Genomic DNA, 64,682 nt, shown 5'->3' with positions numbered 1-64,682 from the left:
GACGTTTCATCAGCCACAAATCAGTCAGCTACACTGACAGTTAAAGGAGAAAAATGAATCATTCAGTCAGCAGAGGAAGTCAGTTTCCAAACAATTATCTTGTATTTGTGTCCATCTCCAGTTTCCCAACTGCTTTTGAAAACCTTGCTTCATTTGATCCAAAGAACTGCTTACAATGGAATCAAGGCAGGTACTATCATTCCTAATAAAAACAGCTTCGGGCTTCCCTGGTGGTGCAGTGGTTGAGAGTCCGCCTGCCAATGCAGGGGACACGGGTTCATGCCCCGGTCCAGGAAGATCCCACATGCCGCGGAGCGGCTGGGCCCGTGGGCGGTGGCCGCTGGGCCTGCGCGTCCAGAGCCTGTGCTCCGCAACGGTAGAGGCCACAACAGTGAGAGGTCCACGTACCGCAAAGAAACAAACAAACAAAAAAAAACAGCTTCAATTTTGTGAGTGACTACTGTATGCCCACGACTGGCCTTAAGAGCTTCAAAAACCTTATATAATTTATCCTCACAACAACCCTCTGAGTTTAGGAAAAATTGTTATCCCCAGTTTACAGCTAAGGGAACCAGGGACTTGAGGAAGTTAAGTAAATGCAAATTCATGCAAATTATTATGTCTCCAATTTATGAATGAAGGAACCGAGGCTTTAACAAGGTCAAGTTACTCTGCAAGTTCATAGACTGTTCGAACCAAGTCTTAATACCAGATCAGTCTGACTTCAAAGCCCATGCTCTTAACCATCAGGCTGCCTGCCCTCCCTGGGTCACAGGTAAGTTAACACAGGGACAGAGAGCCCCAGATCAGCAGTCAGTGTGGGACCAGGAGCCTCACTACTCCAGTTTATGACACCACGTCACTTCCCAGTGAAAACCTCCATGCCAATTCTGAGATTTTTAGGGAGGGTTTTCAAACTTTTTCCTGTGAAAAGTTTCCCTTGGGAAAGTCAGATGATATCGCCTTTCTCCACCAAAACTGTGTCATTCTAAGGGAATCATTGCTACTTCCTCTGTTGATGCAGCCCGACTTCGTGAATGGATTTAAGAACGTCCCCAAGAGGCCAAACCAGCAGAGGGAAGTGCCAGGGGTGCTGGCATGTACCTGAGCGAATCCGTGGGAGCAGCCCAGGCTATGCTGTGGCCAGTAAGCCCCGAATAAGGCTGCAGCACGGGGAGCCGTGCCGTGGCTTCACCCTCAAAGGATGATGCTTTGCTTGCTGTCCCTCCAGCTGGCTGGTGGGGGCAGACAGCCTGAGTCATACGGAGGGGTCTCCGCAGCCTGGGGTTACCATGTCCTCCTCCCCACAACAGATGTGCCGGAAATCCTCCACCTCCAACTTACAAGGATCCTGGGCCGCACGTTCTGGAATGACTCCCAAAGCCAGAGTGGGCATTTCTTCCTCAGGCTCCAGCAGATGATGGAGGGCGGTGGCACCAACATGGAACACACTAAGTCAGGATGAAAGAGAGGAAGCAGTTCGACAGTGACAGATCTCGTGATAACTGCAACGCAAAGATAAAACAAGCCTCACTCCCAAGTGTCTGCCGCTCCCGTTCCGGTCCCGCTCCTGCTGTGACCGCTGTGCAAAGGGAGCTTGGCCGGAGCTCCTGAAAGAGCACGTGCAACCTCGGTTGGCAAGCTTTGCGACTGGGTACCAGAGATGCGACTTCACCACTTGGGGGCGCGAGGATCTGTATCTGCAGGACTTCTATCATCCTTTTTTCTCTCCAGGCAGGGACTGAGGGGAGAGGGACCTTAGCGGGGTCACCAGGGCAGCCACAGCAGAAGAAGAAGCAACACAAGTATGAACAAGGTCCAGCCCCAAACCTTTCTGGTGTTTCACTTCCTCCTTTGAGTGCCGAGTAGGTCAATATATTTGTTCCAGCGACAAGCCTAAAACTGCATTTGGGTAAATAAAGTAGGACTAAGCTACTGCAGGAAAACAAACAAACAAAAAGAACATATCTCAAGCTTTTAGAGAAAAAACAAGCAGCCTGAACTTGTTTCTGGCACTAAACCTACAGGAGAGAAACACTCCACATGTAGCCTTCCTACCCTTAATGACCAAGTGTGATGGTGGGGCTTGGCCAAGTTAAGGTCCCAAAGCAGATCCACTGAACCTTGGCCAGCTTAACCAGGGCAGCTGTTAATAAATTCTGATATCCAACTTCACCAGACAAATCACAGTCTCAGGGGTAAGACCTGAGCCTTGGTTATTTTTACAGAAGCTTCCCTTTCCCATCCCCACCCCTTCATCTACAGCCAGGTTAAGAACCGTTGTCTTAAAGGCTAAGAAGGGAGAAGCCTCAGCAGACCGGAGGGCTCACAGCAGCCACTATAACGTTCAACACAAAATAGGTATCAGCATCCCTGAACTACAGACCCCAACTTATGACATCCTGCCCCAGGGGTATGGTTAGTTTCACATTGCTTTCTCTCCATGCGCCGCTCTAGGCTACTCCAAGAGTGGCCGTGCAGTGCGTGGTGGACATCTGCTGCTTTTGGAAACAAACATCTCTGTGTTTCTTTGTGGGCAGTGCTACTGGGACTGTCCGTCAAAGTCCCCAGTTCCTGGCTAAGGGAGGGGCAGATGACCAAAATTAAGACAACCCAGCCCTCTCTCCCAGAAATCTGACTCTTGGGTGGAGTAACACAAGAGCAGAAAATGGTTGGAGCTGAGTTATGCTGGTATGGGCCCAGGAATAACTAAGAGTCCTGGAGTTGTCCTGCCACCTAAGACCCGGACATTTCTTCGAGTCTGTGAGCTGCTCCAGGATCCAACAAGTGCCTCTTTGTTTAAATTAGCCAGAATTGGCATCTACTGGTTGCAATCAAAGAACCCTGATTGATGACTTCATTGATCAGAGTTGGTGAGGTTCTGCTCTGGTAACGCTCCATGCCACCTCGGTCCAATGGGGCTCTGCTCTGTGTCACACCCTCCCTGGTACCCAGGCTGATGGAGCAGCCATCCCTGGAATACTGCCAGTCACTATGGCAGAGTTTGTCTCGGCGGGTCTCACACTGTCTACCAGATGCTCTTGCCCTGAGTGGCACATGCCAGTGCTCACAGCTCATTGGCCAGAACCAGTCAGAATTCCCACGGCCCCGCTCAGCTGTTCCGTGCAACCCCACGGTGCAAACAGCACTAATGGTCTTCAGCTACGCTAATGCAATGCTTCAAATATAATGAAGATAATCTGCCGAAGTATTGTTTCAATATGTTTTTGAGGGCTAGCTTGGAAAACTGACCACCGTTCCAAACAACGTTCCTGTAAGAAATGACGTGCCAAGTTCCAAGTAGTTGACTTGCAAAAGGAGGGGTGGAACTCAATCTGCTGAGACGTTGGGTTTCCTACACTTACATAATTATTTGAGAAACGTGGCCCCAGAATCTGACAGGCTGAACTGGATTATTCAACCACAGCCATGACAAACAGGGCCGTTTACATAATTTGTAGGGCCCAATTGTGGGATCCCTTGTTCAAAAAGTGAGAAAAAAATATAATTAAAGTTACTAAAATATAAAGCTTTTTCCTTTCTTCCATCATGGGTGTTTCTTATTTGCTATTAAATGTTCTCGGGAGAGAAAAAGTAAAACTTTAAAGTATTAGCATGAATTTTACTGTTTAACTTTATATCGTGCAAATGGTCTTATGTTTGTTTAAATGCAAACATAAGAGCATTTCACAAAACTCCTGTTCCAGAGTTGGTACATGTGTATGTATTTTGTGCTGGACAGAAATGTGTGGGAAATGCTGCACAAAACTAACTCAACTACTTTAACTTCGCTTCTTCACGGCAAAGCAAAGTACCAGCCGTCCACCGTCATCTTACTGACAAGTAAGGAGGGGCAGGAGGGGAGATCTCTCTCTCTCCCTTTGCTTCCACAGCATCGTTTTCAGAGCAAGCGGTCGGCTCATCCAGGAGAGGAACAGGACTGAGGAAGGATACCAGCATGTTTCTTGCCTTCTTTCTGTTTTCAAAGCAAGTTCTGATTCAAACAAAAAGCCCGTCTTCTCAAGCTGTGGGAGCCCCTGCTGACCCAGGCGGAGAGGCAACGCGCTCACCTCGCACCTGCTCTGAGCTCACCGAAAGCGAACGCGCGGCCGTCACTGGAGCCGTGTGCTCTGGGGGCACCAGGAGCCATGCAGAAACGGATGCCAGGCACTCGCAGTGCACGTCCCTCTCTCCCACGTGCGTGATCCGTGGTCCCACTGGACTTCCCTTACAAGGCACAAGTTCAAAGAAAAAATTATTAAGAATTTTGAGACAGCGACGGCAGAGCCTTAAAGCACAGGCTCCTTCTGAGCACAGGTCCCTGTGATGGCGCAGAGCACAGCCACGGAGACTGCCCTGATGAGACCTTTCCCTTCACCTTTAACTCTGCCACAAAACCAAGGAAGCCTGTAGTTGGCAATTCTGAGGAAGTGTACTAAGAGGTATGAAGTGGGCTTGGCTTGGGCTGTAGGGCCTGCTGTTATTCTTTCATGCCACAGATGTTTGTTGAACAGCTACTATGTGCCAGGCACTGTTTTAGGTGATGGAGATAAAACAGTAAAAATAAACAAAACGCCCTGACCTCAAGAAGCTGACTTCCAGCAGGAGAGACAATAAACAAAGTGTGTAAACAAAGGAGAGTGTTTGTTGGTAGTTAAGTGCTAAGGAAGGAAAACTAAACCAGGGAAGGGGCAGGAAGGATTGGATTGAGGGTGCCACTCTAGGTGTTAATGTTTAACATTTTACAGCCATTTACTGCAATAGTGAAGAACAGAGAAAATATCACAGGAGAAAGCTGAGAGAGCTGATGGGGAGATGGCAGGCGCTGGCAGTGGGAGGGTGGAAAGCTTTTCTGAGGAGGGACTGGTTCTGCTCATGCGGGACCCCTCTCCCCCAACCTGAGGCAGGACACCTGCACAGCGAGCTTCCTGTCTCTTCCAGCCAAGCTGGTCTAGTCTGTGCAACTGTGAAATGAGGTTCATTAAAAGAGAGTTTCCCTGAATGTAAGGGCTGGACAAATGATGAGTTCCCGTAACCTCAGGAAAGTTCAGTAGTCCACATTTAAACTGGGTTTTCAGTCAAAGCTTTCACATTTATGGTTAAATAAGCCAGTTGATTAGGCGCCGTAACTTAAGCCAAGAGTGGTGGGGATCCCCCAACCCACCAGACTGCAAATCAGACGTCCAATTTGCCTAAGTGAAAGCCAGAGGGGGAAGTGTATTCCCCCAGGGTTTTACTATGCCGGCTGAACACAGACCAACACCAAACCTTCCAGAACACTGTACTTCCCAGTCTAGCTTTTTAAACATCTCCAGAAACCATTCAGTTTACTCTCCAAGAGAACTGCTTACTAACTTCTGATCACTTTTTAAAAATGATTTATAATGCATTTCTTGACAACTATGGTTCCGACAATAGACATTAAGATGGAAAGGTTTAGAAAAAAGTGAAGATTTTCTCTTTATCCCTTGCTTGTATGATGTTTGTACATCAATAGATAAAGATTATCAGGAGGCTCTAGGGACCTTTTTCTTGAGTCATTGTCACATCCCAGGTTCAAATTCCACTTCTATTAATTTTTAAAACGTCTGCTGGTTTGGGAAGAAGAAATTATATCATCACTTCTGTAACTAAGCCGTGGTGACCTTGCAAAGAAGAAGTCAGCATCAAATATGCTAACCATCCAGACACAGGGCCACGTGTCCCCTCTTTAATTTGGATCGAGCTTAATCTGAAAGTTAACGTTTAGCCAGGTCTTCCTGCTTGGTTCTCCAAGTGTGTGTCCGCGGGTTGGCAAGAGTAGTGGGACGGGGTAGCCTGGATGAGGAAACAGTAACTGGAGGCTGGGATGCTCGCCACCCCAGCCCAGCTTCTTCTGTGCTCTCATGCAGAGCGAAGAGGGCTGGTGGGGACGCCTGTTCCCCATTCACCTCTCCCACTCGGAAGTCGGTATGAATGGACTCTGGTGTTGTTATTTATTGGCGGATTCTGTCCACGTCTCTTCAGCGTTAAACACTGGCATCTCTGAAGCTGGCTTTGTCTCCCACCCATTGTTGGGTTGGGGCATTTTGAGGCCCTTAAAGAACTTCACAAAGTAGAAGAGAAAAGAAAAGGGGCAGCCAGACAGGATACACTGGTTGTACTATTCTTACCAGTCCATCCAATTCCAAGGAGCTCCTGCATCTTGAATAGTTAATAAAAGGTTAATGTGCAGCTGGGCCCCATGGACCTGCTACCTTTCCCTTAAATGCCTGGTAAAGGGAGTCTTTAGGATGGCTCACAGAACCAGAAATGACCGCCTTAAGAAACAATTTACATAGTTAAAAAAATAAAAGGCAAATGTGGGTTCATCAACTGTAACAAACGTACCTCTCTGGAGCCAGACGTTGATGGTGAGAGAGGGTGTGTATGGTGGGGAGAATGGGGCACATAGGAACTCACCGTACTTTCCCTCAGTTTTTCTGTGAACCCAAAACATTCCAAAAAATAAAGTCCATTAAAAACTAAAAAAATAAAAAGCTATGAGGAGATCTCCCTATTCAAAATAGTTTTCATAGCCCAAACTTATTCACATATGCTGGGGGGATGAAACAAAGTGAAATTAAAATGAACAATAAAAATATTCTTTATCCTTAGGCAGCAGGTATTTGCATGCTATTTAAAATACAAGTATTAAAAAACTGATAATCTTAGTGGTTACTATTAATTAAACATTTGCTGTACCCTGAACTAAGCACTTTATCTCATGAACTTAAAAACAACTCTGTCTGGAAAGTGCTATTATTATCCTTACTTCACAGAAGAGGAGACAGGCTTAAGCAGGTGAAGAAAGTTGTGTCCAGTCACACAGCCAATAAATGACCAGCTAGGAAATTAGCATTAACTGAAGAGTAAAAAGTAAAGGAGAGGGAAGTCACGCAATATTTTTTTGCCTAAAAAGGAACAAATTAAACACATAAAAAATTTTTAATTAAAAAAAACTTACATCTAAAAGATAAACAAGCTGTAATTAACAAGTTTGGAGGAGAGAAGAGATAAGAGGAAAAAGAGAGATGTAGAAAGTGGGTACCGTTTTGGGGGTAGAGAGGAGTAAAAGAATTCTGCCTGGGGGTTAAGTTTGGAGAAAAAAAGTGAAGGGGGGAAAGGGAGAACATAAGAAAAGAGAGGAAGAAATATATTAAAGACTGGGACAATTTAATTTATGTGCCTTTCATTTTGGAATGAATTGATTTCAACAAAATGATAGTCTATCGTGGCATCAAATGTGCAAACATACTTTTAAATTACTTAAATTCAATTGTATGGTTACGTAAAAAACCTTTAGTTCTTCGTCTTTGTTTAGTGTAGATGCTGCTGTGTGCCCTCCCTCCCCAGGACCTAAAGCTGCTGTACTTTATCCCTCAGGCTCGGACCCCCGGGCCTCTTGTGTGGGAGCACCTCACTGGTCAACGTCTAAAGATATGTGTTTGGGGTACACCATGGCCCCAAGTGCAAGCCATGGCTTCATCTGGTGCTTAAATGAAGAAACAGCCAATGCTGGAGGAAGCTCTAGCTGTGTTTGTCTTACTGAGCGCATGTGTACCAGTCTCTTCCTAAAGGATTTTCAGAAGCCTTAACTTTGCTGGATGTTTACTTCCTGTGCTAGTGTAGAAAGTAACCCCCATGTACGGACAAACTTGATAGGCCACTGTACTTCTGCTCACCACCCAACCGCATCCAAACCCTAGAACCATCCAGAACTGTGAGATGAGCCATTAAGAGAGGCCACTGGGCCTCCCTGGTGGCACAGTGGTTGAGAGTCCGCCTGCTGATGCAGGGGACGTGGGTTCGTGCCCCAGTCCGGGAAGATCCCACGTGCCGCGGAGCGGCTGGGCCCGTGAGCCATGGCCGCTGAGCCTGCGCGTCCGGAGCCTGTGCTCCGCAACGGGAGAGGCCACAACAGTGAGAGGCCCGCGTACGGCAAAAAAAAAAAAAGAGAGGCCACCACAATGTCAACAATGAGCTCTCCTGCTCTCTGTTCACTTCATTAAAACATCATTTTAAATGAATGACACATCTCCATTTCAGCATTTTTGAAATCAAAATTACACGGGTGCCTCAATCATCCCAACTAGCAAATGGCCACCACGGAACTAGGAAATTGGGTTCTCCACAGCCCTCTGTCTCACTGCTCTACATGACCTCGGGCAAGTCACCACCTTGGGGCCCAGCTTCCTCAGCTGGACAGATAGAGTCAGATGACCTGAACTCCTCCAGCTACAAACTTCCATTGTCCTGCTTACCTACCGTTTCACAGCAGGTAGAAACTGGAGTTAAAAAGAATAAATCTCAAATTCTGACCAACGTATGAACCCACCCAAGACTGACCAGTTCACTCTCACGCATAGGAACACACACACTTGCACACACATGTACACAGCCTCTATCCCATACACCATAGGCAGGCTAAGGAAGTCAGATCTCACAAAAGAGAGCAAGAGAAACACTCTCTATCACTGCATGGGACTCCCAGGGAACATCTTAGGACAAGCTGATGATAAGTTCAGACAACCATCTGTCCTTTACCTAAACTATGACTGAACTTCCCAATCTCTGCAGACTCTCTGACGTTATTATTTCAAAAGAGCAGAAAGAATAAAGTAGTGAGGAGTTAATGTTTAATTGTTGAGCAGTCATAAAGAAACCCAGAGGAAATTCAGAAAGTTTAAACATCCAAATGGCGAACAACTCCGAGACCCACATCTAATAATCAGCGCATAATGCATCTATCTCTGTAGCACTTCAGAGCCCCAGATCTTACCTTGGGTCCCTACTTAGATTTTTGTTTCAGTTACCTTTTATCTCTCTAGTCTGTCCTTGTGTTTCTGAATTCCTTATCACCAGGATTTTTTTTTATATTTATAAGTTTATTTGTATTTATTTATATATTTTTGGCTGTGTTGGGTCTTCGTTGCTGCGCGCGGGCTTTCTTTAGCTGCGGTAAGCAGGGGCTACTCCTCATCGCGGTGAACAGGCTTCTCATTGCGGGGGCTTCTCTTGTTGCAGAGCACGGGCTCTAGGCGTGCGGGCTTCAGTAGTTGTGGCTCGCGGGCTCTAGAGCACAGGCTCAGTAGTTGTGGTGCACGGGCTTAGTTGCTCCGCGGCATGTGGGATCTTCCTGGACCAGGGCCCGAACCCGTATCCCCTGCACTGGCAGGCAGATTCTAAACCTCTGTGCCACCAGGGAAGCCCATCACCAGGATGATTTTTTTTTTTTTTTTTTTGCGGTACGCGGGCCTCTCACTGCTGTGGCCTCTCCCGTTGCGGAGCACAGGCTCCGGATGTGCAGGCTCAGCGGCCATGGCTCACGGGCCCAGCCGCTCCGCGGCACGTGGGATCCTCCCGAACCGGGGCACGAACCCGTGTCCCCTGCATCGGCAGGCGGACTCTCAACCACTGCGCCACCAGGGAAGCCCTGAAGTTTTCTTTTAAGGAATCCTATTAAAAAGTCAGTTCTCAACTTTCTTAAACGAGAGTGATACCAAGTTTTAAAGCTCTTATTTTTCAAACTCTGATCACCTCAACATTTTGTGAAAAATGTCTAAGATCTTGAGTTTTTCTTCAGCCATAGAGCCTACAATGGAACACTGACTAAAATTTTAGTTATCCTTGGAAGAAGATGGCATTTCTCACCATACATCCCTATAACGTGCATATTTTTTGAAGTTACCAGTTGATCACAGTCTTGGCCTCTGCTGACCTAAATCCAGCCACAGGCTTCAATAAAGAGGGAGCTTTTGGCCTCTCATGTCACAGGAAAATACAGCAGTGAATCCTCTAAATTTAAATAAACAGATTCAAATTGTTCCCAAAGAAAAGTTACTAGAAAGGCTTTTCCTCCTGAGAGGCAGTGGAAGTCCACTGGAAGTCTGCCTGAAGCTTAGTATTTATTCTTAGACTGGTCTGAGAAAGGATTTGAGTAACCTAAATAAGAGATTAGGAAAGAGGTGATGATGAGTAGAAGAAACATTCTTCACCTTTGCTACAGCAGATTCCATTTCCAAAGCTCACTTGCAAAAGGAAAAACCTATGGAACCTTCTTTTGCAGAAATGTGAAAATCGGGAAAAGGCCCTTGCTCAGCAAAGGCGGAGCACAGACTGTGAAGTGGCACAGACGCCTTTCCAAGGGCAGTACCACGTGTGCTTGTCCTTCTGGCATTGGGAACACAAGCTGGGCCAGCCGCCTCTGCTGTCATGCCCACAGAGCCAGCCTGTTGGGCAGGAACAGCCTGGTGTTCCCTGGCACACTCAGGAGACATTACCTTTCTCCTAAGAGAGGATGCTCCAGTGGACACTGGATGAATTACATGGTCAACAGGCAGCAGTGCTTCCAACACTTGCCTAAAGAAAACGATGTCTGTGTGCAGCCTCAGGAGACATTTACTTTCTCTTTAGAGAGGATGCTCCAGGGGAGACTTGTATCACATTGAATTCAACAAGCAGTTATTGCGCGCTTACTGTATATCAGGCATGGTGTGAGACACTGGGGACAAAAGGATGAACAAGGTGCCCTCCTGCCCTGAACGGTCCCCAAACAAGACCAAGAAACAGGCACAAATAAAGCAACTCTAAGACAACAGGAGCAGAATAGACCAGCGGATGAAAACAGTTCTGATGGGAGGTGTGGAGAAGGTGAAGGGTGAAGCGGACAGTGCTGGGAGAGTGCCTCAGAAGTGGTCACACTTGAGCTGGGTTTCCTCCAAACTTCCAGCACCAGGAAGCAAATCCCAATCTTTTCTTCCAAAGCTCGCTGTTCTAAGAACTGGCAAAGGCTTGGAAAGAGCTGCATTCTTTAGATACATAATGTCCTAATTAGTGGCTATCCTCCAAAGCCAAACAAAGAGGACAGCAGACTTCAAAGCCACTCATCTGATGACAGACTAGGACACAGAATGGCTTGAAATGAGAATAAGCCCTGACTGAGCTACATTTTGCTAGCATTCCAATTATCACCGCTGCTGGCATGCCTAATTTATTCACTCAAAAGAGCCTTTTTCTCTTTGTCATCCCACAGCAAGATAAATCTTTCTTCAGTAGTCCCCAAAGGGGAATATTAACAAATTCAATGATTAAAAGGTGCTTGTAAACTTGGCCCTGAAAACTGTCATTCTGTTTAAATTCAGTTAAGAGGGCAAGTGCTTGCAACCAGGTCAAATATTTCCTAGCAGGGCCTAGCTTCCTCTAGGTCTAGAGGCCAGCTTTATTTTTTAGCATGAGTTACTTAAACAAATGTTCATCCTTCAGAATGGAGTTATAACCTCATAGTTGATTCTAGTCTAGGACAGTAAACTAAATTTCTATCCTGAGCTTTAATTTTCATTCATTCCAGCACTTAGGAAGCACCCGTTACGTACACAGTAGAGATTCAAAAAGCTCCTTCCACCACTTTCAAGGCCGCTCATTTAACCCCATTTTCATCACAGCACTTACCCTACCTGCCATCGTATTACACACTAGAACATAAGCTTCATGAGGACAGGAGCTTCAGACTGCTTTGATCACTGCTATAATCCCAGAGCCTAAAACTGCCTGGTGGAAAGTGTATTTGCTCAGTGAGACACTTGCTAGTTGACTCAGGTGAATGAATGAGCCAGGCATTGTGCAGTGCAGGGTAGTCAACTAGAGTTACAGAATGTAGTGGTAGCTCCGTCATTTCTATATGGAAGGAGTGGATAGGGCTCAGTCTAGGGCTGGAAGGAATGGTTGTGCCTTAAAGCTGGTCTACACAGCAAGCACACTGTTTCTACTTAGATCATGTTGACTTGGAGTGATTTGGTGTGGAAAATAATGGAGGTTTTGGAGGAGTAGCTAAATTCCTGCCACTAAATGAATAAAAGTGTTTTTTTGGGGTTTTTTTTTTTTTTGCAGTATGTGGGCCTCTCACTGTTGTGGCCTCTCCCATTGCAGAGCATAGGCTCAGCGAGCCCGCTCCGCAGCATGTGGGATCTTCCCTAACCGGGGCACAAACCCATGTCCCCTCCGTCGGCAGGCAGACTCTCAACCACTGCGCCACCAGGGAAGCCCAAGAATAAATGTGTTTGACTGAATGAATATCACAGTTTCTAAAATAACAATATGAGATCGTTTCCCTCAGAAAGTCACATTTAGTAGGGTAAACATGGTGTATGCAAAAGTGTTAGAGAAGCCCCAGAAAATCAACAATGAAATGAGGAAGACAGATGAGGACGACTGAACTGAGGCTTATATAAGAGTGGGAATTTTTGCAGTGTTGCCCATGTGCAAAATTCATCAGTAGTTCCCTCAAATGCATACAGAGACCTCCTCAACTTTGGGTAGCCTCTTTAGGTGAGACACAGGAACGTGAACTCGGAGCCAGGCCACCTGGTTCACATCCTGGGCCTGCCACTTATTAAATGTGTGACCGACCTCGCTACCCCTCTAGATTAAGGCTAATAATACTCTTCCTACTTCAGAGGATTGATGTGAGAATTAACTGACTTAACAGATGTACTTAGAACAGGGCCTGTCATAGAGTAAATCAAATGATAGTTGTTTATTATTATTAATGGGATAACTATTATTATTGTTGGTGTTATGAATAGAATAGTACGCCTAAGGATGAAATAAATTATCAGTTATGATTTAAAGGCAGTTCTAGTTTCCACCCTAGGCAATGAGGTCAACTGGGCCTCCAAATGAGGGCCCACAACCAGAGAGGGCCAGTTTTAACAGTCCAGGTAAACCTTGCCTAAAACACACGTAGCACAGCTTTTTATTTTTATTTTTTAATTTTTTTAAATTTTATTCTATTTTTTTCATTGAGATACAGTTAATTTAACATAGCTTTTAATGTAAAGGGAAATCAAATTGAATTATTCATACATATACCTCATGAGCTTAGAAAAAAAGAGACATTACATAGAAGGGAGGCTCCCAATGAAAATAAGGAATTATATTAATTTATACCTTTCAGCCTAGACTCTACAACGTGCTTTGGTTGGAATTAAGATAATTTGGCACCTAAGCAACTGGCCAAGCAAAAGCTACTTTTAACATTCTGTCATTCTTTCTGCATTTAAGACCTTAAACGCTACTGTGAAATATTTGAAAATCACAGAAACTATTTTCTAAACCACTAGATGTAAAATGTCAAATTATCACCGTAAGCTTAACAGTGTTACCATTAACAATTTCCCTTTATGGAAAATAAATTTTAGGAAATCAGTAAAACTTTATAAGGCATTTATTTGTGTTTATACATCAAACATGCTTTTCACTCTTTTATTCACACAAAGCAGCAAGTAAAAACTTGACCTTCATCCGTGCAGGTTTCAGTTTCTATGCTCAGAGATTTAGTTAAAATATCCCCAAGAAACGCTTTTAAAAGATAGAAGCCTATGAAATTGGAAGTCATTACACACCAAAATATGCTTTACTATACCAAGTTAAAAGTAAATTGGTTTCAGCCTTCCCTGGTGGCGCAGTGGTTGAGAGTCCGCCTGCCGATGCAGGGGACACGGGTTCGTGCCCCGGTCTGGGAAGATCCCACGAGCCGCGGAGCTGCTGGGCCCGTGAGCCACGGCCGCTGAGCCTGCGCGTCCGGAGCCTGTGCTCCGCAACGGGAGAGGCCACAACAGTGAGAGGCCCGTGTACCGCAAAAAAAAAAAAAAGTATCAAAAAATATAATCTCCTTTAAACTCATTAACCTTGCTCTGGCAGTTTGCTCTGCTTTTTCTATTTCTCGATGATATATTACTCTATAGAATTATTTTCATTTGATTAGTAACATTACGTTTGTTCATGTGAATCTTACACTTTTCTGAAATATATCATGGTTTACCATGCTGGCTCACATATAAATGTAGAATTGTATATAATAGTGGCCACTTACTTTTTATATCACAGAAATACATTTTCAAATAATTTCTGGAGAATTGTGCACTTCAAATCCATTCCTCTGGTTCCTTTCACTAAAACTCTCTTAAAATTCAATAAATTGAGGACTTCCCCGGTGGTGCCAATGAAAGGGACATGGATTCGAGCCCTGGTCCGGGAATATCTCACATGCTGCAGGGCAGCTAAGCCCACGCGCCACAACTACTGAGCCTGCGCTCTAGAGCCCGCGAGCCACAACTACTGAGCCCGTGAGCCACAACTACTGAAGCCCATGCGCCTAGAGCCCGTGCTCTGCAACGAGAAGCCACCACAATGAGAAGCCCGTGCACCGCAACGAAGAGTAGCCCCCTCTCGCCACAACTAGAGAGCCCGTGCACAGCAACGAAGACCCAACGCAGCCAAAAATAAATAAATTTATATTAAAAAAAATTCAATAAATTCCATTCATGGATTTCTCATTGAAATTGAGTTCCTAGGCCTCCTCCCTCAAGCATACTCTATGCTAGGGTCACACCACTGTTAAAACAGGTTGATTTGTGATTTATTTATAAGTTAAACTAAAGCCCTAAAAATAACTTTACACCTTTACTTTTCAATCATCATTACATAAAAACAACTGGAAACCACTTGGGTTATCTTGGGCAACCTGCAAATGTCAGCTGACTTGGTTTAAAGCTGTGGTTTCCAAATCCCCTGAGGTCTTAGGAAGGTGGAGGGAGGACAAGCCAGGGTCTGTCCTGGTTCTTGGCTCTCCAAACCTCCCTTCAGCCAGAGCAGCTCAGAGCTCCAGTTTTCTCTCTCTTATTTGTACATGCCATCAGGTGAGTTTGTTTTAAAGATATTCCCCTGCTCGCTTGCTTGCTTTCTCTTTCTCTGTTTCTCCACCACCCCACCTTTCTTCTTTTTCTAGTTTTCTCATGCGAATAAGCCCGTGTCTTCTCCTGAGCAACTCAGTCCTAAGTCTTCAGGTGCACCAGAGCAAGGGAGGGGTCCGTTCAGAGGGGAAGCCTGGTGGGGGGTGGAGGGGTCAGAGCCGGAGAAGAGAGTGTGTTGGGGAGGGTGGTGACGGGGTGAGGAGGGTAGGCAGCCTGGTGCAGTGAGTCAGAGCCCAAAGACGGCAAGGTGTCCACATGAGGGGAGCAGCTTGGCATGGGTGGTCCGTCAGAGCCCAAGCAGAGAAGAAAGGTGCATAGTTCATGTCCCAAACACAGTGAGGAGGGAGGACATTCACACAGGGGTAAGGCTTGGGGCCTGGTGTCAAAGCAGGATGAGAAGAGCGCTCAGGTCAGAAATGGGAGTGACCCAGTGAGGAGAGTCAGAGACCACACAGGGTAAAGTGTCCTTGTCTGTGGGTGGCTCAGAGTGGGATGTCAGCAGTAGGCAGGGTGAGGAGGCACCCCCGCAGAGAAGTGGTCCACTGTTGAATGCTGGAGCCCAGGTGTGGAGGGTATCCATATGTGAGGGCAGCCCAGAACGAGTTGTGAGAGACCAAACAGGGTGGGAAGGATGTCCACACATGGGGTAAGGCTCAGCACTGACTGTTGGAGTGGGATAAGGGGGCCATCGATGATAAAAGCAGCCTGATATGAAGTATCAGAGCCTGAGTGGGGTTACAGGGTACCCAGGTGGGAGAGAGGCAGCTGTGATGATGAGATAGGTGACATACTGGGAGACTGATCGAACAATCTAAATATATTAATGAGACCCAGTCTTTCGCTGTCCGAGAAGAGAGGAAACTCATAGTGTTAGAACTGGAGGTATCAATTCAGTATGAAGTCGAGGATTTCCACATAGAGACAGATGTGGAAGTTCAGATATGAGTGTGTGTGTACCAGTCAGAATGGCCATCATCAGAAAATCTAGAAACAATAAATGCTGGAGAGGGTGTGGAGAAAAGGGAACACTCCTGCACTGCTGGTGGGAATGTGAATTGGTACAGCCACTATGGAGAACAGTATGGAGGTTCCTTAAAAAACTACAAATAGAACTACCATATGACCCAGCAATCCCACTACTGGGCATATACTCTGAGAAAACCATAATTCAAAAACCAAAATGTTCATTGCAGCTCTATTTACAATAGCCCAGAGATGGAAACAACCTAAGTGCCCATCATCGGATGAATGGATAAAGAAGATGTGGAACATATATACAATGGAATATTACTCAGCCATAAAAAGAAACGAAATTGAGCTATTTGTAATGAGGTGGATAGACCTAGAGTCTGTCATACAGACTGAAGTCAGAAAGACAAATACCGTATGCTAACACATATATATGGAATTTAAGAAAAAAAAATGTCATGAAGAACCTAGGGGTAAGACAGGAATAAAGACACAGACCTACTGGAGAACGGACTTGAGGATATGGGGAGAGGGAAGGGTGAGCTGTGACAAAGCGAGAGAGAGGCATGGACATATATACACTACAAAATGTAAGGTAGATAGCTAGTGGGAAGCAGCCGCATAGCACAGGGAGATCAGCTCGGTGCTTTGTGACCAGCTAGAGGGGTGGGATAGGGAGGGTGGGAGGGAGGAAGATGCAAGAGGGAAGAGATATGGGAACATATGTATAACTGATTCACTTTGTTATAAAGCAGAAACTAACACACCATTGTAAAGCAATTATACCCCAATAAAGATGTTAAAAAAAATTTAAAACAAAAAATTAAAAAAAGTGTGTGTGTGTATACACACACTAGATTTGTCCACTGAAAGGGCCTGGGACTGATACATTCCCCAAAGCAACAAGTACAACTCATGCCCAAATCTTGGCTTCTAAGTATCACTCTCCACTAAAAGGGCTCTTTGGAGAAATGGCCAATTCCTGGGTTGGGGAAGGGAAAGTTCAAGATGAGTCTAGAACATCCTGTAGCAAAAAAGTAAAAAGGGCTCAAATAGTGAAGATTTGTCAATAGGCCACAGAAGCCAGCTTGCCACTGGCCAAATTAGGGACTATTTGAGCATCAGAATAAATTATGATAATAATGGGTAATAAAGTATGGTCCCTGGGCCAGTAACAACAGCATCGCCTGGAAACTTGTTAGAAATGCAAATTCTTGAGTCCCACTCCAGACCTACAGAATCAGGAACTCTGGAGACAGGGCCCAGCAGTCGATGTTTTAATAAGCCCTCCATAGGATTCTCATGCACACTCAAGTTTGAGAACCGCTTAAGTAGGAAACCATGAGTCCATAAAAGAAATAAATGAAAGTTTGACGAGGAATACAGTATCTATATGATAGATCTTCAAGTACCCTAATGTGACATATTGAAATTGAGCACCACCTGATAAGATGTGATGATGTTTATGGAGTAAAAAGTTTGCCAAAGTAACTCTGGAATTTTCGTTTCTTCAAGTCATTAGGATATTCCTATAAGAAAGCATGATCTAGGGACTTCCCTGTTGGTCCAATGGGGTAGGATGCTGCACTCCCAATGCAGGGGGCCCGGGTTCGATCCCTGGTCAGGGAACTAGATCCCACATGCATGCCGCAACTAAAAAGGATCCCACATGCTGCAATGAAGATCCCGCGTGCCACAACTAAGACCCGGCGCAGCCTAAATAAATAAATAAAGCATGATCTATATACAAAAATCTAGACTTTACAATTTTACCCTATTACTTTTGTAACAGTTTGTCTTAAGTCAGAATAGTTTGAGTCATTCTTTCTGACAGTAACTTGGACTTCAAAGCAAAATTATATGAAGTCAGCTGCCAGCAACAATAAACCATGTCTTCAGCATATGAAAGAATGTTTTCTGAGCCTGCCTGCAGTATATCCAATAGTTTTACCCTACTGACTTGAAAGAAAAGGCTAATGCAAACATATTGCCGTTTTACTTGACTGGAAATTCGCTAAAGAATTCTAATGAATTATCTAATTCATTAGGAAATAGCTCCCAACTCTAATTCTGGAGGAAATATTAAGGATATGTTCTGTGTATCAATAACCAAGAGTCCTCATCACACTCAAGAGTTAGAAGGAAACATAGGAGTAAATCTTCATGATCTTGAGTTAGGCATTATCTACTGTCTTAGATATGACACTTACAAGCACAATCAACAAAAGAAAAAACTGATAAATTGGACTTCATCAAAATTAAACTTTTGTGCTTCAAACAAATACCATCAAGAAAGTGAAAAGACGATTCACAGAACGAGGGAAAATATTTGCAAATCAATTACCTGATAAAGTCTTATATCCAGATTATATAAAGAACGCTTACAACTCAACGACAAAAAAGAAAAACCACCTAATTTAAAAGTCAGCAAAGGATCATTAACAGACACATCACCAAAAAAGACATGCAAATGACCAATAAGCACATGAAAAGGTCATCAACGTCATTAGCCATTAGGAAAATACAAATCAAAACCATGGGATACTTCACAAGCTATAATCAAAGGCAGTAAGTGTTGGGGAAGATGTGGAGAAATTGGCTACATTGATGATGGAAAGTAAAATGGTACAGCCACTTTGGAAAACAGTTTGGCAGCTCCTCAAAAGGTTAAACATTGAGGTAACATATAAGCCACTGCTCCATTTCTAGGTACGTACTCAAAAGAAATAAAAACATGTCTACACAAAAACCTGTACACAAATGTCTGTCACAAGATTATTCACAATAGCCCAAAAGTGGAAACAACCCAAATGTCAACTGATAAATCAATAAAACGTAGGTCATCCATACAATATTAATTGGCAACAAAAAGAAGTACTCATGCATGATAACATGAATCTTAAAAACATACTAAGTGAAAAAAAGTAGGTCACCAAAGACCACATAATGTATGACTTCATTTGTCAAATGTCCAGATAAGGCAAATCTATAGACAGAAAGTAGATTAGTGGTTGCCTAGGGCTAGGGGATTGGGGAGTGATTGCTAATGAGTGCAGGGCTACTTTTGAAGTGATGAAAATGTTTTGGAAACAGTGGTGATGGTTTCAAGAATATACCAAAGCCACTGTATAACTTTATCTTATTTTCTTAATTGTATACCTTAAATGGGTGAACTGTATGGTAAGTGAATTATATCTCAATAAAGCTAAAAATAAAGAAGAGTAAAGCATGTTATTTCTTCTAAACATTAAGCTGACAGGAGCAAAATCTGTTTAAAGTGATACTGACTACTCCTTTTTTCTTGATAAACTGTTAGATAATACCATCAAGGCTTTACAGCAATAACGTAATTAAATATAACAATGGTTCGGATGGTGAAGATAATGTTAGCAATATTATCAACCAACTTCCTCAACCTTTTAGTACTGATCAATTAAAAAGATAGGATTATCAAGCCAAGCAATTCTACCTTTGCCGATTTCTGTTTTTGCCAAATACTACATTTAGAGTGGATGCAAAGAGCGATACTGTTAGTTAAATGGCTTAAAATTCTACTTTCTAGAGTTGAAATTTGGTATACTAAGTGTACTATTGCAAAAAAAATTTTCAATTACTTCAGATGCCAAATACAAAGTGATTTTTAAGAAATTTACTGTAAGAGAATGCCATTGATAATAACCTTTATAGAAATGACCCTTAAAAAGTTTAAAACAACCAACACCAATATTATGAAGCCTAACATAACAGATACTTAATAAATGCTGAATGAACTGAAAATAATTTAGCTTTTAAATTAAAACTTTAAAGTTACTATCAATAAAATAAAGTTTCATGTATTTTCATCCTAGACTTTACTATTCAATTTTATCTTCTAAAATGTATAGCAATCATGTGGATTTGTAGATAATTGCTACTACACTGTATAAAGCTACAACATGTATTCTGTGCTTCCACTGCAGGGGGCACAGGTTCGATCCCTGGTTGGGGAACTAAGATCTCACATGCTGCATGCAGTGCGGCCAAAAAAAGAAAAAAATTTCAGCATAAAAGTGACAAAGATATATAAACAAATGACTTTATATAAAACTGGCCATTGTATGCACTTGACCCAAAGGCATGAATTCCTGTGTTAAGGTGTATGTATTCAATTTAATATTTTTCCTTGGCATCTACAAATTTTTGCTTCCTTTATGCCAATAGTTATCAATTTGGTTAATGTACTGGGGATCCAGTACAGTCCAAGTAAATTTCATTCAAGAGAACAGCATGAGAAACTGGCACCAAAATCATTTCAGGTTTATATATAAGTAAGATTTATAAAAGCTCTAAAAATTACAGAAAAAAATTCTGGAAGAAAACACAGCTTGGACTCTATTTGCAGGTAAACTCCATGAAAAGGAGGCAATTTCTCTTCACTGCTCTACTCCTAGTGCCTAGAACAATGCCTGGCACATAGAAGGCACTCACGGCTGCTGAAATGAGGTAGAATACGCATAACATCTCCATTAACCTTAGCAAGGGGTAAAAAATCGTCAAGTCACAATATGCACAGAAGGTAAGTTGTAAAATATTTTTTATTGTAAAAACAGAGTCAATAGAGGTTGACAACATAAATGTTATCTCAGAACATTTCCCCCTGGTTCCTGAATTTGCTAGGTTCCTATGTATGAGCAAGTCTCCATTAGCACTTCTCAGATTTCACGGTCCTTTTTGGATATGTTTATTGATTATATGTAAATATTGCTTAGAAACAAAAGTCCACATGATATTAAAACAAAACAAAAAAAAAAACCTGTTGTGCCTTTCTTTCACATTTCCTACAGGGAGATCTATATATCTCAGGTGCTTTCACAACTTAAAAGTAAAGTTAGTGCCTTAACCAAACCAAAGAATCCTCCATCACAAGTTATTAAATCAAACCTCTCATGACATTTGAAATATATCCAGATTTAAAGATTTTAAAACAAAAGAATTTAGAATTTAAAACAAACTTCAGACTGATTTTTCATATTTGAAAGACTACAGTTATTTGCAGCATACAAATGGAGAGAGTAGTGCAAAATGCATCAAGTTTTATATGATAAATATACTTTCAACCTAATGGCTGCCTCAAAAGCAAAGAGTGAAAAATTACCTCTTCTTAAAAGCAATCTAGACTGACTCAATAAAGTTCACAATTTAGAAAGATCAATTGCTACTCTATTTCCATAGATTGCAAAATGATTTCAGAAACAGATTAAACATACAACTGTTTTACAAAAATAGAAATATTGTTTGGGACTTTACAAAACTTTATAAAATATAACACTATATTTGTAAATTCAAGATAGTTTCACACTGAAAGAGAAAATACTTCCACAGATATGAAGTCTAGTCAAACTTAACTGGTCTCTCTTGACCATTCTCATACATTATTTCTTCCAAATCTTCAACCTAAGGAGATCTGTGCTCTAGCATGAGGTTTTTTTTAAGAGATTGTTTCATTTCAAGAAGTTGTATAAGATGTTTCATTCTAGAAACAATGTTAAAGCAGATGAATTTATACCTAAAAATATGTCTTACTAAAAGTAGCAATAATGCAATGACAATTTGTATTTGATAAATTTCAAACCAAATTCCCCAGAATGACAATTATAATTTGATACCTACAAAAAGTAAAAATATAGAATAATCACAACTATTTTATGGAAAAATATTCATATAGAATAAAGAACCTCTAAATTTAGTTATTTGTAGCTGTCAAATGAGAAGTATTTTCTAATTACACCCATTTATAACATTCATTTTACACCTCAAAGAGCACCAGTGTATTTTTAAAACAAACTAAAAAGTGAGAAGGTAGGGGCTTATTACATGCAACAGTGCTATTATGATAAGGCACCACCTGGTATATGAAAAAGCCAAACAAAGTATTTCCAAAGCATGTATTTCTGTTACTGGTGTCTTAACCTTTAGATAGGATGGTTAGAAAAAAGCTAATAACATTATTAACTGACCACATCACACTCCTTTTTCCATCATTCTTTGCTTTTAGTTTTTCCATATAACAGAACATATAATAAACAACAGTGTAGTACATGTTAAATAAACATCTTTTCCCAACCATTCAAGAAAATAGTCTAGAATTAAAACAAGAATAAGAAACCAAAACTTTATCTGATATATTCGCAACAGTCTATCCCTGTAGAAGAATAGGGAGCTGGGGGAGGTGAGGAGAGAGTGGCAGCAGCAGTTGGGGCTGGGGGATGGTAACAGGACCTATTTTCTATAGAATATATTGAGGCACATAGGTTATAAGTTTCTCAGGCAAATTCATGGCTAGAGCAAAACTGACAGAAAGCTCAGGATTTTACATTCCCCCCAGAGCTGATTTCTCAGATAGTCACATCTGATTAAATATTTCAAAATACGCCTTTAGTCACTGCTATCATCATCGTCATCATCGTCAGATACATCATTTAAAGTAGACTTCAATGACTGACTATAAGAGTCCGATCTAGTAGGCTGGCACGTGGCCATGTCCCCAGTAGAAAGCAAGTCATAGCAGAAGTCACAAATCCTCACAGGCTTAGAGGACTGACTGGGAAGAAGAAATCTCTTTTCAGAGCAGGGCCCACAGACAACAAAACCACACTTGCGGCAGTGGTGACGACGATTAACAGGTGTGAATTTTGCTTTCTGACAACGCATACATACAGTTGCCTCAGAGTCAGGAACCCAGACAGCAGCATGTTCATTACTGGGTGTCTTCCCACTTTTGGAGAGTAAATCAGTAACACATTTATTTATGTGATTCATCCATTCTGATTTCTCAGTGGCAGTGGCAGCATAAACTGCAAACGATTTAGTTGGTGTCTTGATCAGCCATCCATTCCTCAAGTCTCCCTCATCTTTGATAGAATCAATTGTGACATTTTCCAGGGGAATAATATGTTGTTTGTTATATTTTTTCTTCTGGATGACAATATTGCCATATACAAGAATATCATTAAATAAGAAAAACTGCCTTGCTTTAGGCTTTTTTCTGCACAACTTAGTCAATACTCCTTCTCCAATAAGAACCCGTCCAGGTATAGTTAAGGGTTGACCAGCTGCTCCAAAACAGTTTTCTACTATATTTATACGTCTAGTATTTGCTTCACTGTTTGCCAAGCGATCCACCATCTTTTGCTAATAGCCTTAAAAAAGAGAGAGAGAGAAATCAGCACACAGAAATTATAAATTCATATAAGTTAAAAAAATTATACAATCTAAATTTAATCTAACGAATCATTACTTCTACCCAAAGGCAAAATTCCCCAATTGTTTCCCTCTAAGATAATCACTAAGTATACCAAAAGAGCTAACATCTCCCAATTTTTATAATCATCAAAAACATTTATTAACCATCTCCATATAGTATCATTAGCAGGTATTTATAAAAGTATAAACTTCTTACAGACATAAAACAACAAATAATTAGAAAATGAATATAAGCCATCAGCTACATGAAATTTAATCTCAGAGGGATTCTGAACAAGAAGGCCAAATATTATATAAGAGAAAAACTATGATTTTTCCAGTAGGCTCTATTACCATTGAGCTAAAGCCTCAATCCTCTCACCTGGATTACCAGAATCGTTTCCCAACACACCTTACTGCCTTAGCTCTTGCCCCTTAATCAATCTTCAGGCAGTGATCTCTCAAATGCAAATCTGACCACACCATTACTCATAATTAAGATTATTAAGATTAAGATTAAGATTAAGATTATTAAGATTAAGATTAAAATTAAGATTATTCCCCTTAACCTAAAAAATGCAGAATCTTTAACATGGCATTTAAGGCCCTTCATTATCTGGTTCTTGCTTATCTTCCCAGACTCATCATAAGTCACTCTTTACCTCCAATGTTATGTTCTAAGAAAACCCTACCACTTGTAGTCCATTTCAATCATACATATCTTCTCTCATACTCTTGTATCCTTTACTATTTACTACTCTCAGCTAACTCTTATCATCCTTCAAGACTCAGTTTATCACACCTACTCCAAGAAGTCTTCCTTAAACTCTGTTAGACTAAACACCTTCCTCTGTGCTCTTCATATTCCCTGTACCTTCTGGACTCACTCTCACCGAAGGATTGAAATCTGTCTTCTCCATAGGCTGCAATGGAACCTAAAAGGCAGAGACCATCTGATATCTATCTTTGAAACACACATTGTCTGGCATAGTAAAAGTGCTCAAAAAGGTTGACAAGAACATCTTGGCAATGTGCAAAAAACCCACATTAATCTAGTCTTAAATGATCAAAGATTTAATCTCTAGATCCAATATTGACTTCACTCAAGTCCCAGAGTTGTGCCTATTTCAGACCACTAACCCAACAATACCATACTATAACCAAATCATATCAGAAAGGAGAGGAGCATTTAAAGAGTAAGAGCATAGTTTAAGTTCCAGTATTCAGCTCACAAACTGATGAGACTGTAACCCTTCTTGGCCTCCATTATAAAGGATACAACAATTCTGATTATTCCTGAATTCTGTCTCTCCCCTAATCCTGGGTCCTTATAAAGCCCTCTTGCCTTCCACAAGGGTGGACTCTGCCCTGAAAGTTGTTCCCAAAAATTAATATGACAACACATGGCTCCGAAGTGTGATGGCCTCTCTTTCTAATTAGAGCAAATCTGCCAGCCAATTAAAAGTCTACTGCCCTATGCACAAGTGCATCACAGAAGAGAAAATTTAAAAAGTAAACATGAAAAGAGGCTCAACCTCATTCATAAATAAATGAATAAGACATTAGGATATGTTTTCATTCATCAGATTAACAAAAATTTTAATAATTTCTTAAGATGTAGTAATACTGAGGATATAGGGAAACAGGTACCCTCATACACTACAGAAAATATGTGTACCCACTGATCCAGGCACTCAAAAGATATGTACAAGTATATTCTACACAACACTGTCTGTAACAGAAAAAAACACTGGAAAAGCTCCAACTGTTCATCAAGAGGAACTGGTTGAACAATTTATGATACACCCTTAACAATATGCTAGATATCTGTTAAGAATGTGACAGATCTAAATACAGTGATATAGGAAAATGCTCAAAATATTGATATCTAGGTGGGGGAGTTGAACCTAATGATCTCATTTTTGTTTCAAATACATACCAAATTTCGTCAAATCTAAGATGCTATTAAGACACAGCCTCATTTTATGTGCTATTGAGAAAGAAAAATGCTGCCAATTAAATCATGGCAAACTCTTGATTATACGACATCCCAATTTTAGAGACATAAAATACAGTAAAACATGTTCATCTTTAGACTCAACGAAATATGGTATAAGAGCATAATATTAGACACTAGTAAGTATGTAAAATTAGAAAACTATATACCATAATATCAAGAATGGTTATTTATCTCTGGGAAGTACAATTATGGATAACTTTTCATACTTTACATGATAGTCAAACATTCAACAAGTGTTTGTTAGGCACTGATCTGGGTACAGGACAAAAATAATAAACAACACAGGCAAGGTCCCTGCTCTTCAAGGCTTACATCCTAGTTGGGGAGGAGGCAAACAGAAAACAATCGAGACCCAAGTAATAATTAACATTGTAAGTTTTTAAAGTGATTTTTAAAAAAATCCACTGGGACTACTCAGTCTACTCAGACTGGATGGTCAGGGTATCTAAAGTGGTATCTTTTCAGCTGATAGGGCAGAACTAGATATGCATACATGAGGGACGAGGATGAGGGAGAATATTCCAGACAAAAGGAAAAACTACAAAGGTCCTAAGGCAAGAAATACGTTGGCACCTGTAGAAAACTGAAAGTATCTATTTATTCCCACCTGAATCAACTACTGATTCTACTCATTATACAGTTATTAATCAGCTCATTTGCAATGCAAACAGGTTTCCTATTATTGCTACTACTGGAATTAATACCACCACAAATTTGTGCAGTGCTTTTCACATTTATTATCTTCTGATTTTAACTGTCTCAAACTGCTGTGAAGTTTTTATCTCCCAAAGAATCATCTAGTAATATTAGCTGAAATGCGAGCTGAAGGAGAAACTAAGGCACAAATAGAGATTCAGGCAGAACAGTCTGGAATTTACTCACTGGGAGCCCAAGCAAGAGCTGAGCACTTCACATGTATTACTGTATTTCCTACCCAGGGCAACCTTATGATAGATATGCACTATTAGCTCCAGTTTATAGATGAGCAAACTGACATAAAGGAGTTAAGTACCATGCCCAAGGCTGTCACAGAACTGAGGCTCAAAGCTGATTCCTCCGTGCTGTTACCAGTGTATTATGGCACACTGATTATTCCTTAAGGCTCCACTGGCTCTATATATAAGAACTAAGAAAGCTATTGCTAACCTCTGGACCTTCACCGCAAACCTTAAAAATACTGAAGATAAAAGAATACTAATTTGAGCAAATAACCTGAAAGGGTAAGTCATCATGATTTATTTAGCCAGTCTTCTGATAATGTTTCACTGTTCAAATTCTGCAATACATTAAGCCTGAATCCCTGTTCATAAATCTTTCCCCCTGTTTAAATATGATGCAACAAAAGTGAAGTTTGGGGCATTTTTTGTGTGTGCGTGTGCGGTATGCGGGCCTCTCACTGTTGTGGCCTCTCCCGTTGCGGAGCACAGGCTCCGGATGCGCAGGCTCAGTGACCATGGCTCATGGGCCCAGCCCGCACCGGGGCACGAACCCGTGTCCCCTGCATCGGCAGGCGGACTCTCAACCACTGCGCCACCAGGGAAGCCCAAGTTTGGGGCATTAACTGGTATTTGGCTGGAGCAAATAGCTTTCAAAGTTTGACAGTGACGCTGATAAGAAATATATTTCATACTGCAATGTTACAAACAATATACAATTCTATGAATGATGTATTCTAGCATCTTCATTTATTTTAATGATAGTTGCAGCCCACTTGACTTCAGCAATGGATTGTGACCTGTATTTGAACATCAGTGAGCACAAAGAACTTAAGGCCTTTGGCCTTAAGCAATCCTTTCCATTATCCCTGCTGGTCCTAAAATGTTTTCAGTATGTGTCTGACAAGAAAAAGAAAGGAAGCACTGATTTTGAAACCCCAGGAATACACAAATGCCCCCCCCCCACACACACACACACGAGAAAGAGGTGGTGGGGGCACAAAAGGGAGGGGCTGAGAGAAGGGAGATAAATCAAAAATGAAATCAAAGTACCACCATTAGCTGGATTACTTCCAGACACCCCAAAGCAAGGCTCTTAATAAACTGGATTTAAGGCATTACCCTTTAGCCCAGGGCCTAAACAGGACCCTTTACTTTCCTCCAAAGTCCAAATCCAAATCTACTACCTGTACAGTGAGGTGCCCCAAGCAGTAAGAACTCTCAAAAGACTTCTGTGAGAGTATTAGAATACAAGAATACTGGGGCTAGCCAAGGAGTGAGTTCCTGGCATATCTGCATGAAAAGAAACAGAAGACAACTATAAAATGTGGCCCAACTGGACTTCTGTCTACTTTTCTTAGGAAGGAATATCAGTGAATACAGTAAGAGCTAGGAAGAATGCTTCCCCATCTTCTGGCAGAGATGACTTCTTTAGGATAGATTCCAAGAAGCAAAATTACTGGGTCAAAAGGCACTAATGTTTAAAGCTCTTGCTATCTTTTACAAAATTTCCATTCTGAAAGGTAACACCAATTTACCAAGTAGCACAATGACTATATCCATCCCACCTTGTTTCACACAGAGTATTTTCCTTTAAAAATTTCAGCAAATAGAGTAGATTTTTTTAAATGGTATCTCATTTTTATTCATTTTTTACTTCTTTTATTCATTATGTTTATTTATTCAATAACTTTATTGAACACTTTCTAAACGCCAGACATTATCCTTTTCCTCTCAGAGCTCAGAGTATAGTGGAGGAGAAAGACAGTAAGTAAGTAAACCAACAGGTGATTCCAAAAGGTGAAGTGCAATGAAGGAAATCAGCAGTGTGCCAAGATATAGGGAAAAACTCATTTACTGAGTAGTTCAAAAAGACTTCACTGAGGTGGTGCTACACACTGGGTCTTAAAGGATGAGGAGTCAGCCTTGCAAAGGAACTAATACTATGGACAAAGGTCCTAAAACAGGAAAGAACAGTACTTTCAATTTGACTGAATATTTTATTTCATAGTTACCTCGTGAGACCAGCTACTTTCTAATGTGTTTAGTAACTTGTATTTCTACACTCATATATTTAGGTTATTAATCTATATGAGTATATTACACATAAAGTCTATTAACCCAGTTATTTCATTGCTTTTCCTAGTATATTAAGCTGTAATTTTGTTTATGGTGTTTGACACAAAAGGAGTTTTACTTCTTAAGTAGTTACACTTACAGATACTTTCCTTTGTAATTTTTTTCCCAATGACTGACTCCTAAGTTTCCCTTATCCAGATATCGGATGCACCTATTTATTATTCTCTATGGTTTAGGTTTTACATTTAATTCTTTTATCCACCTGAAATTTATTCTGTCATAGGTAAAAACCCTTTTTCCTTTTCAAATATTTGCATTCTAAAGGAGCTAACTGCTCCAGAATCACCAAATACTGTGTGACCTCAGATTTCCTCACTTATAACTGGAAATAATAATAGCAGCTATATCGGGGGAGGATTAAATGAGATAATGCATACAAAATGTTCAGCAAGTAGTCAACATGTGGTAGCTATTATTTACTGGTATTAATAATCTAATCTACTGCTTTATGACACTCTATTATATTAAATTTTTGTATAGTATTATAACACTGCTTCTGGGCTGTCTGGTCTAATCCATTAACCTGTTTTATAATTCTTTTGTCAGTACTATGCACCTGGTAAAACTAGACTATTTCCCATTACTTAACCTTTTAAATGTTTTACCTAATCTCTTCTGCTTATTTGTCCAGATGACATCTACTTAGAACAGTGTTTCCCAACCTTAGTTGCCTGGAACCACAGGGAAACTCTTAACCTTTAGTATACCATAAAAAATAGCCATCCCAATTTACTCTCTGAGTCCAAAATACCCTTTTTATTTACTTTTAATATTTTAAGCCATTTTATAACTAATTTACAGAAACAAGAATAAACGAATAGTAAAAAACAATAACTTTAAGAACAATCTTTATAAAAACTGAAACACAGCAAATTTCTTATTCTACATTCCTGTTACTGAAGGTATGTAGATACAAAAGTATAGTATCCTTTAAATGCAACTAACTGCTCATAAGTTGTCATGCATGAATCTATAATATTTCCATTTCTGTTTTTAGGAATATTGTTTACTAATTAATTCTGAGTTTGAGAAAACTCATCTAGAAAATCATCAACTGAAGGCTCATTGTCTGAGATTTCACTTATAATGTTTCACCATCATTATTAGTTTAAGTGTTGCTGTTTCTTTGCACTCACCTTGTGACTTGTCTAATAGTTCTGAAATGTCTAGCTTTGCTCATTTTTTTCTTTGTCATTAGATGAAAAATGAAAAAAATCTAAATTCTCAAATATGCTAAATGAAAGCTTAAAATAAAAAGACTAAGGATATCTCCAAACTGCTTTCGTATCTTTTTGAAAGATGATGCAATACTTTGGTTAATGTAATAATAAAACTGAAAAATGGTGCAATAGTGGTGATTTATTTTATCACTGCATCATCCTTCCAGGCAATTACATCACTTCTATTTTCTTCTTTTTGGTTAAATAATTCCTAAGAAAATAAAATAGTAAAATGCTTCAAGATATAGGAAAAACAAGATCACTCACTAAAATTCTATAATGTATCTTAGATTTACACATGTCCAATGAACCCATATGGTAATAACAAGCTATGTTTTTTAATACATAAATTTCCTTTTTGTTTTGAAAATCTCTAAGAAATAATAAAATAACAAAATATCAATCACTACAAATAATTAGAACTGCTTAAAATATCAATAGAAACTCAAAATACAAAACTGAGACCAATAGGTTGTGATGATAGATATTAAAGGTTAAGAAATACTGATATCTAGATCCCTCCCTCTAGGATGTTCTGATTTTACTGGTCTGGCCTGGGTACTGGGACACTTTAAAGTTCCTCAGGTAATTCCACTGTGCAGCTAAGGTTTAGAACCATTTCCAATTACAATAAATAAGTGAAAAAAATAGAGACCAAATCCACTGAAATTTTGGTGAATTCATATTACATTTGTAGTGTTCCTAGCAGGTTGATACTATCTCTTCCCAAGGTTTCAAATCTTGTTTAATGGCCCAGTAATTTTGTACATTTCTTCTCACAAGATTGTTACATTACTTAAATTCAAGTATCTCCTATCTTTTGTTGATATTTGAATCTAGTCTCTTTTCCACATTATATTTTCTAATTCATTACTACTACTGATAAGAAAACTACTACTATATCTGTTAGTTTCATCCCACATCCAGCCACTTCAGAGAACTCTACACATGCAACAGTTTTCCAACTGATTTCCTTCAGAGAACTCTACACATGCAACAGTTTTCCAACTGATTTCCTGTCTTCTTTTCCAACAAATGGTGTCTGGCAGCCTTAATTCATAGTTGAAAATGTAAGAACCACAGGAAAAGCATACCAAAAACAAAACAAAGAAACACTCTTAACTTTTATAAAGACAGCTTTATATACCAATTTTTAAAAATTAAACCATCCAAGTTTCAAGTTATCTCCTTCCCAACTGTAGACAAGAACTACATTTGCATCGTCCAAGTTCCACACTAGTCTTTTGGTAACATCTTGTTTCTAAAGTTAATATGTTCTTCAATGGAGTGTCTACCACCTGTTAAAAATGTAATACTAGAAGAGGCAAAAACTCTTTTTAAAAAGAGTCAGAATGCTATTTACAATTGAGAAGAGAGCCCAACTGTCACAGAATACTATGGCCCAGTTCTTCTTACTGAAAACCAATACTTCTATCTCATCCCTGCAGGTGAGTTTAAAACAAAAAAATCACCTAATTAATTTCTTACACGTACCCAAGACATCTGATATCAGTGAGCTTCAGTATTCAACTCTGCATTATAATGGAAAAAACAATAAACTACCTGGATTCTAATCTCAGCTCTGGCACTAAATAAGAGATTTCATACAAGCTACCTAACTGCTCTACACACACACACACACACACACACACACACACACACACACACACACCACCCCCACCCCCCCCCCCCCAGCTACCACCTTGAATAAAATAATCTGCAAAGCCCTTTCTTGTCTTTAAAATAATGAACTCTGATAGTAGATGGGCCATAGTTCTGGTTTACTAAGACTACAAATTAATTTTTAATCAAACTTTTGACTATGTCTTAATATCAATTGATTTTTTAAAATCTGTGTTACTGCTGAATTAAGACTAGAAACTGTAAAAGGAAAAGGAGAGACAAACAGGAAAGTGGGGAAAGAAGAGATTTTTTTTTTTAAAGCAGCAAGAAACTATCAAGAGGTACATCCTCCCTGGGCAAATGTGTAGGTATTAGAACAAACTACCCCTCTCTCCTAATGCACCTAAGTCAAATGAACAATTATTCTAAGCACCTACCATATGCAAAGGACAGAGCAGTTTTTACTTTCAAAAGTTCTATAATTTAGTAAGCATAATAATAATCAGGAAATTCTAGGAAATTCTAAAGACTCTCAATAAAATACTAGAAGAATAACACAAAGAAGAAATACTTGAACATTTAGCAAATTAAATTTGGAATTTTAGAAAATTTAAATATTCTATCAATAAGAATAGACAGTTTTTCCCTCCCCTTTCCACTAGCATTTCTGCCACTGTGGCAAACCAATTATACAATATGTACTGCAGAAATCAGTAGTGATCAAGGAAACGTTCATTTCTTAGATAAGAAAAAAGAAAGGAACAATCTTTTATATTAATTTTAAACTCATAAAGGTGGATTGATAAGAACTGAAACTTCTAAACTTTGAATCACATTTACAGAGAGCCATAGTAATTTGTTTTATATCTCTTGTAGGCACTAAATTTGCCTATTACTGAAAAGTAGACCCAAATGCACTATACTACAGGCTTAACCAAGAAAGGAAAAAGAAAAAGCATTTACTCAACACCTACACGTGCTAGGCACGTCCACATTTTTCTATTTCATTTAATAATCTCAATTTTGTTAAAATGGATAATCATATCCATTTTACAAAAGAGTAAATTGAGTCATGGACTAGTTAAGGAATTTTCCCAGTCGCACAGCCAGTTTTGTAAAAAAATGCATGTTCTTTCCATTATACTTTGCTACCTTCAGAAATAAATATTCCAGAAATATTTCACTCATGTGGACCTTATTAGGTATTTGGAGAAAGCCACTGATGACACAAAAATCTTAAAACACATGGTAATAAGTAGAACGTATGCTGAAAATAATTCTTCAAACACTAAAAGGAAGTGAAAAGTAAAGTAATGACTAATTTTAGGGTGTTAATAAACGCAGTTTCACATAGGTTAGGCTTGATAGAGAAACTCACCATGGTATACAAAGAATGACTAAGCCACAGTTGAAGTTTTTTTTTTTTTCCCTGTACGCGGGCCTTTCACTGTTGTGGCCTCTCCCGTTGCCGAGCACAGGCTCCGGACGCGCAGGCTCAGCGGCCATGGCTCACGGGCCCAGCCGCTCCGCGGCATGTGGGATCTTCCCCAGACCGGAGCACGAATCGGTGTCCCCTGCATCGGCACGCGGACTCTCAACCACTGAGCCACCGGGGAAGCCCAAGATTTTTAAAAATTAATTTAGAAAACCAGAACAGTCACATTGGGAGTTTAAAAAAAAGGTCTTTACAAAGAGAAAGAATACGAACCTCAAGCTTGAAACAAGTCCTCTAGTCTTCAGCATTTAAACCATGCCACACAAGGCAAGATTAATATTCTTTAACTACAGCTATGCTCAGGGAACTCTCTATTAACAACCAAAGGTTCCCTGGCCAGCGGAATTAATTCCAAAATCCTTGACCTGGTATTCAAAGCCCTTCAGTCAAGCCCCAGCCTGCCCAGTCTATCTTTTCAGTTTTACCTCTTTCTGTATGTTCTCTTTGTTATAGTCAAACCAGACTACTAGCTATTCCCAGGTTATGCTCTGAGCTTCCTCTCCTCTACCTGAGCTCAGTATGTCCTTCCCCACTTGCTGTTCTGAAATCTTACCAGTCAGTTCAGTAACCTCATAGGCACATATTGTTTACCTTTAAATTATCATACCATTTTACCTGTACCATTTATGGCACTTATATTCTATTACGTTGTTTTTTGTTTGGTTTTGGGTTTTTTTTTGGCTGCGTTGGGTCTTCGTTGCTGCACATGGGCTTTTTCTAGTTGGAGGCTACCCTTCGTTGTGGTGCACAACCTTCTCATTGTGGTGGCTTCTCCTGCTGTGGAGCACAGGCTCTAGGCACGTGGGCTTCAGTAGTTGTGGCACGCAGGCTTCAGTAGTTGTGGCTCGTGGGCTCTAGAGTGCAGGCTCAGTAGCTGTGGCACACGGGCTTAGTTGCTCTGCGGCATGTGGGATTTTCCCGGACCACGGCTCGAACCTGTGTCCCCTGCATTGGCAGGCGGATTCTTAGCCACTGTGCCACCAGGGAAGCCCTCTATTATGTTCTATAAAAACTTGTATACCTGCTTATTCCCAACAGATTTGGAGGTTCCTGAAAAAAAGAAGATCATTTCCTACAACTTCGTATTCCCAACAGCACCTACAAAATTGCTTGCATATACATGCCATCACTGTGCACTGAGCAGTTAAAAGCAGCAGCAGCTTCTTGACCTTGAGTTTTATGAAAATCAAAGACTTCATTTTTGACATCCATAGTACTAATTTTCACACAAAACAGGAACCACACCCTTCACTAGGCCCACAGATTCTAAATTTACAAGGCAAATGTTCTCGTCTATTTAACTATAGTATCTAACTGTGAATTCTAAGTATTGAGCATAGCAGATCCTGTTTTTAAAATCTCAATCTCAAGATAATATATAAAAATGATTTCTTCTCTTACTGAAAAGCACAGCTGTTTAGTTAGCAAATAAAAAATGATGGTGTATGCGTATTTTCAACATCAACAATATTCAGATAAAAAACTTCATCATTTCAAAAAGTATTTGTACAGGGGCAGCTGTACAGTGCTGACAGCTGTTAAATCATTGTATAATATTTGACAAATAAAGCTGGTACCCATCACATCCCTAACAAATTTTCTTTAATATTTTTCAAAGCAGTTACAATCTACTCACTATGTTCAAGACTTTATGCTTTGTGTTAAAGGGAAAACAAAAATGAACCAGACACTGGGAATTAAGACATGTTCCCACAAGGTTTTAATAAAAAGCACAATGAAATAAATACTATAATAAAAACGTTAAAGCGGTAAGGAAGAACGCAGCAGCTGAACACTTGAAACAGGTTCTGAAAAATACACTGAAAACAGGTTGTGAACTTCAAGAGGCAAAAACATGATACGTAAAGGCATAAAGCTCTGCAAGTAAAAATGTGTTTTTAAAAAGTTACACGTACAGCTGCAGAAGAGGCTGGAGAAGAGATATTTAGTAGAAAACCGGGAGAAAAAAATAAGACAAGAGATCTTCTTGGTTCCTGAGAGTTCTTTTTGAAGCTCTGGGAAGGAGTGGCCTGATTTGATCTGGATTCTTCTAAGATAACTGTGGAAACAGTGAAAGATTTCAGGAGGGAGAGACTGAAAGGACCCAGCTGAAAAATTATTGCAAAAGTAAAAGGGAAAGTTGATGAGAGTCTGAAGTTTGCAACAGGAAAAGAAAGAATCAGTAATGTTCAGGATTGCCATAACTAAACTAGATGTGGAAGAGTGAAATTGAAATTAAATCCCTGGGTTTTTAGTCTAAGCAATATGGAAGCTAGTAAAATCAATAATTTTCAATGAATTTCACGTAGCAAACATTTACTGATTACTTACTCCGTACAAAGATAGAAGTACTCAAAACTAACAATCTTTGTGAAGGAGGACAGACATATACCCAAGTTTATATACACAAGTATATATAATTCATGTATTATACATTAGGGTGTGTTTCTACAGGAAAGAGGATAATGGAAGTAACTGATAAGGAAGGAAACACCAAACAAAACAAGAAAGTGTTTGGTACTCATATAGTATGCTATGAACTGAGGAATATGATTACCTCAATCTGTGCACTCAAAATCTAAAGGAGCAAAGGAGAAACAAACCAAAAACATAAAATGTTTTTTAACTAAAAAAAAAATAAAAAGAGTGATGAAACCTTAGACCAAAGAGTGTAGTTGGGAGGTTAATTTTGACCAGGGGGAATATTTAAGAACAACTCTTAAATGTCTAGAAATTCAAGCTGGGCCTTAGAGCAAAAGTAGTAGGTCAAACTATTTAGGGGAGAGGGAGAGAGATAGGAGATGATGGTGTACAAATAGAATATATTCCCCAGAGAGGAAATAATTGAGTCCAGGCTGAAGGAGGTAGGACGTGGAGAATGTATAGTGGTAAACTAGAAACCTGGCAAGATAGGGAAGAGCCAAAATGCAGAGGAAAGTAAGCATCACACTCAACAGTTTAGACTTCACTGTAGAGGCAATGGGAAGACCAAGGAAAATAGGAAAATATTAATAAGTCCACAGAAGCAGAACACAGGATGAACTGGAGAGACTACCAAAGAAGCAAAACTGGAGGCAAAAAAAGCAGGAGCATATTACAGTAGTCTCTAAGTGAGAGGTAACAAAAGCCTAAGCCACAAATTTGACAGCAGAAATAAAAAGGGTAAGATGGAAGTAAGAGAGATTACTGAGGTAAGGCAGAAAGGATTGAGGAACCAACTGAATGGGTTTGAAAGTGAGTATAAGACGACTTCAAAGGTTTAAGCATAATCCATTGGGTAGATCAGATGCTAGTTTTGTTTCAGGAGGGGAAGAAATCAGTCTGGGGCATACTTATCTTGAAGTGCCTTCAAGGTATACACAAGACAAACATCTGTCAGACAAACAGAAACCCCAAGATGAGCAGGGAGCTCCAGGACAGAAAGAGATTTCAGAGTTATCTGTGAAGAGATGATCATTGATGCTGTGGAAGAGAGGAGAGGGCAGAGGACTAAACTTTGGGGAATGCCTAGTTTAGAAAGCAGGAGGAGAGAAAAGGGGAGACAAGAAAGCATAAAGCACCTTTTCAACATGCTTTCACATGTCTCCCAAGCCTCAGAGACTAAATGACCTCATTGTGCCAAAAGGTCACAATAAACAGTGAAACGTGGGGAAAAAAAATCAAGGACTGAAGGTAATGTACAGAAATATTGTACAGGTAATATTTACCTGTACAGGTAATGTACAGGTAATATTTCAGAAAGCACTGCCCTTTGACCCTGGAATTTTTAATCACAGAAATTTATCCTGAGAAACAAACTCTTGGGGTTGCGGGGAAGGTAGGCTGTACTGTAGTTTTCCCTCTGGCATCAAGTCTAATAGTGACAGACAGAACTTAAATTTCTAGCTCTAGAGAGAAATGGCTAAATATAACATTAAAAAAAGCCAAATACCATAAAAGAAAACATTGTACCACGTAAAAATTTTAAACTTCAACACTAAGAGGAAAAAAGCCTTAAAGTTAAAGTTGCACAATATGACAAAGGGTCAACATTTTTAATATATAAAGGGCTCCTGTAAATCAATGAGATAAAAGGAAAATATCCCAAAAGAAAAATGGGTAAGATACAAATGGCAATTTCCAAAGGAACAAATGAAAATGACCAGTAAATGGAAAAATGCTGGCTCTCAGTGCTAATCAAAGAAATAAATTTTAAATGATGTATTATTCACCTCTCTAAGATGTGGAAAAAATAAGCACTCATATTCTTGAAAGTATACACTGGAATAACCTTTCTAAATGCCATTTTTGGCAATATAATCACTTTAAAAAGTTTACACAACAATTCTACTTCCAAGAATATATGCAAAAAATAATTAGACCAGTGTACAAAGTTGTTCACATGAAGACGTTCACTGTAGCTTTGTCTATAATGTTGAAAAGTCAGAATCAATCTAAATGTTCAACAACAGGACATTAGTGAAACAAATTAGGGCATATCCATATAATGGATTTTTAGATAGCTTTTTGGAGAACAGATTAATATTTAATGTGGAAAACTGTTAAATATGGCAATTTATTAAATAAAAGCTTTTAAACAGCACATGCAATATAAAAAAATTTTTTTTTAGAGTCTGGAAAGACACCCACCAAAAATTTAGTACTGGTTATCTCTAAGTACTAGGGTGAAATATTTTGATATTGCCTAATTATTTTATATTGAACACATATTCTCTCATAGACAAAGAAAAAAGTTTTTAAATTAACAAAATGCAAAGAATGTTGAGAAAAATATAATAAACACAAAGTTACAGGTATAATTAATAAAAATATAACCAAAGAATACAAAAATCTTTTTTATTTTTTTCCCCAACAACTGTTTAAATGAAACAAGTATAAAGAATTAAGGATAGTTCCGCTTATGGAAATGGAAAGGAGAAAGGGATTTAAAAAGTTGATGGAAAAAAGAAAACAGAAAATTCACATCATAAAATCCATAGAAGGAAGCAAAGTCATCTGTTAAGAGTCAAGCATTTCAAGATTGGGGTTAGCAACCTAAGAGTGAAAAGGCAACAGAGAAAACGAGTCAACTTTGGGATAAGAAAGGATTAGAAAGGAACTAGTACACAGGCAGCTGGAAAACAAATATTTAACAGTCACCATAGATGTGACTTTCTTCAGGAGTGCTACGCAGGGACAAAAGTAGAAAAAGTAAAAGGTGATATTTACAAGTTGAGAACTGACCAGTTATATACAGCAAAGGTCGAGGAGAGGAGGACTATGTGGTACTAGTGGGTTCACAGTATATGAACTACAGAGTTCAGGACTGGAAAAAAACGAGAAAACTAACAGCATAGGAGGGACTGCAGGTGACAATGAGAACAAAAAGCTGGTTCATAGTTATGATGGAAAACAGGCCCTTGAATCACCTCTGGTCACAGATTAAGACCTGAGGTCTAAATGATGATAAGGTTAAATAACACAGGCATCCATGTAGGTTGTTAATGCAGAGTGGAGACAGTTGCCACCGGGCTTAGTGAACTGTAGTTCCAAATGTGGCCTTTCTGTTCTGAAATGAAGGTAACTGTTATTTTAACTTCTGTGCACGTCACTTTCCTCTAATGCAAATTCATTCTTTCTAACCTGACGGGGAATTTGGCTGGCACTTAACCTCTCTCTGCACTTTATTCAACAACAAAGTGAAGAGAATAAGGAGATGGGAGGTTGAATTAATGGTTCTCAACCCTGACTGCACATTAAAACAAACAAACAAAAAACTGGCAAAGCTACCTATGCTTTGACTCCAAACGCAGTAACTGTGACTGATTTGCTCAAGGGTGGGGTTCAGAAGCTCCTCAAGAAATTCTAATGTGCACCAAAGTTGAGAACTGAAGTATGTATTTCTAAAGGTTGCTTCCCTTTTAAAATTCTATAATTAACTGCCACTCTGCTCATTTGCTAATTAACTTACTGAATATCCTGCACCACGCACTTCCACAAACATCATAGTAAATCTTCACAACACTGTTAGGCAAATACTTTTGTGTCCATTTCACAAGTGAGTCCAGTGAAGCTTAAAGAAGTGAAGTGACTTGTTCAAGAGTCACAAGCTAGAATGGAGCAGACCTAGAATTCAGGTTTGGTTTGATTTGGTTCCAATCTACCCTACATACAACTTGCTTTCTCTAGCACTCACAGCAACTACTTGAATGCCTTCTATATTCTCTCCCAGGACCTCCCAAACTGAGCACACAGTTTGTGGTTTATAGAGTTATTGGAGAGAAAGTTATGGGGGCAGGGAATTAACCCCAAATTCTACAGTAATTTCATTACAGAACGCCACCTAGTTTAAGTTTTGCAACTTAAAACAGCACTGTGAGAGTATATCTACAAAGACTATTTTATTAAGCCAGCATACACCTTGCTATTAAGCATGTAGCTGGTGGTACAAAGCTGGTTCTCAAAGATAAACTTATCAATAGAAAAGCAATTGTTGTATGTTTTCCAATAAGCAAGGCATTCTAAAACAAAATTCTAAGACAATTCTAGCAAAACAATAATTGGTAGAGAAATGAGAGTTGCTCTATCAAAGAGCTTAAATGTATAAATATGACCTTCAAAATTTTCAGGCATTACCTCTACTTCCATTCAGTGCAAATACTAAATACAGTTGCACTTTAAAAGTACGATTATTATCCTTTTGTACCCACAGCTGCTGCTTTTTTGTTGATTATACTTCAGTCCATTATCTACTTGGAAATTTCATAACATTCAAGTTCTGTATCCCCAGTCCAAAATTAATTGAGTTACCAAGGTAAATCCCCCCCTCCCAAAAACAATTAGAGAAGATTTAACTACTTATGCCCATGGAAAGTACAATTTAACAAGAAATTCATTAAGTATATTTATAAGAAACATATGTGTATTCATCCATTCAAACCCTTCCTGAACATCTGCTATATTCTTGGGACGCTGGGGATGAAGAGGCAAGTTAGACCTCATGTAATGCCTGCTGTCAAGGAGGTGCCATGACAGATAAATGTTATATTTACTGAGATGCAATAGGATAGATAAGTGAATTATTCTCAGGGAGAAAGGGGGGGGGGGGATAAGGAGAACAGGGCAAAAAAGCGTCAAAGAGTATATACTCAAGTGAGTATTTTTAAGAGGAAAAATTTCCTTGTAAATCAGGAAATTTCCTAGGAAATACTCTAGGAAATATATATGCTGAGGAACTAAATTAAAATCAGAAAGAGCAGCTAAGACAGAGGAACCAAGGTGGACACAGACTGCACCACAGGAATGAGTTATGTACCCTGCAAAGTTATGCTATTAAAAAAAATGAGAAGGCTTCAGTCATAAGACCTCAGTTAAATACCAGCTTGGCTGCTAGATTTGTGAAGTTAGTTAAATCACCTCAGTCTCGGTAACTCTTACATCCAGAAAAATAAATATGTATAATGGCAATTACCTGACAATGAAGCAAAACAAAAAGAAAACCCTAAGAAAATTAGCAATCAAATCTGAGAAGCTATATTTTTACCTACAGTTCAAGAAGAGAAATTCTCCAAGACATGTTGAAGGGTTTATCTTATTTGTGGTTAAGAGTGCTTTCAGTACAATTAACAGAATTTGGAAGCTCAGATGCCTTTATTAAAACTAGTAATTTACATTCATTTACTAGGGTGATTCAAGCTGAATCTTTTTGATGCCTTCCTTGGTCAGTACACCAGGTTTTATTTTTTGAGGCGATTACATGTGCTTTCCAAATAAGTAACTTAATACCATTCACCTCCAACGCTGTGAGGACCCGAAACGATTTAAAATAGAAGCCTTCGTTAATACTGAATTAACCTCAGGACCCCATGAGCTACCAGAGTACAGAAAAATGTAAATGCTCTAAACAAGGTAGGCATGCACCTTTAAGGAACTAAAGTGAAGGAAAAAACTTCGCAATGTCAAGATCACTTCACCTTATTCCTAAGTGAACAACACATGCCTTTAAGTTTCTCAGTGAAAGTTCGTGTCTGTCTTTACTGAGTTTTTTTCAGTAACGTACTAAAACACAACAAAGAAGGTATTTATCAGCTTACATACTTTGTGAGTCTATGAATTACACAGAAGGGCTTGGTTATCTGTAACCTTAATACCACCCATTATTCCCACCGCACACTCACAAGTTACTGCTACTGTACTAAGAGCGCGCAGGGGTATTCAAGACACATGAACAGCAAGCTCTCGGCCTTCAATAAAAATTTTAAAGGAAAACTAAATTCGTCAAAAGACCATACGACTTTAAAAGACTCCAAATAAGTAAGGCGTTAGAGCCAGCGCTTCTATCAGAGCAAATTCTGCGGTGCCATTTTTTGCCCGAAATCACATAAAAATGTTGTTCAAGTTACAACATCCCTGATGCCCAGACCCTGCAAACTTTTTGGATAGCAAGATGTTGGCACCCTAAGACGCCGGTGGCCACGATTGGACCCCAGTCCTCACGCCTCACTTCTCGCCCGACCTCGGGGCCCCCTTCGCGCGTCTGCCCGGCCCCCTCCCCACGGCCCCGTGGACTGGACGAGCACCGGCGCGGCCCTGCGGGCTGCCCTCAAGCCCGGCGGGCGGGCGCGGCTCCCCCAGCGCGAGGGGAGCGGCCCGGGAGCGCCCCGTTTCTCACAGACCCCAACATGGCGTCGGTCGCCGCCGCCCGAGACGACGACACCTCCCCGCGCCGCCGACGGCCCGGGGACCGCGGTGGGAAGCGCCCAGAAAGTTTCGCTTCTCCTCTCCCGGCCCGCCAGGAGCCGCCGGACAACCAACCCCGGCTTCACCTACCCGGCCGGGCGCAGAGGGCGGCTGCAGAGAAGGTCCGACTCCTCCTCGTCCCGGGCGCCGGGCGCAGACTCTGCTTGCTCCCCCGCCCGAGCCTCCCAGGGTGTGCTGCCAGCGGCCCCGCGCAGCCGGCGCAATCCGGACTCAGGTGACCCTCCCGCCCCTCCAGACGAAACCCACAACGGCCGCCGGAGCTGGCCTCTCCCCTGCGCGCGCACGGGCGCGCCGCCACCCACACGCCAGGCGCGAGCGCGCGCACGAGCACACCCACACCGCTCGCTCTCCGCCCTTTCTTGCCTGTTCCCTCGCCCCGCCCGGGCGGCCCCGCGCGACGTGCTCGAGGGGGCGGGGCCACCGCGGAGGCCACACCCACCTGGGCAGCCGGGGCGTGGGGTTGGTTCCTCCGCGCCGAGTGGGGTAGTGGGTCCTGGAGCTGATTGAGTGCACGTGGGACGTCTTACCTGGGTTGCCTCGCGCGGGCAATCCCTTAGAAAGGATTGTTCATCTCACCAAGAAGGTCTTAGCGAAGCTGGAAGAATGGAAGGAAAGCTGGGCCCCCTCTCCCCCCACCACCGAACGGGCCTCCGCGGGGAATTCAAGAACTTCCCGCAGCCGGGAAATAAAAGCTTTGGATTTAAAGCGTCGGGGCAGACATTTGTTTGCTACACCCACTTAGCACGGCGTTCCTTCCCCGTCACATCTTCCACTTGCTTTCCCTAAAACCCCTACCACTTGAAACAGGGAGCTGCGGCTGCAACACATACCCCACGTACTCTGCACAGCCTTTTAAGTGATGCCTTTATTCCCGGACCTAGAACCCCGGTCTTTCCAAAACTTTTCTCTGACGCCGCAAGCCTCATCTACCTACTTCACACACCTGGAAACAGTAATGATAGTATATAAGGTTAAACCTGCCCTTCTTCATTTATACCACAGCTAAGCGCGCTGGTGGGTACGTGGAGACATATTAAAGATGCCTAAAGTAGACAAGGAATGGTGGGGGGAGGGGACAGCATATTCACTTCAAGCAAAAAGTGTATAGGCGGAAATTAGATTTGGGTAAATTTTCTTTCCTATTGATCTATTATTTCAAGATTTTGAAATAATACCTTTTTTTTTTTTTTTTTTTACCTTTGATTGTACCTGAATTAGAGCCGCCAGCACCCACCTAGGGAACATAAGCAGGTCTTGGTTCCAACCAACCTTCTTTTGGTCTGGGATTCTACCCCCACCAGGTCTGCAGCCTCCCATCTTCCCCTGGTCAATATCTCAGAAAAAAACAATTTTTTTTTAAAAAATTAGTAACTAGAACAAAACTGGCAAGGATGATTTTTTTTTAATAGGAAAACAAAATCACCGTCACAGAAATCTTTACATGTGTTAGCTATAGTTGTCTCTGTAGACAAGTACAAACGTCCCCAGGACTCTCATCTCAATCGTCTCCCAACTTCATTTAGCCTCATCCACCTCTCCGTACAGAACAGCAACTGTCAGTGGAAGAAAGGATGGACTTGATCATCTCCAAAATCCCTTTAAAGTGTGAGATTAGGAATTGCTATGCCTGACTGGTTGTCAAAGGTCTACTCTGGAGCAATAGTCACCAAACATTTTTCATCACCCACCTATCAGTAAAAATGTTTGGCCTCTCCCACCTCCCAGTATACGTATTTAGCTTATCCTAAAAGGCATGGACTTAGAAGCCAAAATGACTACTCAAATTTTTGCTTTGCTGCCAGCTACCTGTGTCCTTGGCCACATCCAAATTTTGCCTTAGTTTCTTCATTTGTAAAATGAGGATAATTAAAGTATCTACCCCACAGTGTCATTATGAAGATTAAATGAATTAATATTTGTAAAGCATAGTGCCTGGTAGATGGTAAGGGCTATATAAGTGTTAAACAAATACATATATAATTAATTATGTATAAAATAATATATGTAACATATGTGTGCATATATGTATATACACACATGTCTATTATAATGTTGATGTAAAACAAATAGATTGCCAGTTATTTCTCCGGTAAAAATAATTGCAGTTCAGGGTATGCTACCATGGCAAGGCACCTGCAAGTCTCCCCCCACACACACACCCCCAGTAAGGAGAGAACTCTTTTAATGAGGGGAAAAGGAACTTCGGAGGGCTAGAGTAAACAACGAGTCCATTGGAGGAATTGAGAGTTCCAAGTACAGGGGCTTTTCATTGGTAGAGTTGTGACAACCTCTCATTGGCTGAGCTCTTGCCAGGCAAGAAGAGGAAATCTTTCTTCCTTTTGGTCTCTGCTACTGTCATAGGGCTTAAGAGCTCCCTCTTCTGGTCTCCTGACTCTATATTAATTGAGGTTTCTGTTTATTAATTTTTATGATATGCCTAATATGTTAGGTACATTAAAAACATATTCACAAAATATCAGAAATAATGATTTAAAACATACATGTGTATGTGTGTGTCTGTATGTTTTCTTTCTGTACTCTGCATATTCTGTACCCTCCTTGGTCTGTGTGCACCCCAACTTAGAGCCCATTGGCAAACACAGTATTGACGAATACAGTAGCCATTAGCCACATGTAGTTACATAAATTAAAATTTTAGTTCCTCAGTCATACCAACCACATTTCAAGTTCTTAAAGGTCACATGACTAATGAACAGTTCAGATATAAAATATTTCCATCACTGCAGAAAGTTCTACTGCGTAACACTGACAAAGCTGAAAAAAACAAGGGACTCAGGCAGTAGGATCAACTCCTGACTCAAACCTGTAACTGTGGTACCATGTTCAAATCAAGTGATAAGATCTCTCTCTGAGCCTCACCTCTCTACAAAGTGAAAATAAAAATAGGAACTACCTCATGGATTGCTGAAGAGGAAATGAGATAAGGTGTGTAAAGTCTTTGGCAGACTGCCTAAAACATAGAGGAACTTGAAAATGTTAGTAAAATTTGAGTTTAACCCAATTCTATCCATATAAGCCTGAAAGGCAAAGGTCTTGTTATTGTCCTTGACTCTAGTGAGTAAGTTTTTCAAGGATATGTATTTTGGAAAAGACAAGAGTTTGGTTAACTTTTAGTTGAAAACAGAGCATTCAGAGAAAGATGGCAAATACCTGGATTTCAGTTACTGCTTGATTTCTTTGTCCTCCTCACCCACAACCCACGGACAGACCCTGGTCTTCTCCCAGTCGCGCCCATCTCAGCGAAATGGCCCTGCCATCCACAAACCCGATGAGTCATCACTACCTCATCCTCTTTCCCATCTTCTTTATCCAATCCCTTTGCCTCCAAAATATTGTAGGATCTACCTCCAGAACACTTCATCTGATCTCTTCACTTCTTGTGTCCGCTCCACACAGGGACAATAAAGGCTTGTGTCACTCCTCACTGAGGCTGCCATATACAGTGGTACAGGTTGTAGTAGAACAACCTTATGGAAGAGTGCCTCTTACAGTGAAGCACTGTAAACTTTACATTTATCACAGATATTCTTTGGCAGGTGTCAATGAAGTGCCTTGTAATAAAAGTATTTTACAACAATTTTCCAACAAGATGGAAATGCCTTGCGGAGTGGATACCTTTTTCTAATTTGCCCAAAGGTGCCATATGGGGTAGTAACATTTCTACTTCACTTAGAACAAAATGGCAGCTCATCACCAGGTCCTTTAAGGCCTAGCAGAACCCAGCTTCTGTCATCCTCTCCACCTTAAGATGACGCCACACTCCACCAAATTCCAGTGATGTTGACCTGTCATTTTGAAAATATATCATGTTCTTTTCCACTGTTGGAGGCCCACTGCCCAGGCTACTTGTCTATCTAGACAGCCCCAAGCCCAGCCCGCCCTGCCCTTCGCATAGCTGTGGCTCCTCGATATCTGTCAGGCCTCTGTGCCCTGAGAGAGTGCCCGTTATTCTCCGTCACAGCCCTGTGTGTTTCCCTCTCAGGACTCAGAGGTCTGTCTGGACACTGTAAACTCCATGAAGACAGGTAGCTCATTGTCTTGTTCTCCTTTCTATCCCCAGATCCTAACAGGACAGGAGGTTGTCCCAGCTTGTCAGTGGTCAGTCAGCTCAGCATTATTGCCACCCCTTTCTACATTCGCCTCTGCAGATGGGGAGGAAGCCTAGAACTCTATTTTCCAGAGAACTTTTCCCTGAATGGTCCCAGGTTAAATTCTGCCAATGGAAACACATATGTGAGATCTGAAAGGCAGAAAAGGAGAAATCATTTCTCTCCAGTACACCTTCAGGCAGCTCAGACGACAGGGAGCTGTTTTCCTAGACTTCTGAGAAAATATCAGACAAACCTGAAAAAAATGACATTCTATTTTTAAAAGGGTGTGGGGCAGGGGGCTGAATTCTGAAAAAGGGCAGTGGAAACGTTCCAGATTAAAAGAGGCAAACGAGACATAACAACTAAATGCAATACAGCCCGCCCTCTAGATCCGCAGATGCAGAATCTGAGGATAGAGGGGGTCTGACAGTACTATGCCATTTTATACAAGGGACTTGAGCACCTGCGGATTTTGGTATCCGTGGGCAGAAAGGTAGGGGAGAAGGACGTGGGGGAGGGAGGGCTTTCTGAAACCAATCCCCCCTGCGGATACAGAGGGATGACTGTAACTGACCCTATACTGGGTCCTGTACTAAAAGGGGAAAGTGCTGCAAAGGATATTACTGGGTCAATTGACAGAACTGGAATGTGAACAGAAAATTAGATGAAAGTGTTGTATCAAAGTTAAATTTATTGTTCTGGTTATATAAGAGAATATCCCCATTTCTAGAATATACACACTGAAGTACTTAGGGGTAAAGGACCATGATGTATATAATTTATCCTCAAATGATTCAGAAACATTTTTAATATATAACATATAATGTAAATATTAAATATGAAAGAGAGAAACCACCTATATAAATGATAAAGCAAACGGGGTGAAACGTTAGTAGGCGAATTTGTATAAAGAGTATATGAATATATAGGTACTATGTCTATTCTTGCAAAAATGTAAGTTTGAAGTTATTTCTCCCCTCAAAAAAAGTTTAAAAAATATATATATAATGAAGCATTAAATAAACTATAGTGAATAATGCAAGACAAACTAGGATAGTTGTCTTAAATATCCAGTCTCAAAATAGGCCCAGCCTGATAGCTACAATTAAAAAACAATACATTTGCTGTTTTTTTCTAATTCTTCTGTGAACAAAAAGTGAATTTACTCTTCTTGCAGAAGACAAATGCTCCCTGGCTATGGGAAAATAACCTATCATACACAGGGTGTCATTCTAAACATTTAAATATGGGACATTTGTGGCTTTGCTGGCCACTGTGTCCTACGAACTAGATTGGGACAATATATTTCCTGCAGATACTGGATGAAATGGGAACAGATATTATATTCCTTATAAAAATTCATCATGTAAAGAGAATAATCCAAATTATAACCACATCCCCAAATTGCAGCATTGCACACTTTTCATTTTGAAGAAGGAAGTCCCCACTACCCATGGAAATACAATTCTATGTTGTTTTAACAGAGAGCCTTATAGTCAGTTTCTAGATCATTTAGAAAAGTTTCCAGTGCTTGCTTGGGCAGCACATATACTAAAATTAGAAAGATACAGAGAGGATTAGTATGGCCCCTGCACAAGGATGACATGCAAATTCATGAAGTGTTCCATATTTTAAAAAAAAGAAAGAGAAGATGGTGTACTAGGAGGATGCAGAATTCATGTCTCCTCACAACTAGGGCACCTACCAGGCACCGGTGGGGGACCACAGACACCTAAGGAGATGGGAGGAAACCCCAGCAACTGGGACGTGGGGCGTGGGGGGGAGTGAAGGGGGAGGAGAAGCGGAGGCGGGACTGGACTGGTGGTGCCCCTGAGGCGCGGCTGGGGGAGGGGAAGGGATCCCACGCCAGAAGGGGGAAATTGGGGAACCATTGGGAGGGCAGAGGATCAAAAGGGAGTGTGGCCAGGTTCCCCGCGCCCACTTGGACCACCAGGAACCTGCTGAGATCCTCTGCCCACTGAGGAGGTCCAGCTGTGCGGGTCCTGAGGGAGTGGGAGGGAGGGAAGGGGGAGCAAAAGTAAAGGTCGGACCTCCTGGACTGGCACCCCTGAGGGATGGCTGGGGGAGGGGAGGAGTTCCTATAGCCAGAGGGACCCACCCATGGTTAGGGGTCCAGCAGCGACCAGGGAGACCCTAGGGGAGTCGGGGCGGGGGGGTGCGGCGTGAAGGAACCGAAGGGAACAGGCCAGATGCCTTCCCTGTCCACTTAGACACCCGGGAGCCTGTTGGGCTCCCAGGACTAATCCTGTGCCCTCAAAGCCTCCCTCCTGCCCTGCAGAGCCCAAGCCCCGCCCCTACATCCCCACCCAGGGCCCCACCTCTACACTCTGAGATCCCCTCCAATGAGCTGAGCCTAAACCGAACCCAAACACCCTCACTCAGGGTCCTACCTCCTAACTCGGGAACTCCACACTCCAGAGGCCCTCCTTTCCAGGTGCTGCCGCTCCCCTTCCATGCAGGTCCTAAGCAGAGGCCCTGCCCCACGTTCGAACGTTGGCCCCCCCACCCGAGTAGGTCCCTACCCACCCTAAACCCCACCCCTGCCTAAGTCGTGGTCGTCGTCGTCCCCCACTCCCCGCCCCGTCTAAACTCTGCCCCCATACCCAAGGCCTTTTATTTTTTTCCTTTTCTTTTTTTCCTCTTTTAGATTGGGATTCTGTTTTATCTTGTTGATTCATTGTTGTTGATTCTTTTGTATTTTTATTTTTCCTAATAAATCTTTTATTTTTCTAACTTTATTTTATACTTTGTTAGTGATCTCTCCTTTTGGCTTGTTACCCCCCCCCCTTTTTTTTTTCTCTTTTCTGTTGTGGTTTTATTTTACCTTGTTGCAGTTGTTTCAATTATAGTTTTATTTTTACTAATATATTTTTAATCTTTCTAATTTTATTTTATTTTTTATTCTTTGATATTGTACTGCTCTTTTTTCTTCCTTTTTTTTTTTTTTTTTTTAACTGCACCATGAAGCTTGTGGTATCTTGGTTCCCAAGCCAGAGGTCGGGCCCAAGCTCCTGTGGTGGGAGCTCTGAGTCCAAACCTCTGGACTAACAGAGAACCTCAGACCCCAGGGAATATCAATCGGAGTGAGGCCTCCTGGAGGTCCTGATATCAGCACCAAGACCCAGCTCTATCCAACTGCCTGCAAACTCCAGTGCTGGATGTCTCAGGCCAAACAACCAGTAAGATAAGAATACACCACCACACATCAAAAAAAAAAGGAAACGACCAAAAAAATTTTACAGACGAAGGAGCAAGGTAAAAACCAACAAGACCAAATAAATGAAGACAAAATAGGCAGTCTACCTGAAAAAGAACTCAGAGTAATGATAGTAAAGATGATCCAAAATCTCAGAAACATAATGGAGAAAATAGAAGAAACATTTAACAAGGATCTACAAGAACTAAAGAGCAAACAAACGGTGATGAACAACACAATTAATGGAATTAAAAATACTCTACAAGGAATCAATAACAGAATAACTGAGGCAGAAGAACGGGTGAGTGAGCTGGAAGATAAAATGGTGGAAATAGCTGTCAGGGAGCAGAATAAAGAGAAAAGAATGAAAAGAATTGAGGACAGTCTCAGAGACCTCTGGGACAACATTAAATGCACCAACATTCGAATTATAGGGGTCCCAGAAGAAGAAGAGAAAAAGAAAGGGTCTGAGAAAATATTTGAAGAGATTATAATAAAACTTCCCTAACATGGGAAAGAAAATAATCAAGTCCAGGAAGCACAGAGAGTACAATACAGGATAAACCCAAAGAGAAACACACCGAGACACATATTAATCAAACTATCAAAAATTAAATACAAACAAAAACTATTAAAAACAGCAAGGGAAAAGCAACAAATAACATATAAGGGACTCCCCATAAGGTTAACAGCTGATTTTTCAACAAGCCAGAAGGGAGTGGCAGGACATATTTAAAGTGATGAAAGGGAAAAACCTACAACCAAGATTACTCTACCCAGCAAGGATCTCATTCAGATTCGATGGAAGAAATTAAAACCTTTACAGATAAGCAAAAGTTAAGAGAATTCAGCACCACCAAACCAGCTTTACAACAAATGCTAAAGGAACTTCTCTAGGCAGGAAACACAAGAGGAGGAAAAGACCTACAATAACAAACCCCAAACAATTAAGAAAATGGTAACAGGAACATACATATCAATAATTACCTTAAATGTAAATGGATTAAATGCTCCAAGCAAAAGACATAGACTGGCTGAATGGATATGAAAACAAGACCTGTACATATGCTGTATACAAGAGACCCACTTCAGACCTAGGGACATATAGAGACTGAAAGTGAAGGGATGGAAAAAGATATTCCATGCAAATGGAAATCAAAAGAAAGCTGGAGTAGCAATTCTCATATCAGATAAAATAGACTTTAAAATAAAGACTATTACAAGAGACAAAGAAGGACACTACATAATGATCAAGGGATCAAGCCAAGAAGAAGATATAACAATTGTAAATATTTATGCACCCAACATAGGAGCACCTCAATACATAAGGCAAATGCTAACAGCCACAAAAGGGGAAATCGACAGGAACACAATCATAGTAGGGGACTTTAACACCCCACTTTCACCAATGGACAGACCATCCAAAATGAAAATAAATAAGGAAACACAAGCTTTAAATGACAGATTAAACAGATGGACTTAATTGATATTTATAGGACATTCCATCAAAAACAGCAGAATACACTTTCTTCTCAAGTGCTCATGTAACATTCTCCAGGATAGATCATATCCTGGGTCACAAATCAAGCCATGGTAAATTTAAGAAAATTGAAATCATATCAAGTATCTTTTCTGACCACAATGCTATGAGACTAGATATCAATTACAGGAAAAAAATCTGTGAAAAATACAAACACAAGGAGGCTAAACAATACACTACTAAATAACCAAGAGATCACTGGAGAAATCAAAGAAGAAATCAAAAAATACCTAGAAACAAATGACAATGAAAACACAGTGACCCAAAACCTATGGGATTCAGCAAAAGCAGTTCTAAGAGGGAAGTTTATAGCAATACAATCCTACCTCAAGAAACAAGAAACATCTCAAATAAAGAACCTAACCTTACACCTAAAGCAACTAGAGAAAGAAGCACAAAAAAACCCCCAAAGTTAGCAGAAGGAAAGAAATCGTAAAGATCAGATAAGAAATAAATGAAAAAGAAATGAAGGAAACAATAGCAAAGATCAATAAAACTAAAAACTGGTTCTCTGAGAAGGTAAACAAAATTGATAAAACATTAGTCAGACTCATCAAGAAAAAAGGGAGAAGACTCAAATCAATAGAATTAGAAATAAAAAAGAAGTAACAACTGACACTGCAGAAATACAAAGGATCATAAGAGATTACTGCAAGCAACTATATGCCAATAAAATGGATAACCTGGAAGAAATGGACAAATTGTTAAAAAAGCACAACCTTCCGAGACTGAACCAGGAAGAAATAGAAAATATAAACAGACCAATCACAAGCACTGAAATTGAAACTGTGATTTAAAATCTTCCAACAAACAAAAGCCAAGGACCAGATGGCTTCACAGGCAAATACTATCAAACATTTAGAGAAGAGCTAACACCTATCCTTCTCAAACTCTTCCAAAATATAGCAGAGGGAGGAACACTCCCAAACTCATTCTATGAGGCCACCATCACCCTGATACCCAAACCAGAAAAGGATGTCACAAAAAAAGAAAACTACAGGCCAATATTACTGATGAACATAGATGCAAAAATCCTCAACAAAATACTAGCCATCAGAATCTGACAGAACGTTAAAAGGATGATACACCATGGTCAAGTGGCGTTTATCCCAAGAATGCAAGAATTCTACAATATATGCAAATCAATCAATGTGATACACCATATTAACAAAGTGAAGGATAAAAACCATATGATAATCTCAATAGATGCAGAAAAAGCTTTTGACAAAATTCAACACCCATTTATGATAAAAAAAAAACTCTCCAGGAAGTAGGCATAGAGGGAACCTACCTTAACATAGTAAAGGCCATATATACAAACCCACAGCCAACATCATTCTCAATGGTGAAAAACTGAAACCATTTCCTCTAAGATCAGGAAAAAGACAAGGTTGCCCACTCTCACCACTATAATTCAACATAATTTTGGAAGTTTTAGCAACAGCAATCAGAGAAGAAAAAGAAATAAAAGAAAAAAATAATAAATAAATCCAAATCAGAAAAGAAGAAGTAAAACTGTCACTGTTTGCAGATGACATGATACTATACATAGAAAACCCTAAAGATGCTACCAGAAAACTACTAGAGCTAATCAATGAATTTGGTAGAGTAATAGGATACAAAATTTATGCACAGAACTCTCTTGCATTCCTATACACTAATGATGAAAAATATGAAAGAGAAATTAAGGAAACACTCCCATGTACCATTGCAACAAAAAGAATAAAATACCTAGGAATAAACCTACCTAAGGAGACAAAAGACCTGTTTGCAGAAAACTGTAAGACACTGATGAAAGAAATTAAAGATGATACAAACAGATGGAGAGATATACTATGTTCTTGGATAGGAAGAATCAACATTGTGAAAATGACTCTACTACCCAAAGCAATCTACAGATTCAATGTAATCCCTAACAAACTACCACTGGCATTTTTCACAGAACTAGAAAAATTGCACAATTTGTATGGAAACACAAAAGACCCTGAATAGCCAAAACAATCTTCAGAAAGAAAAACGGAGCTGGAGGAATCAGGCTCCTGGACTTCAGACTATACTACAAAGCTACAGTAATCAAGATAGTACAGTACTGGCACAAAAACAGAAATATAGATCAATGGAAAATGATAGAAAGCCCAGAGATAAACCCCAAGCACCTATGGTCACCTTATCTTTGATAAAGGAGGCAAGAATATACAATGGAGAAAAGACAGCCTAGCCTCTTCAATAAGTGGTGCTGGGAAAACTGGACAGCTACATGTAAAAGAGTGAAATTAGAACACTCCTTAACACCACACACAAAAATAAACTCAAAATGGATTAAAGACCTAAAGGTAAGGCCAGACACTATCAAACGCTTAGAGGAAAACATAGGCAGAACACTCTATGACATAAATCACAGCAAGATCCTTTTTGATCCACCTCCTAGTGAAATGGAAATAAAAACAAAAATAAACAAATGGGACCTAATGAAACTGAAAAGCTTTTTCACAGCAAAGGAAACCATAAACAAGACAAACCTCAGAATGGGAGAAAATATTTGCAAACAAAGCAACAGACAAAGGATTAATCTCCAAAATATACAAGCAGCTCATGCAGCTCAATATCAAAAAAACTACCCAGTCCAAAAATAGGCAGAAGGCCTAAATAGACATTTCTCCAAAGAAGATATACAGACTGCCAACAAACACATGAAAGAATGCTCAACATCATTAATCATTAGAGAAATGCAAATCAAAACTACAATGAGATATCATCTCACACCAGTCAGAATGGTCATCATCAAAAAATCTACAAACAATAAATGCTGGAGAGGGTGTGGAGAATAGGGAACTCTCTTGCACTGTTGGTGGGAATGTAAATTGATACAGCCACTATGGAGAACAGTATGGAGGTTCCTTAAAGAACTAAAAATAGAACTACCATACGACCCAGCAATCCCACTACTGGGGATATACCCTGAGAAAACCATAATTCAAAAAGAGTCATGTACCGAGCTTCCCTGGTGGTGCAGTGGTTGAGAGTCCACCTGCCGATGCAGGGGACACGGGTTCGTGCCCCGGTCCAGGAAGATCCCACATGCCACGGAGCGGCTGGGCCCGTGAGCCATGGCCGCTGAGCCTGCGCGTCCGGAGCCTGTGCTCCGCAACGGGAGAGGCAACAACAGTGAGAGGCCCGTGTACCGCAAAAAAAAAAAGAGTCATGTACCACAATGTTCAATGCAGCACTGTTTACAATAGCCAGGACATGGAAGCAACCTAAGTGTCCATCGACAGATGAATGGATAAAGAAGATGTGGCCCATATATACAATGAAATATTACTCAGCCATAAAAGGAAATTAAATTGAGTTATTTGTAGTGAGGTGGATGGACCTAGAGTCTGTCATACAGAGTGAAGTAAGTCAGAAAGAGAAAAACAAATTCCGTATGCTAACACATATATATGGAATCGAAAAAAAAAAAATGGTTGTGAAGAACCTAGGGGCAGGCCAGGAATAAATATGCAGACATAGAGAATGGACTTGAGGACACAGGGAGGGGGAAGGGTAAGCTGGGACGAAGTGAGAGAGTAACATTGACATATATACACTACCAAATGTAAAGTAGATAGCTAGTGGGAAGCAGCTGCATGGCACAGGGAGATCAGCTCAGTGCTTTGCGACCACCTAGAGGGGTGGGATTGGGAGGGTGGGAGGGAGACACAAGAGGGAAGGGATATGGGCATATATGTATATGTATACCAGATTCACTTTGTTATACAGCAGAAACTAACACAACACTGTAAAGCAATTATGCTCCAATAAAGATGTTAAAAAAAAAGAGAGCAATAATACCAATAGCTGGTGAGGATGGAGAGAAACTGGATCTCTCATACATTACTGGTGTGAATGTAAAATGGTATAGTCACTCTGGAAAAGTATTTGTCAGTTACTTACAAAACAAAATATGCGCCTATCATACAGCCCAGCAACTATACTCCAGGGCATTTATCCCAGAAAATTGAAAATTTATGTTCACAGAAAAATCTGTTCAAAAATGTCCATAGTAGCCTTAGTTGTAAAAGCAAGAGAGAAAAAAAAAAGAGACAACCCACATGTCCGTCAAGGGGTGACACTCTGGAATATTCATACAATGGAATAGTACTCAGCAGTAAAAATGAGTAAACTATTGGTGAGGCAAAAAACTGGATCTCAAATGCTTTATGCTTAGTGAAAAATGTAAACCACAAAAGGTTCCATACTGGATGATTCTATATAACATTCTTGAAGTGACAAAACTACAGATTTGGAAAGAGATTGGTGATTGCCAGGGGACAGGGAAAGGGTGGAAGGGTTTTATATATATAAGGGTAGTAGGAGGGAGTTCCTTTGTAGTGTTGAAAGAGTTCTATGCCTTGATTGTTGTGGTGGTTACATGAATCTATAGAAGGGATAAAATTGCATAGAACTACACACACATACACACACACACACACACACGAATGCATGTAAAAATTGGTGAAGATTGAGTAAGACCTCTTGTGACCTATAAGCTACTTAACGGTGTTAGACAATGTCAGTTTCTTGGTTTTGCTATTGTACTGCAGTTAGTTATATGACATGTCACCATTGGAGGAAGCTGAGTGAAGGATACATGGAACTCTATGTACTATTTTTGCAACTTCTTCTGAGTCTATAATTATTTCACAATAAAAAGTTTTTTAAAAAGTTAAAAATTAAAAGAAAGAAAGAAAAGTTTCCCAATTAAATGACATAGAAGTATCCCTTAAAAACAGTGCAAGACAGTAAAATGATCAGTGGTTGCCAGGTGTTGGCAGGAGGGAGGGCTGAACACAGAGGATTTTTAGCACAGTGAAACTATTCTGTGTGATAGGATGATGGTGGGATACATGTCATTATACATTTGACAAAATATATACTGTACAACACCATGAATGAACTCTGATGTAAACTATAGACTTTCGGTAATATTGACATGCCAATGTAGGTCCATCAATTGTAACAATCTGTGGAAGATGTTGATAGTAGGTGATGTTGTGCATATTGGGGGGAAGGAGGTATATGGGAACTCTGTACTTTCCCCTCAGTTTTGCTGTGAACCTAAAACTGCTCTAAAAAATAAAATCTATCCAAATAGAAAAAAAAAGTTACTGCATATATTCCTTGGAGAGATTGGAATTTAAGCTTGGGGACTTATTTGAGAAGCTTTTTGGCAGGCATTTAAATGTATTTCTTGAAAGATTTATTGTAAATTGCATTTCTCAGACTACTGCTCTTTTAACCATCTGTCAAGTTATCTTATCTTACAATCCAAAAATGACATTTAAATCTGAACAGAGAAGTTTATCCATATTTTTAAAAATTAAGTTTTCTTGGCAGAAATTTGATCTTGATCTCGGAAACTTTATCATATAAACCTAGTACACTTCAAGAATCCTGTGACTTTTCCCAACAATGGATAAAAATTGATCAGGGATTTGCCTCAATTCAAACTAAGTTTACATATTTCTAACAGGGGCATCATTTATTTACCATATTGAAAACTAAGGAAATAGTTTTATGCTCATCTATATCTTATTAGAAACATAAGGCTTAACACCCTGTACTAAAATAAATTCCAGGTATATGAGTGAATTACAATGTAAAATTTTTAAATTTTTGTATTAAAAAACCATGTAAAATACGTATCTATCTTTGGTAGGTTATGCATGATTATTTTCGTTGCTGTAATTTACCAATCTTCTATAATAAGTACATATTTTTTAATTTTTGTAAAAAACATTCAAGGCATAGTCATGGGTAAGTTTTTCAATGAAGCGTGAATCATATTCAAATACTCATACACAAAAAGACACAATGGCTGCTTTCTTTGGTAGAAAATTCCTAAATGATTTGCATATTACCTTCTCTGCCAGTGGTAGGAAATTATACAACAAATGCCTTATTTCTCAACATTAACTGCTGTAAATGACAAAACATTAACCTCAACAAGCAGTTATTGAGTAAGCTTACCATCTATAAAACTAACTCAAAATAGGTGTACAACCTGCAAAGTTAGAACATTGTATTAAGGTTTTCAAAGTTGGTGCCAGATTAAATGAAATTGAACAGAAACTTTAAATCCACATATTACCAGGGAATTTTTTAAAATTAATTTATTTCTTTTTGCCTGCATTGGGTCTTTGTTGCTGTGCACAGGCTTTCTGTAGCTGCAGCAAGCGAAGGCTACTCTTCGTTGCAGTGTGAGGGCTTCTCATTGAGCTAGCTTCTCTTGTTGCGGAGCATGGGCTCTAGGCCTGCGGGCTTGCTCAGTAGTGGTGGCTTGCGGGCTCTAGAGCGCAGGCTCGGTAGTTATGGCACACGGACTTACTTGCTCTGAGGCATGTGGGATCTTCGCAGAACAGGGATCGCACTCGTGACCCCTGCATTGGCAGGTAGATTCTTAACCACTGCACCACGAGGGAAGTCCCAAAGGAATTTATTTTTTAAAGCAATAGATTTTTCTAGAATACTGGTATAAATAAGTTGTCCATACTTTTATGTAAAGAGAAGAAATTTAAGCATGATTTCATTTAAAATTCATTTTCACGGCTTCCCTGGTGGCGCAGTGGTTGAGAGTCCGCCTACCGATGCGGGGGACACGGGTTCGTGCGCCGGTCCGGGAAGATCCCACATGCCACGGAGCGGCTGGGCCCGTGAGCCATGGCCGCTGAGCCTGCGCGTCCGGAGCCTGTGCTCCGCAACGGGAGAGGCCACAACAGTGAGAGGCCCGCGTACCGCAAAAAAAAAAAAAAAAAAAAATTCATTTTCAAATAAAAATAAAAACTTTTACAGTTTGGAGCCAGATAGACCTGAGTTCAAAATCTGATTCTGCAAATTATTAGCTGTATAACCTTGTGTAAATAGTTTAGCTGTTCTGCACCTCAATTTTCTTATTAGTAAAATTTGTAAAATGGGAAAAATAATCCCTGCTCCCTAGAATTATAAAGATTAGGGGTAACATAAGTAAAGCACATAGCAAATAGCACGTGCTCAGGAAACAGTGGATGTGGTGGTAATAGTTGTAGTGGTAAATGTTGTTGCTATTGAAATTTTTAATAAAATACAAATTTTACCACTTATGTAAAAAGGCAGGAAATAGTATATTAAACTTTGACATGCCTGACTCACAGATCCCTGGCCAGTTCTTGCAAAGAGATTTCCTCCATATTTGTGCCTCTCTGTACGCTTGAAATTGAGAACAAACAAGGAATGTTCATAAGCAGCACAAATCCTATGTAATGAGTGGTCATTCAGCTGCAACCACCAAACTGCACTCCTCACCTGGTCTCCCTCTGACTCTGTATGGAACCACCCCCAACACTCATCTCCAGCCCCTACTTCCGCTCACACCTACCCACAGGTTTCTTTACTTCTTAGGCCAAGCTCAGCCACCAGGCCTAGTGGGCACTGGGACAGGCAGGCCAGGTGGAACAGGGCACCTGGTTCTAGAAGAGAGGCAAGGTGGCTGGACCGAGAGAAAAGGTCCAAACTTCTTGCTCCGCTGCAACTGGGCCTCAGCACATACAATCATGGCTTACTGCGTTATGACTCATGCATAAGGAAGTCCAAATTTGGAAGTGAAACAGAGTGGCAGGGTGGCCAAAGCAGCCAAGAAACAGAGGTAAGAGATATAGGCTCACAGCCAGGGACCATAGGACTTGGCGCGGAGGACTGTTTCTAAGCTGGAGTCAAAACTCCTAAGGGTTGGAAAGGATGTTTTGATCTGGAAAATACTGAATATCTTTTCTTTTCGGCTGCTTGGGGTCTTAGTTGTGGCACTCAGGATCTTTGTTGCAGCGTGCAGGATCTTTCGTTACAGTGCGCAGGCTCTTCTTGCACAGCGCAGGCTTCTGTCTAGTTGTGGTGATCAGGCTATTGAGCGCTCAGGCTCAGTAGTAGTTGCGGCACACGGGCTTAGCTGCCCCATGGCATGTGGGATCTTAGTTCCCCAACCAGGGATGGAACCCGTATCCCCTGCGTGGGAAGGCAGATTCTTAACCACTGAACCACCAGGGAAGTCCCAGAAAAGCTTTATTTTTAAAAAGATAATTGGACATTAAATGCCCCTGAAGAGCTTTCCGTGGATGTTGGATAACAATTACTGATTACAGCCCTTTAAAAGATGTCAAGTTCAGACTCCTTAACAGAGCCCCTCGCTATCACTCCTCAGCCTCCCTTTCTGGAGAGCTTACAGTTTTCCTCCCAACACATTCAGTAGAGGATACTGGTTATTTTCCCTCCTTGTATCCATGTACCCTTCTTTTGGTAAAACAACATCCCAGTTTTGTTTTGCATAATCATTTCTACCCCACTCTTAACAAAATGTTTTGGATGGGATTAACCTTCCCTCAGCTCCAAGGAGGAGCTGGTTTTTAACAAGCAGGCTATCCCATACTCCTAAATACAGTAATTGGTCCCATCAGAATAAAGCCCAGCATCATCAGAAAATCTACAAACAACAAATGCTGGAGAGGGTGTGGAGAAAAGGGAACCCTCTTGCACTGTTGGTGGGAATGTAAATTGATGCAGCCACTATGGAGAACAGTATGGAGGTTCCTTAAAAAACTACAAATAGAACTACCATATGACCCAGCAATCCCACTACTATGTATATACCCAGAGAAAACCGTAATTCAAAAAGACACATGCATCCCAATGTTCAATGCAGCACTATTTACAATAGTCAGGTTATGGAAGCAACCTAAGTGTCCATCGACAGACAAATGGATAAAGAAGATGCAGTACATATATACAATGGAATATTACTCAGCCATAAAAAGGAACGAAATTGGGTCATTTGTAAATGGATCTAGAGACCCATACAGAGTGAAGTAAGTCAGAAAGAGAAAAACAGATATCATGTACTAATGCATATGTGTGGAATCTAGAAAAATGGTACAGATGAACCAGCTTGCGAGGCAGAAATAGAGACACAGTTGTAGAGAACAAACATATGGACATCAAGAGGGGAGCGTGAGGGCGGGGGGTGGTGATGGTGGGATGAATTGGGAGATTGGGATTGACATATATACACTGATATGTATAAAATAGATAACTAATAAGAAACTGCTGTATAAAAAAAATAAGTAAAATTCAAAAAATAAAAATTAAAAAAAATTTTTTTAAAGAATGAAGTCCAGGAATTTTATTTGACAATTGAAAAAAGAGATGTTCTTTCTCCTGTGGACATGAACAAGGAATCATAAAACCTCAGGACTTTTGGTATCCATCTTGGGACCATAAAGGAAGTCTGCCATAGGATGCAGCTCACATAGTGGAAGCCAGACAGAGAGAGGAAAAGAAATGAGATCTTGACGCCAACAAGCCTTACCTACAGCCTGAACCTCTGGCCTTTTTAAGTGGGTTGAGTTCCCTTCATTGTTTAAGTCAGTGGAAGCTGGGTTTTCTGTTGCTTTCAACCAAAAGACTCCTAATTAATAGTACCAACACTATGACCCAGCCACCTTGAGTCACTAAAATACATGTATTTTTACTTCAAATTATGGTTAAACTGAGCTCAAAATGTATTAAGCATAATCACCATAAAAAGCACAATCTGGTTAGCTGACGAACAAAATCACCATCTGCAGCATCTAGAAAACATTTATAAAACTGAGAACATTCCAGATTTCCAGCTGTGGAGAAGTGCCGTTCCTTAAGTGTTGACTGGCTGGCATCTGCAATTTTAGGGCACTTGGCTCGACAAATGACCATGGGCAGCTCTCTGAGCTCCCAGCTTTTCTCAAAAATATCTGCTGAGCAATCAGGTTGGGCGCCACTGAGAAGAAACCTTGGGGTCTTGTGAAGACCTCATCTGAGGCCTGATGACTCCTCCGTATGGAGAGCATGCGAATAGAAAAACTCCATTGGAGTCAAAGGTGTGCTTCTAACTTCCTGCCGTGGTCATTTGAATGGGTAAGTCTGAGTACATGCAACGCAGCTCCAACCAATGTGGCTGAGTCAACTGGAGAGGCTTCAAGGTAACATAAAAAGGGGAAATGGAGGAACACTTTTTAATTCGGGGAGCCATATTCTCCCTTCCCTTCATATTTATAGTTCTGTTCTCTCACTACATTTGAGCCTCCAAGGGACTTCCCTAGTAGTCCAGCAGTTAAGACTCTGTGCTCCCAATGCAGGCGGCCCAGGTTCGATCGCTAGTCAGGGAACCAGATCCCGCATGCAGCAACTAAGAGCCTGCATGCAGCAACTAAAAGATCCCGCGAGCCACAACTAAAGATCAGGCATGCCACAGCTAAGATCCAGTGCAGCCAAATAAATAAATAAATATTTTTTTAAGAGAGAGAGAGAGAGAGAGAAGCCTCCAAGATAGAATGAAGTAACAAAATAAAATTTGCCAAGGGAGACCTTCCAGAGATAATGGAATGAATGAAACACCTGGTTGTGGTCTTCTCCATCATACAAATCCATCTTTTCTTGAGTCATATTTTTTTCCTCTCTCCTTCTTGGTGTTGACAAATATTAAGGTGTTCAAGGAGAACTTTTTAGATTTCTGTGGTAATGATGGATGAAGCAGATCCATTAAACGTAAACATGAATTTTTGAAGACAGCAATTTGGCAAGATGGGTACACAACTTGATAAGGTCCATCAAATGCAAGACTGTCTTTTTTTTATTATTTATTTTTGGCTGCTTTGGGTCTCTGTTGCTGAGCACAGGCTTTCTCTAGTTGAGGCAAGCGGGGGCTACTCTTCGTTGCGGTGCGCGGGCTTCTCATTGTGGTGGCTTCTCTTGTGGAGCACGGGCTCTAGGCACACAGGCTTCAGTAGTTGTGGCGCTCAGGCTTAGTTGCTCCACACCGTGTGGGATCTTCCCAGATCAGGGCTCGAACCTGTGTCCCCTGCATTGGCAGGCGGATTCTTAACCACTGCGCCACCAGGGAAGTCCAAGACTGTCTTGATATACACTTTTGCTTATTACAAATCTCGGAAGAACATTTGCATTAACTTACTTGTAATTTCAGATCTAAGTTGAAGCCCTAGGGTCAAGGTTAGTTTTATAAACCTCCACAAAATATCAAAGAAAACCATATCTGCCTTTTTTTGTTGTTGCTGGTTTGATCTCACAGAAGAATGTAGGAGAAGATAAGAACATAATCCTCACCTGTATACACTGAACGAAAGAACGCAATTACAGAACAGTGGTAGAAAATATACACAGAAAGTCGGCAAGATGACTCATAAGTACCAGCAATGAAATAGCTCGGCATTTGTATATGGTGTGAGAGATCTTCCAACAGCTAACTAATGTAATAGAATAATGAATCACTCGGGACTAGATTTATTTAAAAGTTCCTGTAAAGTACACCTACATATGTAGTACCAGAAATGCCGCTGACTTTCAGCAAACATCAGTATGAGGGGGCGGGAGGGGTGGGGAGAGACAAGGAGGTCCCCTGCTGGTAAATTCTACTGCCCCAGCTGCCCTTGCTTTAATTAACTCCCCCGCACTTTCCCTTCCACCTGTCTGTCTGGGGAGAAGTGGGTGTTCAGAGGTTAAGCCCCAGGGGCCCTGCATCTGACTGAGGCCGAGGGAGACCTCCCTGGCTCTCTTTTCTTCTCCTCTGCAGGCGTCAGGCTGCCAAGGACCCTTCCCTCTTTGAAGCCAACACCACCCATTTCATCTCTGGCTTCATTTTCTCCTCCAAGGCTGGAGATCCAGGTTTGCTTGTTTCACCCAGCCTCTGCTTCTCTCTCACAGAAGCACACGTGTCCTCTCCATGCCACGGCTTCACGGAGGATAAACCAAAGAAGCAGGTGGTGAAAGAACAGTAAGTGTGGGGATGCCTCAGGGCTCAGAAACTCTTAGCAGCATCTCACCTTTGGGGTCCTGACTCCCCTGGGCGTCCCTTGGCCTCTGCACGCTCTGAGTTCTCTGCACTGGATAGTTTCACAAGGACAGAGCTCACCTCTCCCTGGGATGGGGTGGGGATGGGGGGATAGGTGAGCACCCCACACTCCTGCCCGCTCTCCCTCAGGCTTGATGGGCTCTTGGGCTTGCAGTTCCAATCAGGACCGAATGACAGAATCAACTAGTATCGCCTCTGACGCCATTTTTCTGAAATAAATATTTGACATTTCCGAGGGCCCCAGACCCAAGAACACTTCTTTCTGTGTATTCGCTACTCCATAGAGAAACGACCTGCTCTAGGCCTTTCTTCACACAGCCCACAACAGAGCAGAGTCAGACTGCCTGCATTTCAGCCCTTACTCTGTCACTTGCCTGCTACCTAAATGACCTCGGGCATGACACTGAACCCCTTTAAGCCTCAGTTTTCCTCACCCATTGAATTGTGGTGAGGTCTCAAAGAGATAGTAGCGCGGTTCCTGGTACACAGTAAAAATTAACACCAGGACTCTTGGCAACATCTGGTAGCCACAGTCCCGCACCTAAAGGGGTAACGCCTGGCATGGCAGGGGCCTCCTGGACTTTGCTCCATCACTGCAGCCGGCAACCATTCCGATCGGTCAGCCCCTGTGCCGTCCTGGTTGCCAAACATTTTAAGTCTTAATGCTGGTTGTACTATGTGTACTGAAAGCAAAGTCACACAGAGGAGTGTGTGCTAATGGGTCTTTAAAGTGTAGGAGAGGTGAGAAAAGGAATCACAAGCAGAAGCATGGGGTGTATGGGAGGGAGCAGAGGTGGCTTTTGTCTGCCCTGTGATAGGCAAACAGGATCTTAATGACTCACAGCCTAGTAGAGAAGCACAGGGAAGACGGCTGTATTATTTCCTGTGCTACCATAATGAAAGACCACAAACTGGGCTTAAAAACAAAACAAATTTATTCTCTTACAATTTAGGAGGTCAGAAGTCCAAACTGCCTCTGAAAGTGTGGCAGGGCCATGCTCCGTCTGAAGACTCTAGGAGAGAATCCTCCCTTGCCTTTTCCAACTTCTGGTGGCTCAGGTGTTCACTGGCTTGTGGCAGCGTCCCTCCAGTCTCTGCCTTCCTCTTCACATGGCCTTACCCTGTGAGTCTCTGTGCCTCAGATCTCCCTCTGCCTTTCTCTTATAAGGACATCTGTCATTGGAGTTAAGTCCAGGATGATCTCATCTTGAGAGCCTTCATGTCATTACATCTGCAAAGATCCTTTTTTTCAAGATAAAGTCACTTTCACAAGCTCTGGGGGTTTAGACTTGAACATATCTTTTGGGGATCCACTATTCTATACTATCACCCCACTACAATTACACACAAAAGCAGAGGCCTTTGCGCACAGAGGGCACTTAATAAATACTGTGGCTGATACAAATCTTTATTGCGCTTGATGACTTTCAGAAGACTGTAATTCTGTGACATTGAAGAGTGTGATGTGGGAGCCTTGGTGCTTACCCAGAAATGGTCCTCAGCAGTGTTCTGCTGCTCTGGCTCTAGCAGAGAATCTGTTGCATCATCTTTTCTAGCTTCTAGAGGCCATCTGCAATTCCTTGCTCCCAAGTCACTCCCGCCACTTCCTTCTCTGACTCTGGCCCTCCTGCCTCTCTTTTTTTTTAAATTAATTAATTAATTTATTATTTATTTATTTATTTTTGGCTGCATTGGGTCTTTGTCACTGCACGTGGGCTTTCTCTAGTTGCGGCGAACGGGGGCTGCTCTTCATTGCAGTACATGGGCTTCTCATTCCGGTGGCTTCTCTTGTTGTGGAGCATGGGCTCTAGGCGTGCAGGCTCAGTAGTTGCAGCTCACAGGCTCAGTAGTTGCAGCACGTGGGCCCTAGAGCATGTGGACTTCAATAGTTACGGCATACAGGCTTCAGTAGTTACAGAGCACAGGCTCAGTAGTTGTGGCCCCTGGGCTTAGTTGCTCTGCGGTATGTGGGATCTTCCCAGACCAGAGCTCGAACCCATGTCCCCTGCATTGGCAGGCGGATTCTTAACCACTGCACCACCAAGGAAGCCCCTGTCTCCCTTTTATAAGGACCTCATAAGGACCCTTATGATTAGATTGGGCCCACCCAGATAATTCAGTATAAGCTTCTCATCTCAAGATCCTTAATTTAATCACATCTGTAAAGTGTTTTACCATGTAAGATAACATAATCAGGTTCCAGGGATTAGAATGTGGATATCTTTGGGGGCTATTATTCTACTGACCATATCTGGGAACTCAGGTTTCATTCTAAAAGCAGTAGAACTCAATGGGTTTCAAGCAGGGAAGTGAAACCAGCAGAATCAGCAGATGATAAAAGCAGAAGAATCATGCTGGATAGCAGAGACAAAAAGACTAGGTATGGCCAGAGGATTTTAAAGTAAGCTAGAAGCACCCCATACAATATTTTTAAACCTACGGAATATCTGGTCATGTGTAGGATAACTGGTTTTGGTCTTTCCTAATTAATCCTTTGAAGTTTTTATGAAGCCCTGAGTCCCAGGAGGTCTTTGGTTATTATTTATTATAGGTGGACAGCTGGCCAAGGTGGACCCGCATGACTATTTGGGCCAAGATTCTATGCCCACCACGAGTAAGCCAGGTGTGTGTGTGTGGCTGGGGTAATGTTGTTTTAGTAGGCACAGTTCCTTGTCAAAACATTGCCCAGTAGAGAAAGATACTGGAACCAATTCAAAGATCAGGAAGTGGTCAAACAGCAATAGGAAAGAACGCCATAAAACTTTGAGAAATC

At 40.9% G+C, this 64,682-nt stretch overlaps 1 protein-coding gene and 1 non-coding gene across 3 annotated transcripts; one reads left to right on the top strand and one right to left on the bottom strand.

Annotated features, from left to right (window-relative positions):
- Nucleotides 1–20,296: 20,296 nt before the first annotated feature.
- On the bottom strand, nucleotides 20,297–41,430 carry PLEKHF2 (pleckstrin homology and FYVE domain containing 2). 2 transcript variants are annotated; one of them, XM_073794598.1, is made up of 3 exons: nucleotides 41,202–41,430; nucleotides 32,277–32,499; nucleotides 20,297–22,918 (listed from the first exon to the last, which is right to left on the bottom strand). In XM_073794598.1, exon 3 carries the CDS (start codon nucleotides 22,902–22,904, stop codon nucleotides 22,155–22,157), a length of 750 nt encoding a protein of 249 aa, XP_073650699.1. In that variant the 5' UTR covers nucleotides 22,905–22,918; nucleotides 32,277–32,499; nucleotides 41,202–41,430; the 3' UTR covers nucleotides 20,297–22,154. The 2 variants fall into 2 exon arrangements, with proteins under 2 accessions (XP_073650699.1, XP_019780670.1); XM_019925111.3 differs by lacking the exon at nucleotides 32,277–32,499 and having other exon boundaries at nucleotides 41,202–41,428.
- A 5,341-nt stretch (nucleotides 41,431–46,771) lies between these two features.
- LOC117308766 (U6 spliceosomal RNA) lies at nucleotides 46,772–46,878 on the top strand. The gene has a single exon (XR_004522947.1). It is a non-coding gene; the product is annotated as a U6 spliceosomal RNA (small nuclear RNA).
- Nucleotides 46,879–64,682: the final 17,804 nt, after the last annotated feature.

The sequence above is a fragment of the Tursiops truncatus genome, chromosome 17, assembly GCF_011762595.2.
Source record: "Tursiops truncatus isolate mTurTru1 chromosome 17, mTurTru1.mat.Y, whole genome shotgun sequence".
In the NCBI taxonomy this organism is placed as follows: Eukaryota; Metazoa; Chordata; class Mammalia; order Artiodactyla; family Delphinidae; genus Tursiops; species Tursiops truncatus.
This window is presented reverse-complemented; position numbering and strand designations above follow the sequence as displayed.

Bases quoted from the DNA above. Each gene is read 5' to 3' on its own strand.
- PLEKHF2 (XM_073794598.1), bottom strand. From the start codon at position 22,904: ATGGTGGATCGCTTGGCAAACAGTGAAGCAAATACTAGACGTATAAAT.